The 72,089-nt window shown below is 33.7% G+C and overlaps 3 protein-coding genes and 1 non-coding gene across 5 annotated transcripts in view; 2 read left to right on the top strand and 2 right to left on the bottom strand.

Annotated features, from left to right (window-relative positions):
- LOC100792411 (uncharacterized protein At5g39865) overlaps positions 1 to 1,972 on the bottom strand; it is a 2,157-nt gene extending 185 nt beyond the window's left edge. Inside the window, exons 1-2 of the mRNA XM_003546673.5 lie at positions 1,587 to 1,972; positions 1 to 1,460 (exon numbers count right to left, since the gene is read on the bottom strand). The exon at positions 1 to 1,460 is cut by the window's left edge and continues 185 nt beyond it. Of these exons, the coding sequence (XP_003546721.1) occupies positions 652 to 1,455 (804 nt within the window). The 5' untranslated portion in view covers positions 1,456 to 1,460; positions 1,587 to 1,972 and the 3' untranslated portion in view covers positions 1 to 651. The remainder of the gene's footprint in view (positions 1,461 to 1,586) is intronic.
- Positions 1,973 to 31,970: 29,998 nt separating this feature from the next.
- Positions 31,971 to 53,666, top strand: LOC100791889 (flowering time control protein FY). Of its 2 annotated transcripts, none has more exons than XM_003546672.5 (18): positions 31,971 to 32,624; positions 34,141 to 34,232; positions 34,351 to 34,419; positions 34,582 to 34,686; positions 35,430 to 35,525; positions 35,618 to 35,700; positions 35,830 to 35,901; positions 35,978 to 36,075; positions 37,763 to 37,822; positions 37,916 to 37,976; positions 38,054 to 38,141; positions 38,704 to 38,767; positions 40,305 to 40,383; positions 43,655 to 43,744; positions 44,412 to 44,497; positions 44,851 to 45,344; positions 46,849 to 47,085; positions 53,494 to 53,666. In XM_003546672.5, exons 1-18 carry the CDS (start codon positions 32,396 to 32,398, stop codon positions 53,533 to 53,535), a joined length of 2,145 nt encoding a protein of 714 aa, XP_003546720.1. In that variant the 5' UTR covers positions 31,971 to 32,395; the 3' UTR covers positions 53,536 to 53,666. The 2 variants fall into 2 exon arrangements, with proteins under 2 accessions (XP_003546720.1, XP_006598112.1); XM_006598049.4 differs by having other exon boundaries at positions 32,262 to 32,624; positions 34,351 to 34,423.
- An 8,528-nt stretch (positions 53,667 to 62,194) lies between these two features.
- MIR1536 (microRNA MIR1536) lies at positions 62,195 to 62,435 on the top strand. The gene has a single exon (NR_048629.1). It is a non-coding gene; the product is annotated as a microRNA MIR1536 (primary transcript).
- A 3,088-nt stretch (positions 62,436 to 65,523) lies between these two features.
- On the bottom strand, positions 65,524 to 70,837 carry LOC100806195 (neurofilament medium polypeptide). The gene is made up of 5 exons (XM_006598048.4): positions 70,615 to 70,837; positions 69,310 to 70,499; positions 68,731 to 68,803; positions 66,813 to 66,951; positions 65,524 to 66,283 (listed from the first exon to the last, which is right to left on the bottom strand). Exons 1-5 carry the CDS (start codon positions 70,702 to 70,704, stop codon positions 66,270 to 66,272), a joined length of 1,506 nt encoding a protein of 501 aa, XP_006598111.1. The 5' UTR covers positions 70,705 to 70,837; the 3' UTR covers positions 65,524 to 66,269.
- Positions 70,838 to 72,089: the final 1,252 nt, after the last annotated feature.

Raw genomic sequence — 72,089 nt, 5'->3', positions numbered from 1 at the left:
CCATCCGCTCATAACACAAATAAAACAACAAGAAAAAACACCCAATAAAAAAAATTCAAGGAGTGTTTTGAATCACCGCATAACCTTTAACCAAACTCATTCCATCCAAACACCTTCAAATCACATAACCACACCTAAACTTGTGCACATCCTATATATGCAAAAACAACCACCACAAAAACCTACACACAGTTCCTCACATGCTTTCAATGTCATTCTCCAATCAAAATTGAAGTTTCACTCTGACAACCTGCGTTGATCTTCAATGCAAACCTCTATTACATACTGGAACCAATTCTGATTAGATAACAGAACCGAATACACACAAGACCGAAGCTTCACAACAATAATCCATGTTGATCTTCAATGCAAACCTTCACCCCACACGTGAAACTCCAATTCTGATTAGATAACAACACCAAAAACACACGAAATTGGAGCTTCACTATGTAATCCATGTTGATCTTCAATGCAAAGTTGCAAACCTTCACCCCACACGTTAAACTCCAATTCTGACTGGACAACAACACCAGAACCAAAAGGAATCGCATCTAAGTTTCATGCAAAACATCAACTACACACCCCAAGGTTTCAAATTTTTCTTCTTTTTTATTTCTTTTTTTTCTGTTTTATTTTTATTTTTTGCAAACTTCAAGAAGAGCAACAATTAGGACACCGAATCAAGCCATTCTCATTGCACTCCAAACACCTCTTCAACACCTCTTCATCCTCATCAAACACCTTCCTACTCCCACTGCAGTTCCCACACGGCACAAACCTCACATCCCCACAACTCTCACAAACAAACCCTCCTTTGGTCCGTGGCAACCCTTCCAGAACCTTCTCCAGCTCCCCCACCTCCCACATGTGCTTGATGACGTCAGCACCCCCCACGTGCCGCCCCCTTATAAAAACCTGCGGAAGCGCCACGTGTCCCTTCTTGTTGTTGTTATTGTTATTCTCTCCAAACAACGCGCTCATCAACTCCTTACGGTAATTCGCGTCCATCGAAATGTCGCGCTCGTCAACCCAAACCCTAAATCCCCGAAATATCATCCGCACCGCGTAGCAATCTTCGTAGGTTCTTCGAATTCCACGCAAGCTAGTGAAGTACAACACGATCCGATCCTCGGTTCCCGGTAATCGGATCGCCGGCGAATCGAGCGATTTCGACGCGGAATCGGAGTTTGAGTTTTCGATGAATTTCGAGGGTTTGAGCTTTGGATTTTGTTGTTTTTCCGGAGAGGAAGGTTTTGCGGATTCGAAGAAGCTGCAGAGGCGCTTGACGACGCTGCCGCCGCGCCCGGATTCGACGAGCTTCGTGAGCGAACGGTCCAGCTGCGGCGGCTTCTGCGGCGGTGGTTCGTTGCGGAGCGTGGTGAGGGAGCGGTTGAAGAAGGAGAACCTAGACGACGTCGTGTTGGCGCCGTTGTTGTTGTTTCCGAGTTCAGCCATCGACCCTGTTTTTTCGCATCACGAAACGCAAAAATGGTTCAGTTTTAAACAGGTAAATAATTATAATTAATAACAAGAAAAATAATAAATAAATATTTTTTAATTGTGAATGTTGTGATTGATGATGATACCTTGAGAGAGAGAGGGAAGATGAAGGCGGCGAGGGGCGGTGGTTGTGTTGTTTTGTGGCGGTTGTCGTTTTGAGGAGAGTGTTTGCGTTTTGCTGTTAGTTAGTCGTTTGGTTTGTGTTGTGTGTTGTCGTTGGAGGTGTGTTTGTTTTGTTTTCTGCGTTTCGGGGTTTTGCAGAGAGAAAGAGAAAAAAAGAAAGAAAGAGAGATTGTTAAATGTTTGAACTTTCTGTTTTCTTAGGCTTTTTTGTTTTGTATGAACTTTAGAGAGAGAGAGTCCAAGCTAAGAAGGCAAGAATTTGCACTTTTGTTGAAGGAAAATTAGATGAAGAAAAGAAAAAGAAATGTGGTTTTTGTTTATTTATTTACTCATTCTATGTTTCTTTTGTGGAGAGAGAGAGAGAAAAAAAAAAATCAACGAGTGCTTTTGGAGTAATCGTGAGAGAGGTGCTAAAAAAGTTGGCATGGTGCTTAATTTACCTGCCGTGTTAGGTTTGGTAAGAAAAACTAACTAAAGAAGCATTTAATATAATATTAAATGTTCATTATTAATTTATTAAGTTATATACTCCAAAAAGAGCCAATACAGTAGTTATTTTTTATCTATCAAAGACAGGTACCTAATAATTTAGGATAACTCGTACATTTTTTTATTAACAAATTGTGTTAGACCCGAAAAATAATGATTAAATCCTCATTTTCATCAATAAAATGTTATTTCTTGTTTTAAATGGTTTTTAAAATAAGAAAACTATATAAATAATTTCTAAGTATTAAAAATGATAATAAGTAAACCTTCAAAGTTCAAACATTGAAAATTTTATTAAATTGATCTCTAAAAGTTAGAAAAAATAACAGCTTAGATATTAAATTAGTAGATATTCAATATTCAGGATTATTTATATGATTTGTTAAGAAATTATATAAATAATAATAATACTTAAAAGGTTATATTGATAATTTCTTTCTATTTAAATTAGTGTGCTGATAATTAAGTTAACAATGTTGATCATGTCGTGACATATCAATACAGCAATTATATATCTTGAATTTATTTATGAACAGAGATGAAATTAGTGTAACTTTCATAATTTTTATATTATTTTTATAATTTGATATAAAATATGATTTTTATTGATTTAATTATTGAATTATATTTATATATTATTAGAATCTTTGTATCAAATTTTATTAAAATTGAATAACAATAATAAATATGTAATCAAATGATTCATATTTTAGTATATTGTAAAATTTTACATATATGATCATGATGTGAAATGAATTTTTAATCCAACTTTAAATTTTAAAGAAAATGTTATCTAAATAAAAAATTATAAAATGATGTAATAATTATCAAAATTATATAAATATAATTTAAACTTTTATTTATTTTTATTCATAACTATATAATTTAATTTAATAAATAATTATTTAAAATGTATAAAAAATATTAGTTTTTCTAAATTTTATTTTTAAAAACATGACCATTGAAACATAAACTAATAAAATCATGACTACCGGAAATCTAATGTGACGTAAGACAAATTGTGCTATTGTTAAAAACTTAACCATCAAATCATTAAGTGCAAATTTCCTTATTTTTGAAAATTAGAGACTAAATATCTTTATTTTTTTTAATAGATAATCAAAATTACAGATTAAAACAGAAAGATTAAGATTACATTTTGGCCTTAAAAAAATTAGTTGCGGGAAGTTTTGCTGATGATGTTGTTGGTAAACCACAAGTTATTATCAATAAAAACAATTTATTGGTATTTAATTTTATTTTAAAGTATTCAAACATTTCTATATTTTTAATAAAATACAAATTATGTGTTTTGAACATTTTAAAGAAAAATAAATAATTTAGTATTTTATAACACAATTATTCAAATTTAATAATTAATTTGACATTAAAAATAAATTTTAAATGAAATTTTAAAATAATATTTAATTTAATATAGCTTTTCATGAAGATATTAAATATTTTTTACCTCTACTGCCCAAAGTAGGTCTTAATTATATATAAATAGAGTTTAATTTTAATATGCTTATTGATATAAATATTTTTATAAAGTCAAATTAATTACTATAAAACTCATGATTTATATTTATTTACTGACATATTATTAATATAAAAGTTCTTTACTTTCTTAATATATTTCAAATGAATTTATATAAATATAAAAAGCTAAGATCAATGGCAAATGTAGTGTTGCCTCAAACATTAAACCGATTTTTAAAAACAGTATATGTACAAAGAATAAATCAAGTATGATAAGTACTATATGTGGTTCAAATGCTACTTGGGAGTTGGGCGTGATAATTTTGTCATTTTATCGAATACTAGTATTTTAGAAGAGCTAAACTTTTTTATTATCTTTGTATCTAAATTGATGTTTAACATTTTTATAAAAGAAAATGTCAACATTTAAAAGTAACATTATTATGCCACAATTTGAATTTTGTAATTTATTTCCATCCTTTTCTTCAAACCATCTCCTTAATTTTCCTTTTATGAATTTCCTTGCAGATTTTTCCAAAACTTCTCCAGTGAAGCTTTTATAAAATAAACTTGAAATATACAGGCTTATTTTAATAATGAATCCTTTCTTTGATAAAAATTAGGGGGGGAAAAAAAGAAAAAGAAACGATAGGGCAATAATTATAGGCATAGGGACAAGCATAATAGCATTTCTTTATGGGGTGGCAAACAAGGCAACATTAGAATGTAACCGACTTCACAAGCCATATATACTAACATGGTTCTCGAAAGCATCCTTTGCCAAATTCTAAATAACGTTACAATGACTTAACTTTGATTTGCTTTTATGTAATTAATAATTAGTATTGCTGAAGGAAATTTAGATTTTTACATGGCTAATACTTTAAATCTTTAATAGTATAATTTATTTTGACTCTAATCTCAAGGTATCATCATAAGTTTTTATTCTCTAATTTAGCTATCAGACTAATATTTTTTATTAAAAAAATACTGAGATTAACTTTTATTCGGAATTTAATAACACTTAAAAGCTTATTATTCCTTTTCTAAAGATGCAATTGAGTTACACATTCTGCGGGTAACCACTTGATTAAAACAATTAAACTTTTTTTTACTAAATAAAATAATTAAACTTGAATTTGTGTTGTTTATCGCTTTTATTTTGGAAACGGACCTTTCGTACCTTAATTATCAATATTTTTTTAGTTTTAAATTAAAAGTAAAAAAAATGTTTAAAAGATGTAAATAACTATCATACATGGGAAGTTACTTTTCAGGATTGATTAAAGGATAAATATAGTCATTGGATAGTTTGAGTTTGATATTGAATTCAATCTCCTTAACTAATGTGTTGTTTTGAGTTTTTTAAATAAAAAAAATGTGATTATAAATTTTACTAAAAGTGATCTCAATTAATCATATTCTTAAAAAAATTAGTCATTAATAAAATTAATAAATATTTTAAATTAATGTCATGAGTAAAAGAAAAAAGGATAAACATAGTCTAAAATTAATAAATCATAAAAATAGTTATTTTCTTTATTATTAGTATAGATATATAAAAAATGTTAAAAATACATTCTTTTGAATATATTTTTTTCTTAATGGTTGAGATTTATTAGAAATCAAATTTTTTTGTGAGTATCATGTCATATTTAATATCTCTCATTTCATTTTGTAGTTTTTAATAAAATTTAACCAATAAATAAGAATGTATTTGAAAAGAAAATTGTGAAAAAAAATATATTTTTAAGGATATGAAATAAGTTTGTTTCTCCTAAAAAAACATATTTTTTGCTATAAATTATATTTGCTAAATCCATCAACGTTAGTGTTTTAAAAATCAAACCGTTGTGACTCAGTCAAAATATCAAAAAAGATGAATGACAGATCAAACTAATAGATCACTTAGATCACTAGTTGAACTGCATTAATCATTATAAATAATATAAATTATAAGTATATATTATTTGTGTCACAAGTTTAACAATTAATAATGATGATAAGTTTATTCATTAATAATTTTTAAGTCTTTCTTGAGTGTATTATTTTTGTTGTATTTTTATTAAAGCTTACTTTTAAAAAAGTAGTTATTTTTGTAGAATTCCGGTTATATTGTTAGAAATTCAATACTTTTTTGTTAAGTTACTCTCGGTTATTTTCAGTTTGAGATTAATCTTCACTCAAACATTTTCCTCTCCTAGTTACGTACATTTTTGTGAGTTTTAAACTCGCACTGTTTCATAGAATAAGTTCACCCACCAATCCCACCATGCCATGGTTTAATTATTAGTTAGCCATTTATTCTCTTCTTACTTAGTTTAAAATATTTTATAAAAAAGTTTAAGGTAAGTTTGAAAGTGGAGTTCTACAAATGAAATTTTTATTTTTTTTTATTTTTAAGAAATATCTTGTAATTTATTAATTTTTTAAAATGAAATAATACATTGGCATATATTTATTTTTCAATTATTTATGTATTTTATATATTATATCTAATTCTGTTTTCTTCCCTTCTAAAATTTTGTCTCTTGGCCATAGGGTGCTTTTGTGAGCTTTAAAGAAAATATATTAAAAACTTACTTTTTAATTTACAGTTATTATTGGTTGAAAAAAGAGGAATTAAGTAATTTTTTTAAACTTCAAGCACATATATGAGTGTAATTTTTTTTTTCCAGTGTAAACAGAGATGATGCATTTTGACTTAGAGACTTCTTTTATATAATGTATACAAACATAAATTATGGTTAAACATATCTTCACACTATTGTTTATGGATTGGAAACAATAAAAAAAGAATTCAAAATACTAACTCTCTTGGAAGTTAGATACTTAGATGTGATGAAAAACACTAGACAAAACTCACTAGGTTGGTCATAGAGGTTGACACAAACCTTACAAAAAGATGTCTGGTCAAAGAAAGAAATCCTGCATGATTGTGAGGGATGAAAGTTGTGTTCAATGACGTTTTATAACATAATCATCAATTATCGTATTTGTGACAAAAAAATAGCAATCTTCTCCATGGAAACAATCATATAATCGTATAAGTTGTAGACTACTAGGATTTTATGCTGTTGAATTTTCAAACTTTATATTTTCTTTTTTCTAAATATTTTTTTATGCTTGAGCACTGATAAACTTAATTTCTATTTGAAAAAAAAAACTACACAATGATTTTCTTATATCTAAAAAGAGAGTTCAAATGCAGTTTAAATTGACATAAATTTTAAAGAAACTATAGAGTTTAATTTTCATATATTTTCATTATAAATACTTTTACATACATTCAACCAAACACAAATTATTTTAAATATAATTTTTAAAATAACTATTGTGAAAGTTAAATATATTCTAATTAAATTAAAATCCTAATATTTAATAACTATATAATATTATGAAGAAAAAAAATGATAACTTGAGAGGGGGAACCATGATGGCACAAGTACAACTAAATCTATCATACACACACATTATCTGAGCTTCTCACCAGCCACACCACACGTGTGAGTAGAGGACAGAAGAATTGAAGAAAAGTGAAAGCATAGTTAAGATTTCTAAAAGCATGCTATGAACTGTCAGTGCCAGTGGTGGGCTTTCATTTCACCTGGTGGGGTTTAAACAATGAAAGTGCCTGTTAGAAAATCTAAAAAGGAAGATAGATGCCAAATCTTAGGATTATCTAATAAGTGTAGTGCCTTATTTCTGAGAGAGGTGTATATCACAAATACGCACACTATTGTACTAGTAATTTCAGAGTTAATTTCCAAGGATTATATATATATATATATATATATATATATATATATATATATATATATATATATATATATATATATATATATATATATAAGTCAAGTTATAGTGACAAATCTCAATATATTTAACATATAGTAATTTGATTAATAAACATAATTGAATAACAAACATTTTCACATCAAAATAAACAAAACCTGCATGTGTGTAGAAAAAAGATTGGTTAATATTTAAAGGGTGCAAATTAATACTTAAAAGAGACAAAAAGAGAAGAAAGATAATTAATATGATTGATAATGGGTATATTGTTTCATTTGTTTGGATGCAAAGATTGGTTAAAGGGTGTAATTCACATATGGATGGTGTGTGTCTATTATGTTGACCATGTCTTAAGTACTTCTGCTGGCCAAAAGTAACACTCACATAATACACAACGATTCATATTGGGAAAGAGGCCTATGTCGTGATAAGAGATACTAGACATTCATTTCTTTTTTGTCACGATATTTGTTAATGGAAAATCAATCCTAGAAGGAATTTGCTTTAGAATAATTATTATTTCATTGGTTCACCTTTATTTTATTTTTTGAGTGAAGTCCTTTATTTCCTTGTGGTTCTGTTGTATTGCATAAACATCATGAGTTTGGCTAAAGTTTCCTGTAAGTTGATGCCAGTTGTACGCTAGACATTATTTGATGAAATGGATTTGGTTTAATGAAATTCTTATGCTCCCTTTTCATCCCCAAAAAGGAAAAGGGAACGCTTAGCAGAAAATTTCAGACCATAAATGGTAACTAACCACACGAACTTGTGGACGGATAGCATTTTGTAGGGTCTTTCTTGTATTAGAAGCTTTAGACTGGTCAAGATGCTCACATTTTTGTTTAAGTTGAAAGCAAAATCTCAATATATCGAGGAACAATTTTTTGAATATTTGGAACAAGAGAGGGAAGACAAAAAGCAGGAAACATATTGAATACTTTCTAACCAATAATAAGCCAAATAGGTATACATACAACCAAATTATATTGATTTCAGGAATACAGCCTTTTCAAATGAATCCACAACTATCATATATATAACCCTCCCAAATCAAGAATAGAATTGCAGCTCCGCCACATGGACGGCTGAAAAATGCCAACTTGAATCATGAAAAGGCATCAATTGTAGTAATCATTTGAAATTGTTTTTTATTCTAAACTCATTTGTGAAGCTTCTAACAGCTAAAAATATGCTTCATTGAGTTAAGCATAGTTGAGTTCTTACAAATTTACACATGCTTCTTGGACTGCCCTTCCTTCTGAGAGGCCAACTCATTACATAAGGACAAATAAGAGGAAGACACATTCATAACTTAAGTGTTTGTGTCTTAATAGCCTTAACACTTGGGGGATTATGGATTGTTCTCCCTCTCTGGGAGGCCAACTTACTACCATAAGGATGGACAAGAGGAAGACACACAAAATGACACGATCCTAAGGACAACCTAACATATAGTAAGAGTCACCTTCCTAACATTAGTACACTTTGACACTAGTACACCTTGACACGTCAAAGGCAAAATAGCTCTATAGTACAAGTGTGGCGATAGGACAAGGAGGGGACAATATCCTAACATCTGGGACACAAGGACAATCATGTCACACATAAACAAATGTCATCCTCCAATGAAAATTAGCCACTTGACATGTCAAAAAGAAAGGGGAGGACCACATTGAGTTGTCAGAGAACAACTATACCCTCCCCAATAAATAATGCCCACCTAGCACCCTAGGAAGGGGGGACCACATTCAGCCATCAAGGAACGACTACTATAAGTAGACTTTTTTTACCAAATAGGGGTAAAATTTTACCCAATTTTTCAATCGGAGGTATATTTTAAAAAATTACTCAAAATGGGGTAAGTCGTAACAGATGTTATGACTTCTAACTTAGAAGTCGTAATACCTGTTACGACTTTTTATTTTTTTAACTGAAGTCGTAATATTATTTACGACTTTAGTTGAAATATTTTCTTTTTACAACTTTAAAGTCGTAAATTTTTTTATAGTAATTTATGATTTTTTTTTTTGGTTTTACGACTTTAAAGTCGTAAAACCTTTTTTTAAAGGTTTACAACTTTGAAGTCGTAAACCTGTTTTTTTTTTTAGTTTTTTTTTAAATTTACAATTGTTTACGGTTTTATTTTTATTTTTATTTTAAATCAAAAATTAAAAAATATATTTAAATATATAATAAATAATATTAAGTTGACTTATTTATTAGTATATTTTTTTATGATTTTATTTGATATGTTATTAATTTATTTTAATATTTTATTATTTAAAACATGTTATATATATTTTTAATATAGTTGAATTTAAATATTTTTTAATTTAAAGTTTAAATAATCTATCAATAAAAATACATAAAAAAAATTAAAATGAGATATTAAAATTTTTGAAAGACTTTAATTTAAAAAATGATTATATTTAAATAAAAATTACATATTTGTTAAACTAATAATGAGACGATATCCCACAATGAGTTCTTCTAGATATGTGTCTCAGTCTCTCATCTTGTTGGACTGAATTTGAATTTGTCTGTGTTTGTCGTCCTCTTGGTCTATGACCTCTACCTCTTCTTGTTCTAGGATGCTCACGTGTAATTGTATGTTGTTGTTGAGGAACATGATCACCACCGTCATCATCATCATCATCATCATGACCATCATCATCGTTGTTATTGTTGTTATCCTCATCCTCCTCCTCATCTCCATGACCCATGTCACGTATTTGAGTAGGTAATGATGGACGATAATAAGAACTCGATGGTGTTAGATTATATGCAGATGGTGGAGTGTTGAAAGTGGTGACAAACATTTGTGAGGAGCCATAAAAAACATTTGAGGTAGAAAGGACTTGAAATGAATATTGAGGTATATATGATGAGAACCCTAGTGGTTGAAAACTTTGTTGACATCCTTGAGACGCGTGACCAGAAAAACTTGTTGATTGATACTGTGCTTGTGATGGATGATGTTGGGACATAAATCCAGGAATATGCACTAAAGGTACATTGGGTTCTGCATATGATTGATGTTGGTGATGACTAGGATAATACTGTGATTCAAATTTACAAAGTTAGAAATAACAATGAATAATAATATCAAGAATGATTGAAATTGTAAAGTAGATTTACAACCTCAGTAGATACTGCTCCTTCACGCGATATATATCATCTAGTTCGACGTATATACCATTGCATGTATTCTGAATTTTCATGTAAAAGACCTTGGTCCATTTCACCATGAACAATATAATTATTCCAATGATTCCATTTGACAATCCAGTGACGATGATGATGAGGCCAAAAAAATTTGTTCTCCCTCTCATATCTATGTCGTGGAGTTGATCTAGGTTTGGTGAGTCATCTGGAATAATTTGTCGCAGTCTAAATTATCTCATGAACCTGTCTATTGGATGCCATTCCACAATTGCAAAACATATGATAGGTACTTTTTTCGAACAATCATTAATACCTCTACATCATTAATTAATGGCCTTATTTCTGGTGTGTCATATGGAGTCCACAAGAACTACAACACATACATTATTATTGTAACATATTTATAATCGAATAGGAAACCAGAAAAAATAGTTAATTCATGAAAATTAAATAATGAACATCATTAATATGTAGTCTATCAAATATGATGCGTATTAATCTCACTGAATTGGTGGGAATATTTGTTTCGGTCCTTGGACGATACCACCTTCGTGAAAGAGGAAATCCGAGTCATTCTTGTACTTCTTCCATGGATAGGTGATCTATCTTTGGGGTAATACATTTAATGCGGTCCCATGCCCATGACTGTAGCAACAACAAACATCCAACGATTTTTGTTTGGTTCGGCTTCACAGCCCGATCTAGAGCTCAGAAAAGGGATGCTAATACTGTTGCACCCCAACTATAATGACTTGTCTAAGTTAAATTTGATAATAAAAGAAGATACATAAAATAAACTCTTGCACCTGATGTATCTGACATCAAACAACTGCCTATAATCATCATGATATGAGTTCTAGCATGTTGTGCAATGATAACAATATTAGCATCAACGGAAAATTGCTGAAAATTTTGCCGCAACCAAGTTAGGTAAATCATTTTACCCTTTACATACTTATCAGGTGGAGTTTCCCCTAGTAATGTCTAACAAGCAACACATACATCACCAGTGATGAAACCGGTTATCAACAATCCATCAATCTTCAAGCCCAACTGTAGGGTCACATCCTGTAAAGTAATGGTTGCCTCTCCATGTGGAAAATGAAATGTGTGCGTCTCCGTTCTCCAACGTTCAACCAACGCGCTAACCAAATGCTGGTTAATATCAACTTTTCCAATATTTATAACATGACCAAAACCAGCTAACGTGATTAGATTTTTTACCTAATTATCTATTTGATCCAAATGGGTAAAAGCCCAAACAAAAGTATACCTCGGACGGATGATTCTCTCTTGGCCTTCCCACACTTGATTTGAAATATGGTTGTCTTGTAAGCGCAACAAGGAGCCATCAACTGGTCTGGGTTGTGCATATGTCATTGGTAAATGGATAGAAGGATGAAAATAAGAATGAAGAAGAATGAAAGGAGGGAGGTATGAAAGTAGGATGGTGTAAGGTACTCTTGGACACAATGTTTTTTTGCAAAAGTAAAACCTTCTAATATGTTAACTTGCATACTATTGTTGCATACTTGTTGAAGTCTAATATACACAACTTAAAGCATGTTGGTCCATGATTCAAGTTATTTGAGTACCATTATTGCTGACAACATAAGTTATTATTGACTACTTTATTTCTGGCAAGATTCCATGGTATCATAAATCATTTCACCATAAACGACCGTATAAGCATGCTTCATGAGATACCTTCACGAGATAGGTACTGTGAATGACAAGATTCCACAGTCTCATATATCATTTCATGTACCTATAAGCATGCTTCATGATATACCAACTGTGAGTAGCATGTGCATGCTTCTTACACACCAATTTACTTTTATACTATTGATGCATGTGCAACCTTCACGGGTGCAAATTATTGGAGCCTACAAAGCTTGTTTTCAGCATATTGTTCTAAAGCTACCATGTGCAAACACTAAAACACTGCATGCTCATATGCTTTTTTAGTCCTAGCTATTTCCTTGGTTGGTTCAGGAATCATAAATGGAAGCCATGTGGTAGGTTCACAAGATTAAAATACTGTTGTTTTCGGCTTTTTCTTTGTTGCACATTGAGTGAACAACACACTGCATTAAACAAGCTTGAAGTAAAACAAAAATGGTGCAATTTTCTGCTGCATTTTGCAGCACTTTAACGACATGCTAATACCTGCAACCAACCCACAACATATCACTACATTATCACAAGGAAAACATCATTTTAATGACTGCATTAAACGTGCAAAATATAACTACATTATGGAATGAAACAAGAATGGAAGATTGACAAAGGCGTGAAGAAACAAACGACTTTGAAGTCATTGTCCTTCCTACGACTTCACTATTGGAGTTAACAGCCAAGATTAAATCATTGAATGGCGCGGATTGAAGCACGAGACATTTGTTGAATTGTTGCTGAATTTACAGTTTGCATTCTTAAGCTTTCTTATAAATATTATACTTTCAACATATATTTTGTATGTAACATAAATTAGTGTTTAGTTATTATTAATTTAGGGTTTTGTTAGATAAATTATTATACATGTTAAATTAATTTTGTTAAATTATTATTTTATGTTTTAGTATATTAGTGTTTAGTTATTATTAATTTACAGTTTAGTTAGATAAATTATTATACATGTTAAATTAATTTTGTTAAATTGTTATTTTATGTTTTAGTATATTGGTGGATAAATGTATCATGAACTGTTCAACAAACACTGTTCACTTCGGTGTAACTTATAAAAGGAGGGTTCATTCTCACTTCGGTGCATCTGTTGCATCCAAACAATCAATTGGTTCTCTGATTTTGACATGTTTCTTAGAGTCATACTAGCATAATTTTTTTAGTGTTACATACACGAAAAGGTATTCAATAAGTTTTTTTTTTACGTTACATACTATCCAATGATTTCATTTTACTAATAAATAACTTTTTTTTTTACAGATGGCTACTGAATAACCCATAATAAGAGATAATGTTAGCGACTTCAGTGATGACAAGCAACACCATGATTTTGATGAGCATGGTAAGCCAAGCAATCAAAGTGAGTCATCTTCATATTTTGAAACTATTAGTAGCCAACTTTCTGAAAATCAAGAGTACTCAAATCCTTATCAAAGGACAGGGAGTGTTAGTACAAATGACCTTTATGAAAGGTTGACATTTGAATCAAAACAAGTAGCTGTGAATGCCATTAAATAATTTCATTTTATGCATTCATTTAATTTTGATGTGATCGAGAACAAGAGTGACAAGTACGTTATCATGTGTAATCAATATGGTAATGGATGTTATTGGAGGGCCTGAGTATCGTTCAACAAAATACGCAAAAGGTGGGAGTTGAAGAAATTAAACGATATTCCCACCTGCATAAATTCAATCATATCACAAGATCATGTTAGGTTAGATTCTTTTGTAATTGCCCATAATATTGTTCATTTAGTGAAAAAAAATCCAGGTACCGAAATCAAAACCTTGATTGTAGACATGCATCAACGATTTGGTTACACTGTTTCATAGAAAAAAGCATGGACAACTAAACAAAAATCCCTTGAAATGACATTTGGAAGTTGGGAACAATCATATAGTTACCTGCCTATATGGTTGATAGCTCCTCAACACTTTGTACCAGGTATCATAGTAAAATACAAAACTTCATCTTCAATGGAGGAAGGTGACGATGACCCTCCTAGGGTGATTCTTAATCGTGTATTTTAGGCATTTAATCCATGCATTAAAGGCTTCAAATATTGCAAGTCACTTGTGCAAGTAGATGGGACATTTTTAATTGGGAAATATCGTGGTACTTGTTGATTGCAATCGGACAAGATGGTAGTAGGAACAATTTTCCACTTGCTTTTGCAATTATTGATAGCGAGACTAGAGAAGCTTGGATGTGGTTATTGCATTATTTGCGAAGATATGTTACACCGCAACCAAATTTGTGTATTATATCAGATAGGAGAACCGGTTTGCTAGCAGCTTTACAATCCGAACGCGTTGGCTAGAATGGACCAGATGTTTCATCTGTGTATTGCATTCACCACATTGCATCAAATTTCAACAAACAGTTTAAAAATGTTGACTTAAAAAAACAAGTCATTAATATGGGTATGTTTCTTCCTATTTCATGCATCATATTCTTGCTTTATTACATGTTCACTAAATGTATTACTCATTGTTCTATCTTTTCGCATAGGGTATGAGATGAGGAAACCACAATTTGAGACTAAGTTGCTCGCTATGCGAACAGAGTTTCCACAAGCAGCAGATTGGTTGGATCAAATTCCTAAGAGTAAATGGATTTAGGCCTATGATGAAGGAAAATGTTATGGCCATATGACTACCAACCTTGCTGAATGTATGAATTCTGTTTTGAAAGGAGCCCGAGCATTACCTATTACTGCCTTAGTCAATGAAACATTTAATAAAATAAATGATTCATTTGTTACTAACGGCTTCAAAATCATGAATACGATAAAGGAAGGACATAGGTACTCCGAAGATGTATATGTCATGATGCAAGAAAATCAACAAACTATTACCTCGCATTATGTTCGCATGTATGTTCGAGAAACAAGGGAGTTTGAGGTTCAAGAAATTGCAAATACGTGACTTGGTTGACGAGCAATGGCATGCACTATCAAATTGAATGAATGGTCGTGTGATTTTGGACAATTTCAAGCACTTCGACTACCTTGCTCGCATGTAATTGCAGCGTGTGCTTTTTGCAATTTAAATTATGATGACTTTGTTGATCCTGTATACAACTTGGAAAATATTTTCAAAGTTTATCAACATCATTTTCATTCCCTTGGAAGTGAAGACACATGGCCTCAATATTTAGGTCTGCATTTTATGTCTGATCCTTCGAAACGACGACAGACATCAGGAAGGCCGGTCACTACTCGAATACATAATGAGATGGACGAATCAATTCCAAATAGGCCCAAGAAATGCTCATAATCTAGAAGTGAAGGACATAATCGTACTAATTATCTATACAAACAAGTACATGACTAAAATAACTTGTAATTTTTATGTTTTCCTTTCATTTGTATTGTGTGTTTTATATTAATGTATTAATTATGTTGTTTTTAATTTTTATTGATAGATTATTTAAACTTTAAATAAAAAACACACTACTAAAAAAAACACTTTTTACTATGCATGATCTACGACGGTTATTATAGACTCGATTTAAAAGGTGGTGCAATGGCATTTTTGTAATTATTGTAAAAAAATTGCATTTTACGACTATCATTCTAAGACTGTTATTAAAAACCACCTTAGAATGTTATATGCAATAAATTTTACGACGGGTTTAAGTTAAAGACCATTGTAATTGGGGAAAAAAAACAAGCGCATGCGAATAGCAGAACCTCAGCTCCCACCTTGCATTGAAGCCCTTCATCGTTACAATTTGAACCCTAGCAACTGTTCGTGGTAATTGACTGAAGAATTAGTCATTTGAAACCTCGTACCCCCTCTTTGAACCCTAGCCCCTTTTCGTTGTAATTGGTGAACATTTGAAACCACGTAGCCCCACTTCGTTGTTCTTTCATTCAACCCAACGACGTGGACGACTCTTCCTGGCTCACAGTTAATTTGAATCAAGGAGTGGCACTTCATGAAGATTAGGGCTTTCTCCACGATACGTTAGTCACTTACTTACTTACTTATCCTCACAATTAATTTGACTGAGATAAAGTGAAAGCTTTGACACGTTAGGGATGATTTGATATCATTTTCAGCCTTGTGAAGAAAAAATGAAAACTGCTTGTGAGCAAGGAGGCTTGTGCTACTTCAAAAATTGGATCCATCTTTATCTTCATCCGAGGTACAGGTAATAAGCATTCCAAATTTTTTATGGATTACATGGAGAACTAGAATACAAATCCAGCATAAAAGGACCATTTAGAGTTAATGTGTTTGATCCTGTTGTGGAATGGTTAATTTGTGACTTAAATCCATGAATTGGTGCTTACTTGTAATTCTTTCTAGATCGTATTAGATTTGGAATTTGGAATAGAAATGATCTATTTTCCTTTATGCAATTTCAATTATGGATTTCGATGCTTTTGAATTGGTGCATTTTCTTGACTTTATAGTGGGGTTCCTTTTTTATCTCTAATTTTTTAATGTTTCATTGTAGATATTTTCTTTCCTGTGGTGATTCAGTTTAAAGAACTAATTTTAACTACTCTTATGGTGATTCTTATGGTGGTTTTGTTTCCTTATTTAAGACCTTATATGAATGCAATAATGCTAAGAATTTGGGCACTATATCAAAATGCTAGAAATGAGACAATGCAAGCCATGAGTGAGGCAAGATGCAACCCTTTTAAAGAGTTTTCCGATCTTGGAACAAGAATAGAGACCATATGATATACAAGGTTGCCAAAAATGGAGAAAGGGAACAAAGAAAGCCATGAGGGAGGCACGCCCCAAATACTTGTATAAAGTAAGATGTATTAAGGATGAAGAGAAAGTTTTGGTTATAAATTAGGATATCAAAGAAGAGAATTATTTTTATTAGTTTTTCAATTAAGGACAACTTTTGACTTGTAACATGGAAGGACTATAATTCCAAGAGGATGAACAAAATCTTACAATAGCATTCAGGTTGAGAGGTTAAAGAAGCTCTTAAGAGGATGGGTAATGTTAAAGTTATTGGTCTTGATGGTGTTTCTATTGAAGTTTGGAAGTGTGTGGGTGAACAAGGTATCATTTGGATCATTAATCTATTTTATGAGATTGAGATATAAGAAAATGCCAAATGAGTATTGGTTGCTATTCTTAAGAACGAGGGTGATATTTAGAATTGTGTAACAAAGGAATAAAACTTATGAGAGTTGAAGAAGATCATTAACAAGGAACACAATAAGAAAATCATTAACATCACAATAAGAAAACTTATGAGGGGTTTAGGTTTAAAGTTGAAGAAGGAGCGAGCATGAGGAAGGAAGGAGATCTATGGGAGGATTCAAAGATGATGTATATGCATTATTTTGGCCAATGTTTACAAAAATCATTTTGAATTATGCAAGGATTTTGTGATGAGAATTACATGGCAATCACTAATAGATATGTTGCCTCACACACACTCTTCCCTGCTTCTAAATTTTAGCAGTGATAAAGAGCCATAATTATCACTTTTTCTATTTTGAATTCACTATCTATCCCTAGTGTTTTTCTTGCCCCTAAAAATCTTTGTCAAATTTGGTATTACCTTCTTTCTCTTCTTAATTGTAAAAGGACTGATATGTCGAGTTGCAGGTGAAGCAGTTTTCTGAAACTTTGTTCCCCTTGCAGTTTTTTTATCAACAATTTCTTCTGTTATAGTTTGTAACACTATAGAGTCTTCTGATTCCTCCCTTTTTTTGAAACTTCCTTCCAATATGCTATTTATTTTATTCACATTAACTTGCATGATATGGAATTAGATATGTTTTTAGTGGTTGAATGCATAAGCTAATTACCTCATTAACTTGCATGCTATTTGTTTTTTTCACCCCATCAAAATTTCTGTCACAAGCTTGCAATCCAAGAGCCAAGCATGGCAAATGGAAACCACCATTGACCCTGTACTGGCATCACTCAAAGTTAATCACTTTCCAATATGCCTCCACATCCCAAACCCCTTCTAGATATTATTTACTTGGCAGTTGATGGGTGCTGCACTCTGGGTTTTCTGTTCAAAGGTCTATGATTTTAGGTAACTATAAAAAAGTGTTTGGGTGCTGCACTCTGGGTTTTCTATTCAAAGGTCTACTTTTGGAGTTTTCTACTCAAAGGTCTATGATTTTAGGTAACTCTAAATTTGTTCCAATCATTATTTCAGTCACAACATTATTTTTTTGGAATCTTTGTGAATAATTACATTGACTATATTTGTCTATAATTCTCTATAATATTAAGGATTAAAACAAATTTAGAGTCACGATGACAATTAAAATTCTTGTTATATGGTATCAACTATAAAGTGAAACATGTTGAAAACTCCAAAAGTAGACACTACTCTTTGTCCATATTGTTTTACATTTAAGAATTTGGCATGAAATTTAGAAATATATCATTATTATTGCTCAGGATCATAAACACGTTGGTATGTAAATTTTTTTATACATGATCTATGAAATATTTGGGAAAAAGGTGATTTCATTTCATTCCATGAATCAATTGGGTACATTAATTAGGATCCTTGAAAAAAGGAAATAAAATTAAATTCTATCCCAATACTAGAGAGAAATTTGCAAGGCTATAATTAGCAGGATAAATTTCTACAATAAATCCCTAAAATACAGATTTACCATATTTGAGATGATGGTATTGTTGCTCTAGGGGAAATAAAATTGTTTCTTATGCCATTGGATGTTTTCTTGCTTCCTGTAGATACTTGATGATGATGGTATTGCTGCTCCAGGGGAAATTCTTAGGCCATATGACATCTATATCAATAAACAATCACCAATTGATACACGTACTCCAAAAACAGGATCTGCAGCAAATTTGCCCGATAGGTTTGCATTTTTTTTTTAATTTTGGTTTAAACGTAGGAAGGTTATTGTTGAATATATGTTGGTTCACATTTTTTCTAATGTTTTTCTTTTAAATAGTGCATATCGGTCCAATGCACAATCATTCAATGATAATGGAGGAGAAGTAGTTGATAGGGTGGTTCTAATGCTCTGATAAGGATAATAACATGTGTATCAAATTTCTAATTCGTCACACTCGTATGCCTGAGGTAAAGTCTTTTTGGTTTATCATGAGTTAGTGCTATTGGTTTAAGGAAAAAAATATACTAAAGTGGTCAAGGGGTCTAGAGAAGTTAAAGAATGTCTTTATAAAATATACTAAAGTGGGCTCCATGGATGTTTTGATTCCATACCTTCATTTTATAGATGGCACTATCTTGTTTTGAGTTGAATGCTGATTCTTTTTTGAATTCTCTTGTGATTCTTTGGTTTGGAATTATTTATAGGGTAAAGCATCTTTCTCATTATGGTTTGGCAACGGGCAAGTATCAATGTGAATGGGCGGTCTTTAGCTTTTTACTCTTTTGGTTAGATGTAAAACCCTTCAATGGTCTCTTAGTCTCCTACCTATTTAGGATTCCTTCTTGGCGGCAATATTTGAGTTCACTTTTTTTGGGGAACCTATTATTAGGAAGAAATAATTGGAAGGGGCTTCCTTTTCTTTGGGCAGTCATATCTCTCTAATTTTGTGGTCCCTATTTATTATTTTTTGTATTGTCTCTCTCCTTTTTACCTTTGATATTTTCACGAACAAAGCAGAAAATAATGATGATATTTGTTAGTTTTATTGACTTTGACAATTAATTGACCATAATTTTTAGCATAAATTTATAGACAATCATGTTTATATAAAATGAATTATTTGTTTTGACCAAGTCAAAATATTTTTCTGGTCTTGATGAATGTTGTTGATGTTTGTCTTTGTATTGTCCAATTTGGAATTTTGTTAGCTAATGTTCTTTGGAGTTTTTCACAGGATATGGAACCATGAGGAGGTTACACTGCTTAACAGTTTTGATAATCATGATTTTCCCGACAAAGGAATTTCTAAGCTCTGCCTTGTAAATGAGCTTGATGATAGCTTGTTTCTTGCTGCTTCATGTACTTTTCGCTATTGTTTAATATTATTCATTTTATTCTCGAATTATTGTAAGAGTATTTAATATTAGCGAATTTTATGATGCAGCTGATGGAAACATTTGGATTTGGAAGGACTATACTCTGAAGGGTAAACAAAAACTTGTCACTGCATTCTCTTCAATTCATGGTCATAAACCTGGTGTAAGGAGTCTGAATGCAGTTGTTGATTGGCAACAACAATGTGGCTATCTAGTATGTGGTTGTTCTTTGATTATTTTTGGGAATGTGGGATATCTCCCTCTACCCCAATGTCCTAAAATAGTCACTAATTGTTTCCTCATATTGTGATGTTAATGATTTTCTTATTGTGTTCCTTGTTACATTTATACATATACCAATATGCATCGGGTGAGATCTATTATGCTATGGGATGTTGATATTAATTCTAAATCTTCATCATCATATTGCAGTGTCTCAGTGTTGGTAAGCCTCATCTTTGCATGATGTGGTTTGTGTTGGTAATTCTTATGATTGCTTTAGTTATTTTGGCATGACAACTAAGTTGTTTTTCAAGACATTTGAGCCAAATATTGTTTGAGGTTTGACATGCAAATTACATAAGATGTTTAATGGAACAATTTGATTTTGTAAGTATACAAGAAGACAAAATTTGAGATTTCTAGTCATAGGTTAGAGTTGAGTGTCAATTTGCCTTCGTGTGTCTATCCTTCCCATCGGATGGAGCTATTCTAAATTAGGTGATTTGACATTTATCTAGTAGCTTCACTTTGAATTGCCACCTAACTGCTATTGCTTTGAACCCACTATACTTTTTATTCCTTTTTCTAAGTCTGTTTTAACATGAATTAGCATATCAAAGCTTCAAAAATTTGACTACACCAATCCATTTGTTCATACCTTTGCAACGAGGCTTCTTATATGAACATGTATTTTTTAGTATCTTTTTAAATATAGTTTGTTGTACTTGTGGAGGTCCTTGAAAAATTAAGAAAAAGATTGGTGGTAACTGGTAAGAAAGTAAGAAACAGACTATAACACTGACTATGTGGATTGCTTGTGATGTGGTTTTCTTATGAAAATAACAATTTTAGTTGCAGGTATACATAATCTTTAGTATTGGTTTTCTCTCTTGATTGTTAGTTTTATTTTGTTTACTTTGACTCAAAACTCTTTCTTATATACTTATATAGATCAATTGTAGGAACTAGGGTTGTTTTTTTTATCCAAACAAAACGTATAATCTTTAGTATTGATTTGAAACACTTGGACCTATCGTGTGCAGCTCTTAATTACCTGGGCCATGTTTGATCTCCACTCACACCACAACATCACAACATCAATAGACTATGGTACACCAGGGGATGTCCTAGCTACTAAATTTGGATGGCTTGCAGTCTATCTACATCATATCCCTTATGGTATATGAGTTGCATATATCATTTATAATATTGGAGTGTCAGTAGGGAATTAAGTATATATAGATGCGGACAAAAAGGTAATAAAATTGTTGAATGTAGCCATTAGATCATAACTATATGTATAGCTTCTTTGTGTCAATGATACAAATTGAAAATATTTAATGATGTTTTTTTTTACTATATTGCTACCTATTAAAGCATAAGCTAACTTGTTTTAATGATGTGCACATTAAGATTACTTTTTTCATTGCCTTTATTCATGAACAAAAAGCAAAATAAAAATTACAGTTCTACATCGGTTATTATGATAACCAATGTAGAATTGTCAAAAGTTTACGATGGTTATGATGATAACCGATGTAGAATGATGATGATATAACAACGGGTTCATATGGAGAGCCAATGTAGATTGCCCATGAATCTACAACGGGTAGCAACAAAACTAGTGTAGATTGGCTTGATTCTACGACGGATTGTTTGACACAACCGATGTAGATTACCAATGAAACTAAGACGGGCTTAGCTCCAGACCCGTCTTTGAATGAAGTGCTTCTACATCGGTCAAACAACCGTCGTAGTAGGGTCTTGGTCTTTCAAGGGCTACGACATCTCGTTATAATCAATGTAAAAGGGGGGTTTAAACCGATGTAGAAGGATCATTTTGTAGTAGTGACATTTAAATTAAACTATATTAAAAATATATATAACATGTTTTAAATAATAAAACATTAAAATAAATTAATAATATATCAAATGAAATCATAAAAAAATATACTAATAAATAAGTTAACTTAATATTATTTATTGTATATTTAAATATATTTTTTAATTTTTTATTTAAAATAAAAATAAATCATAAACAATTGTAAATTTAAAACAAAAACTAAAAAAAAAGGTTTACGACTTTTAAAAAATTAAAAAAAGGTTTTATGGCTTTAAAGTTGTAAAACAAAAAAAAAATCGTAAATTACTGAAGTCATAAATAATTTTACGACTTTAGTTAAAAAAAATTTTACAACTTTAAAGTCGTAAAAAAAATTTTGAATTGAAGTCGTAAAAAAAATATTTGAATTGAAGTCGTAAATAATTTTACGACTTCAGTTAAAAAAAAGTCGTAACAGGTGTTACCACTTCTAAGTTAGAAGTCGTAACACCTGTTACGATTTATCCCATTTTGGGTAACTTTTTAAAATATATCCCCAATTGAAAAAATGGGTAAAATTTTACCCCTATTTGGTAAAAAAGCCCTATAAATAGAGGAGGAGTATCCACATTCTCCTCAAGGTTCATATTATTGTATAGGCTTACCAAGAGGTTTCTCTTGAGACATTGACACTTGAGGTCTCTTACGTAGGCAATGGTGTCCTCTGGCATGAACACTTCTAATATGTTTCAAGGTTGTTTTCAAACATCAGCATGTTTCTTAAGATATTTGGTTTCTGGCTAGACTTGGTACTAGCTAATGTGATGCATGAAAACAAATATATCTTATGTTTTAATATTTTAATTTTTTATTTTATAAAGTTAACTAATTAATATTATTTTTATATTATTATTATATTAATGTAAAAAAAATTCTATATCCCTTTTAAAAAAAATACTTTCCCCTCTTGGATTACTTTATCCCAACACGTTATAATAATGAAGGACTAGCTAGTTCTCAATCTGAGACCCCTACCATCAATATTATTTTCATACTATAATTTATATATATCGTCGATGTGAGTATTTTTACAGACCCTAATAGGAATCTACCTTATCGTCACATTATATTAATGAATAAAATGATGCTTTAAAGTAGTCAAATCTTATTGGATGTAAAGTTATCTTTAATGATAAAATAATTTATGTGAAGAAAGGGAATTTGCTCATTGTCTATGGGTTCCTAAGCTTCTCAAAAGAGTGTTTAGTGTAGGTGAACAAAAATGAAAGCTTGCGTGAAAATAAAGGTTGAAAGTTATAAACAAAGGGTTGTAAACGAAAGCAGTTAAGGAAAACTGTAATGTAAAAGATAAAAGACAGAAAGATAAAATATTGAGTAAAATAAACTTGATTTTGGATTGATTGTCCTTTCTAAAATTATGTACAAGACCCATTTATAGGCTACAAAGCTAAATCCTCTACTAAACCACATTTTTCTACTTGATAATTTCCTAGAATGTGGTTTGGGAATCATACAACTAGGTTTGGGAGTCATTTGACTAGTTTTACATTGATTTGGATAATTTTGGTAGTTGAATTCGAATAACAACAATTGCATTCAGCTAACTAAGACTGATTTATCTTTTGGCAATTATTTCAAATTTTGAAGATGGCAACCACTTCCTATTTTTTAAGGAACACTATCATTGATAAGTTTTAACTACTATAAGCCATTTGAATATCAAAAAGCCATGGAAAATCTCCCCTTATCTTTAGTAAATCAAATCTAACTTAATTCATATAATTTTTTATGTTTAAAGTTAGTCAAAATCTATCATTTGACTAACATTGTAGGTAGCCGAATTGATTTCATTTACATTCAACTAACACTAAAGTGAGCCAAATTCTCCCATTTAGTTAATATTGAATGTAACCTAATTGACTTGCTACTCATTCAACTAACCTTAAAATTAGTCAACTTCTATCATTCAACTAACATTGTATGTAGCCGTATTGACGTTATTCATGTTCACATAACACTAAAGTTAGCTGAATTCTCTCTTACAGTTAACATTGAACATAGCCGAATTGACCTTTTACTTATTCAATTAACCTTAAAATTAGCCGAATTCAGCCATTCAACTAACATTTATGTAGCTGTATTGACCTTATCCATATTCAGTCGATCTTCTTGTTTGGCTATTTCATGAAAATCGTCAATTCCACATTCAACCGGACTAGCTTACTCCTCATTCAACTAACATAAAAGTTAGCCGACAACCATTATGCTAAATCCCCAACAACTGAATTTTGTTGCTTGCAACATAATTTGGGTGTTAACACTTGGTTCACCAAAAAATAAAAGGCTAAATGACATTTTTGGTCCATTATGTTTTAGTATTTTTTTATTTTGGCACATTAAGTTTTAAAAGTTTCATTTTGGTTTTTTATGTTTTGGAAGGGTTTTATTTTGGTCATTTTTCAATTTAAAATGTTAGTGTTTATGTTAACTTTTAAATTTTAAAATAATTAAGCAAAAATAGTGGTGACTAAAAAGTGTCACAAAAAAGAAGCATGTACCATTTTGATTATTCAAAATCGAATCCAATGGCCCTTATTTAAATTTTCACAGTTGGTTGATATGAGCCGTTGTATCATAGACTAAAACCCTTAAAGCCCCTTTCATCTTCAGACCTCATTTCCCTTTCTTCTCTCTCTTTCGTCCTTCTCTCCAAAACTAGCAAGTTCTACCCTTGATTTTGGCAAAATTGTTTCATATTACACAAAACCAACTAATTAAAGGCTAGTTTGTTTAAACTTTAAAAAAGTTAGTTTTAAAATAAGAACTTTTTAAAACCATTTTTAAAGCAAATATGATTTGCTTTTTAAAATAATCATATTTTTTTAAGTAGAAACAATTTAGACAAACAACTAAAAATTTATAAAGTTTCTTATTTTTATCAAAATTAAAACTTATTTCAATAAATAAGTTTAAACAAATTGACCCCGTTCTCGCGTGAGATGAAGGATTGGAGGAATTCCATGATAAAGATGTGCATCTGGGTTCATGGGGTTGAAGGTGATGGTGCATCGATGGTGGTCCCCGTTCTCCTTCTCCATCGCGCCTTGTTTTTTAGCTTGATGCATATATGTTTGTATTGTTATTGTGTGTAGGTTGTTGGGTTTGATGCAGATCTGGACAAGAAGGAATAATGAGGCAGTGACACGAGAAGATGAGGGGAAAGAAAAAAGAAGGTGGAACACTACTATCAAAAAATATTATTACACATAATGACGGTTTTTAGTGGCCAGTATGTTTAGTTAATTATTTCAAAATTAAAAGTTAACAAAACACTAATGTTTTAAACGGGAAATTGAAAAAATGACCAAAATGAAACCCTTTCGAAAACATAAAAGAATAAAATAAAGCTTTTAAAACTTAGGAGGTGTTTAGTAGGGGAGAAATTTTCAATTTCTTGGAAACTTTTATTATGATTCTATTGTAAATATAGCTTTAATTAGTTATAATTAGTTGTCAAACTGTTATGACAGATATGTGGTTAGTTAGTTCCTCTTTTTCTATTTTTATTGAATCCTTTGTATATAAACCATTTCTTGTAGCACATTCACCAATTAATTCAATCTGTTTTCATTCTTCACTTTGATATCTGATATGGTCAGATGTTACTCCTTTCGTGCCTATTGCTTCCTCTTAAATCTTCTCTCTGTGTATTACCTTCTTCTTCATGATTGTTTTCTTCTAAATTGTTTCTTTCATTCTCTCCTTGGTCATGGCTACCATTGATGATTCTAACCCCTTAATTCTTCATTCATCCAATAATCCTGGCATTGCTCTAGTTTCACACCCCCTCACAAGTGAAAACTACAATTCTTGGAAGAAAGCAATCTGCATGGCTCTTCACGGGAAGAACAAATATGGGTTTGTCGATGGTTCAATTCCTGAACCTGCTTTAGGTTACTCCACACATGTGACATCGCAATGATAGTATTGTCTCATCCTGGCTCCTTAATTCGTTATCAAAGGAGATGCAAGTGAGTATCTTACAATGTTCTTCTACCAAAGCAATTTGGGATGATCTCAAAGAACGTTTTGAACAACGTAATGGTCATCTGATTTTTCAACTTAAGCATGAATTGATCATTCTGCAACAAGGGTCCATGTTTGTTTCTTCCTTCTACTCCAAGCTCCGTTCTCTTTAGGAGTCGCAATCAGAACTGAAACCATAACATAGTTGCACCTGTGGAGGAATTAAACCATGGTGCGATTTTGAGCAGCTGAAGTATGCTATGCAGTTCTTGATGGGGCTGAACAAATCTTTCTCTACTATCAGAGGTCAAATTCTTTCCATGGATCCCTTTCCCCCAATTACTAAGGTTTTTGCCTTAATTGTTTAAGAAGAAAAGCAAAAAGAGGTTGGTGCATCCACGTCTAGAACTTCTACTAGTGAGGTTTCACATGCTTTTGCATTCAAGAATTCTTCTGATGCAAGAAATAATTCTGATAATCGCTCCAAAGGCTCTTCCATAAATGCCCCTTGTGTGCTCATTCTGGTATGTTGGGTCATACTCAGGATCATTGTTTCAAGTTGCATGGCTAGCCTCCAAATTATAAGAAGAATGCATATTCCTCAGAGGTCAAGAAGCAATCTTCTTCCTCCTCTGAACCATCACACAAGGTTGCTCACCAAGTGTCTGTTGATATGCCTCAATCACACCCCTCTTTTGTTGACTTGGGTTCACAGTTTCAACTTACTGCTCAACAATATAGCCAATTGATGAATCTTTTATAAAGTCATGCTACCAATGGTGTCATTCCTCACGGTGTTTCTTCCTCAAGTGGTATGATTTTTTCTACTTCCACTTCCAATTTTCTTCATGATTGTTGACTTTTAGATTCTGGTGCAAGCATTCATATTACTTGCTCTCTTCATAATTTTAGATCTCATCAGCTTGTTTATGATAAAACTGTAACTTTGCCTAATAGTGACATTATACCCATTCTTGCCATTGGTTCAGTTTGCTTAACCAACACCTTAGTCTTACATAGTGTTGCTTACATTCCTAAATTTAAATTCAATTTAATTTCAGTTAGTGCCCTACTAACTAATCCTAATTTGTCCATTTCTTTTTCCCAAGATGAATTTGATATTTAGGAAAAGCAAGCTTGCAAGAGGATTGGTAGAGGGGATCTCATCCAAGGCCCTTATGTCTTAGACCTCAAGGACACTCATGATTGCAAATTTACTTTCTCTATTATCAATTCACATGTAAATTCCACTCTTTGTAAAAATACTCATATTTGGCATTCTAGGTTTGGTCATATATCAGACAAAGTTTTCAATCATTTGAATAATAAAATTGGTTTACAATTCTCTCCTAATTTCTCTTCTTCTAATTGTTTTGTTTGTCCACTTGCTAAATTTAGAAGATTATCATTTCCTAACTCTAACAATTTATTTGATTTACCTTTTGAATTACTCCATTGTGATATATAGGGTCCCTATCCCACCCTACATATGAGGGGAAGAGATTTTTCCTTACATTGGTAGATGACTGCTCAAGATTCACTTGGTTATTTCTGCTTAAACACAAATATGAAGCTTCAATCTATGTGAAACAATTTTTTACCATGGTTCAGACTTAGTTTGGTGTTTCCATCAAGTGCCTCAGATCTGATAATGCTAAAGAACTTGCTTTCATTGAGTTTTGGCTTCCATAGGCACTCTTCATCAATTTTCTTGTGTTGAGAGACCATAACAAAATTCAGTAGTGGAAAGGAAGCATCAACACTTGCTCAATGTAGCCAGAGCTTTGTACTTTCAAATCTAAAGTCCCTATATCATTTTGGGAAGATTGTGTTACCACTACAACCTTTCTCATCAACAGAACTCCTTTACCACTACTGATACACAACTCACCCTTCAACATTCTGTTTAAGAAGGAACCAAATTATCATGACTTAAGGAGTTTTGGTTGTTTGGCCTTTGCCTCCACTCTTCCATCATCAAGGAACAAGTTCTCACCTAAAGTAGTACCTACAGTATTTGTTGGCTATCCAATAGGTTGTAAAGGATACAAATTGTATAGCTTAGACACTAAGAAGTTTTTTGTGTCTAGAGATGTTGTCTTCCATGAATCAATTTTTCCCTTTCAAACCATTTCACAGAACCAAGTCATTCCTGATTCCTTACTTGATTTGGCTATCCCCATCCTTTTCACTAATACATTACCTAACCCTGACCAAAATACTAGCCAACCAACACAGACATTTGTTAGCTCTATCCAATATCTAAGTGATCCACCCTTAGTCCCTAGCCCAGATCAACCTAACCCTTTGCCTTCTGTCACTTTAAGAAGGAGTACATGCCACACTAAGCCCCCTTTATACTTGTCTAACTATGTTACACTAAAATCAAAGACTGTATATCTGATCCAACATCATTGTTCCTTGTTGGCTCTTAACTCCCCTTACAGAGCTCTCATTAACCAAATTTCAGCTGTATATGAACCTCAATTTTATCATAAAGTTGCCCCCTATCCGGAATGGCGTCAAGCAATGAATGAGGAAATCAAAGTTCTTGAGGCAAATTCCACCTGGACACTTGTTCCCTTACCACCTAAAAAGCATTGTATAGGTTGTAGATAAGTGTATAAGGTTAAATATAAAATGGATGGCTCTGTGGATAGATACAAAGCTTGATTGGTTGCCAAAGGGTATACTCAACAAACTGGAATCAATTTCTCTGATACTTTTTGATACAACCCTACCCCCCAAGGGCATTGGATAAAAGATTCTAATAAGATTGGGCCAGAGAGGCAAGAGAAGACCTTAAGGTTCTCATGAGCCTTAGGGTAGATTTTGGGTCCATGGGCTAAGTATGAACCCACTTATCTTTGTACATATTATATTAGGATTTCATTATTTTTGGGTCTTTTATTTAGGGTTCCATAATGTAGGTAGGGTACTCTAGTAATGTAGGATTTTTTAGCTCTTGTATTTTAGGGCACCTAGACTAGTTTTTGTATTAGGGGTAGTTTTGTAATTTCACATGCATTAAGTGAATATTTGATGTGTCTGTTGGGAGATAAATTTAATTGAATTGGGAGAAGCCCAATCCAATTAAATTTTAGAGGGGTAGGTGAGTATTTACTTGCTACACCACATTGTTACATCATATAGTCACATTTTGTGCATGTCCTTCATGCTTTACATGCCTCATGACACCTAAGCACACTTAGTGGAGAATCTTGGACTTGATCTTGGATTAGCGGGAAGAACCATAGCTAAAATTCACTAATCATAATTAGTGAAATTTTGGATCCAAATTTGGCTCCACAAATTCAAATTCAAATTCAAGTGAAATTTGAATAGAATTTAAATTTCCCTCCAATTTTGTGTGACACTTAAGCTATATATAGAGGCCTTGTGTGTGCATTTTTTCAACTTTGATCATTTGAGAATTACACTTCAAAGTTCATACCTCATTTGAGGCATAAAATTTCGTGCTCCTTCTCCCTCTATTCATCTTCTCCTACCTTCAAACTCTTATCCATGACTTCCTATGGTGGTGAGCTTGTTCTTGACTCATCTTCTCCTTGAAGTGGCGTCTCCAATCATCTTTCTTCCTTCTCCATTCCGCCGCCATTGATCTTCAAGAAGCAAAGGACTCCATTGATGAAGAAGATCCAAGGCCTACAAGTTCCACATGGAGCTACATCACTTTTTCTCCAGTGGCCAAGCTTACAACTGTGAGAGTTTTACTCTGTGTTGTTGCTACTAGAAACTGGTGCCTTCTCCAATTAGATGTTAATAATGCCTTTTTGAATGGAGATTTTGTTTGAAGAAGTTTATATGGAACTTCCCAAAGGTTACAAGTTAGAAAATTCTTCCTTGGCATGCAAATTGAACAAATCAGTGTATGGACTTAGACAAGCTTCTAAACAATGGTTTTGCAAGTTCTCCACTACCCTATTCACCATTGGTTCAGGGTGTTCCTTAGTCATTCTACTAGTGTATGTAGATGACATCATCCTGTCAAGACCAAATTTTGCCTCTATGCAAGCTATTCAGACCCAATTGCAATCTATGTTTCAATTGAAGATCCTTGGCACTTTGAAATATTTTCTTGGCTTAGAAATAGCTAAATCCAACAGTGGTATCTCACTCTCCCAGAGAAAATACACTCTATCTCTTTTGGAAGATGCATGTTTCTTGGCATGCAAACCTTCCAATGAATCCCAACCTGAAGCTCAATCTTCATGATAGAGACTTACTACCTGATCCCTCAGTGTATAAAAGGTTAATTGGTAGATTGATTTATCTGACCATTTCACGTCCTAATATAACATTTGCAGTGAATTGCTTGAGTCAATTTATGAAAGAACCTAGAGTTCCTCACCTAAATGTTGTCCATCATCTTCTATAGTATCTCAAATCTGCTCCAGGAGAAGGCTTATTTTTCCCTACTCAGAACTCTTTCAAACTCACTGCCTTTGCTGATGCTGATTGGGCTAATTGTGTTGATACCAGAAGGTCTACTTCTGGCTTTTGTATGTTTTTAGGGAACAACCTTCTCTCTTGGCATTCTAAGAAACAACCAACTGTTTCTAAATCGTCAATTGAGGTTGAATATTGTGCTTGTCTTCTGTTATTATTGAAGTTGTTTGGTTGAGAAGGTTACTTCTTCACTTTGAAATTGATATTCCCTCTGTGATGCTATTTTGTGATAATAAATTTGCTATAAGCCTTGCCTTCAACCCTGCACACCACGAGCGGTCCAAACACATTGACATAGACCACCATTTCATCAAGGAGTTTGTTCAATCCAATGTCATCAGGCCTTGTCCATGTCAAGAGCCAACACCAAGTTGCTAATGTCTTTACAAAAGCTCTTCCAGATAGCTTTAGTTAGTTATAATTAGCTGTCAAACTGTTATGACAGATTTGCAGTTAGTTAGTTACTCTTTCTGTTTTTATTGAATCCTTTGTATATAAACCATTTCTTGTGGCATATTCACCAATTAATTCAATCTGTTTTCATTCTTCACTTTGATATCTGATAACCTTAGACTGAGATCTTGACTTTCCATGTTTGGTGTCTATTTTAAAAAGTAAGATTCCTAGTTTCTCAAGAATGTTTTCTAAGTGGTTTGTGATGAAAACTTTCATGTGGAAGAGATGAGAATCTTAATTTTCTAAGTTAATTTTTTTCTATAAGTAAAAATATAATATTATTCTTATTAGATTATTTAATGTGATAAATAATTATAGTAACAGATAGTAATATCACGTATTTCTTTTTTGATAACGTATCACATAACTTTTTATTCTCAGAAAACTTTTCAAAAAGTATTTATGGACAACCAAACATTTATTTTAATTACAAGGTATCATGATTCCTAGGAATCATCATTTCTGCACATGAGAAAACTTTTCCCCCATCGAACGCCTCCTTGATGTACCTAAATGAGAAATCACTAACATAATGGATCTAAAGTAGAGATATAAGATTAACTTGATGATTGAATGAAAAAAGGGGAGAGAGATATCATAAGTTCAAATCCTTCTCAATAATATTTTAACAAAAACTAACAACTAATATTTATCAATAAAAAAATAATAGATCAAAATTGACATTTATCCTATATTTGATTAAGGTGAAAAATATTAAAAAAATAAGTGAAATGAATAGTAAAATGAAATAAAACTTTATACTTTAATTCAAAACTTTTATCTTAATTGACTTTCATTACATTTCATTCTGCCTTACCAACTATCAAACATCATTAATTGACTTTCATTACATTTCATTCTGCCTTACCAATTATCAAACATTATGTGTGTTTGATTTACCATAGAGACCTTCAAAAGACAATTGAATCAAAAGTCATTATGAACCAAATACATCCAATATAAAATGTTTCAAGTTCTAAACACATGATTTGAGTAAAACGCCGTCGTTCCTTGTTCCGTTCCCTTCTTCTCTCGGTTTCCCGCTCCGCATACTCTGCTCTTCGTTCTTCCTCATTCCCAACCACATTTTGGGGTTTAGGGTTTTTCTCTCTCCTCTGCAATATCCAATTTCTCCCTCACTCTCTCTCCACAATCCAGTGACAATGATGTACAATGATCAGCAGCATCAGCACCAGCAGCACCAGTACCAGCAACAACAGCAGCAGCAGCAGCAGCCTTTCCACCAGCCGCCGGGTCCGGAGTTCCACCGCGGACCGCCGCCGCCGTCGCATCCGCCGCCGATGATGCGGCAAGGCTCCGCCTCGTCGACGAACCTCGCCCCCGAGTTTCACCATCCCGGCCCCGGAGGGCCCCCGCCTCCTCATTACGATGGTTCGGTTTCGCTTCCTCTTCCTCCAATTGCTTCTCATTCTTGTGATTACGACTGTTGACGAACGAAGGGGATTTAATTGAACGTGAACGCGTGTTCGCTGTTGTTGTGATTTTTTGTATTGGTGGATAAACCCTGTTATATGGTGGTGTTGGGTGTGTGTGAGAGAGAGCTTTCAGAGAGGGAGAGAGTTTCTAGAGAAGTAGAGATATTTTAGCGAGGGAGAGTTTTAAGAGATGGAGAGAGTTTTTAGAGAGAGGGAAGCAATTTTGAGAGTTTTTAGAGAGAGAAAGAGTTTTGTGAGAGAGAGTTTCTAGAGAAGGATTTAGAGAGGGAGAGAGTTTTTAGAGATAGAGATTCCAGAAGAGAGTTTAAGAGAGGGAGATATTTCTTTTAAAATGTAATTAAAGAAGTGTTTGATTGGTTAAATAATGCATGCCTTGGGGTGTCTCAATGCTCTTTTTCTATTATTTGTTTTGTGGATGATATTGTCGTAGTTGGAAAGTGGAATGAAGGAGTGGATTGTGAACTTGAGTTGTGGACAGGAACTTTGGGGTTAAAGGGTTTTGGGTTAATTAGGTGTGTGGATGTGAGTTTGGTATGACTTGAGTTAGCAATGTTTTAGAGGTGGTGCTTATGAGTCGGGTGATTAAGGGAATGTATTGCATATGATTTGAGCTGGATGGGTGAAATTGAGAAATGCTTTAGGTGTAATATGTGATAATGTGTGTACTGAACACAAAAGAAAGTTGTAACAGACAAATTATATGACTGTTATGCTTGAGGGTGGGAGGGAAATGTTTGGCAGTAAAGTAGTGACAAGACTAGAAGACAAGTGCAGCAGTGATGAGAAATTGAGAATGCTGAGGTGGTTTATTCACTGGAGAGAAAGATAAGTGGTGTGTTTCTATTCTGTTCAACCATGTTGAACGTGAATCTAATGTGAGAGTTTCACGTTCTATGTGCCTCGGGATGTTCAATTTGCATAAAACAAAAAATTGACATTGGGAACAGATGTGTTAGGGAGAAAGTTGGGTGGCATTTGCTGAGGAGAAAATGATATAAACTTGCCTAAGGTACAAGTTAGGAGATAAACAACTAAGGTTTGAGTTTCAACTTTTAAAAGCTCTGGAATCTTCTGAAGACGCGACTTGTGAAATGTTTGTCATAATTTGATTTACTTGGTTTGATATGATTCACTCTTTGTAACCTTGTTTTCTTTTGATGGAATGAATCATTTGTTTCTCTGTGCTTCTCTCCATATATGTTTACTTCTGTTTAATACTTGAGTGATTATGTTGTTCCTTCACCATGAATAATTTTTCTTTTATTTTATTTCTTAACGAAAACTGTGTTAATATTGCATTGCATGTAGGAGATGACGATTGAGGTGCTAGAAAAATTTCTATCCTTGTCTTGTTTTAATTAGTTCAAGGCGTTAAATTTATATATCTTGTGGAAATTTTGGGATTAGGTTTTTGGTGACTCTTCTAATTTGACAGTGAATGGTTTTTGCAGCTCACAGTGATAGCCATGGTGCAAAAAGAATACGAAAGCTTACTCAAAGGAAAGCTGTTGATTATACAAGCACAGTTGTGCGTTATATGCAGGTAACGATTTTTGCTTTGTAAAACGCTTGGAGCTGTATTGTAAAACTTTTTGACTTGCTCATTTCCATCTGTGGCTATTTCTATTGAAAATTTTTGGGTAATCTGAATCTGCCTTCAGATTCGTATGTCGCAGCGGGATTCAAGGGATAGGACAGTACTGCAACCCACCCCGGCAGCAGCAATTGATGTCAGTAAGCTTCGGTTTGATTTTGTACACTTTTATTTGTTTTAAGTTTGTATACTCTTTCTCTTCATTCAAATAAATTAACTTGATAACTTTAAAGGATTTTTTTATTGCAATGATCTATATGTATCCTTAGATCATAACCTTATGTTACTTTTCATGCAGATGTTGCCAGCAGTTGGCTATCCAGACAATCCATCCACAAGCTTTGCTGCTAAATTTGTTCATACATCTCTAAATAAAAATCGTTGCCCCATTAATCGCGTTCTTGTAAGTTAGATGGAAATGTTGTGATTGGCATGATGTAGTATATGTTATGCGTAATATCAGTTACAGATGTATCAGCTGTATGTTTTTCTGCTGCATTCAAACATTTCTGAACAGAAGCTGCTTGCTTCTCATTTAAATTGATTTTGTTATTTTTGGGTTCTAGAGTAGTTTTTGATTTACAATGTTTTCAACTATGTATATCAATGGTAAAATTTGCTGTCAATTCTTTTCAAATGTTTATGTACGGAACAAAATAGGTATTCAGTTAACTTATACCCTAGATTGGATAGAATAGCTAAGAATTTTGTTTGGTTAGTTTCACTTAATTAGTAAAACAAGTCAATTACATGTTAAATGTGGTTCCTGTTCAATTCAATAGTTTCCATTTACATATTTCCTTTTGGTTCTTTGACTGTCTTGTTATATGAAAATGGCTTACCTCTACAATTGCATGATTTAGGCTGTCATTACAGATTGCTGCCTTCCTGCTTCTTTTAGCAAATTGTTTGACTGCTTTATACACTAAATAATCTGACATATCAGTTGTGTTGTTTTATTGAATTTTCTTATTGTGAGATTTTTGTACACAATGATTTATTATGTCGGGTTGCAGGTAGACACATGTTTCTATAATGTCTTTCGATTAGTTTAAAAATATATTATACATTTTTAATTTTTTGAATGTGCCACTGGATTGCATTTGACTTTGTGATGCTGCATCACTGTTTAATTTTCAAAAACAGTGGACTCCAACAGGCCGGCGACTTATTACTGGTTCACAGACTGGGGAATTTACTCTTTGGAATGGACAATCTTTTAATTTTGAAATGATTCTTCAGGTACACGACTTTAATTATTGTCTTTACATTATTATTGTAGTCATCAGTAGTTTAAAAGTACAAGTCAAAGGTGGATTTTCAAACACATGCAGGCGCATGATCAAGCAATCAGATCCATGGTCTGGAGTCACAATGACAATTGGATGGTCTCTGGTGATGATGGAGGCGCAATAAAGTAGATACATATTTTAATATATTTGTGTGGTTTCTTATAAACTATATATTGCATGTATTTATTTATGCAGATTTTGGTGGTTAAATGCACATATGTAATTATATTTGTATGTGTGTTGCATTTTTCTAGGTATTGGCAGAACAACATGAACAATGTTAAAGCCAACAAATCTGCTCATAAAGAATCAGTCCGTGATTTAAGGTAGATGTTTTATTTGAAAAAAAAAGAAATTGTAACATGCTGAAGGGGAAAGGTTCTTTAACTCTTTTATAAACAGTTTCTGTAGGACAGATTTGAAGTTCTGTTCATGCTCTGATGATACCACAGTTAAAGTTTGGGATTTTGCACGCTGTCAAGAAGAGTGTTCATTATCTGGTAATGTGCTTTGGATGAACCATATCTGAAAATTCGTATCCTGTCTCTAATCTTGTCCATGTCCTGAAAACTGAATCTTAATAGTATTGTGTTTAATATATTTGTTGGGGTCTTAATACCAATAATATTTTGTTAATCTTTGCTTTATTTTAAGCTTCCTAATTGGTAATCACATTGCATTACTTATGCACTTGAAATTGGATTCTCTTTATGTTAAATAACCTTTTTGTGTTTCTGTATGTTGGGTAGTTGATAGTAGAGGAATTGTAAATTTTAGAAATAGATGATCTGTTTAATTTTGAGAGTTATTTATGACATCGGTCGACTCTATCAGTTTGTTCTGGCATGTTGCTAAATTATTCTCATTCTCTTTAATTACAACCTCATCTTATTTGTTGTGCTGTGAATAAGTTCTTGTGAATGACTATTTTGATGGGGAGGCTTGTCTACTGCTGTGGGTTGAATGCTATCTAATTGACCATTTTCGTCTTTTAGGGTTGGTATTAATGATTTAGTTGATTTATTTGGAGTGACAGCTTGGTCCATGTGTGTGATTTACCCTTTGGGGTTGATGTTTGCTTTCTCTCCCTTTTTTTTCTTTTAAGATTTATTATTTGGTTTGATTCATCCTATAACCGTTGGAGTCAAGTATTTTGATGGGCTCGTAATACAAGTATATAGAAGGAGTGGGAGAAGAGGGGCTGCGGGAATAGAAGAGGATATAAATGTGCCTAAGAAAGAAGGATGGAGAGGGGGATGCGAGAATCATGCAAAAGGAGGAGATGGAGAATGGTAATTTGGATTTTGGAGGGGGGAGTAACTGAAGAGGGGCATTAGACAATTCATGAGTAAAAATCTATTTGGCTAGGCTGAATAGAGAAGCTGGTTTTTCCTCAGGATAAGTGTGCTATAGTCTCTAATGTCTTATGTCCCATCTTGCTAGGAGCTCTGCTCCATTCATTGTTGTAGTTTCTTTTATTCTTCTCCTATATTTTACATTGGAAACAGAGGTTACCCCTCTAATTTAGCTATAATTCAGTATCAATAGTACTTCAGGTTTATCATTCCAATGCTGGTTCCTATCACATTTTAGATCTGGTTACCTTGCTTGATGTTTTAGCATTAAGGCCCCTTTGTCATTTTTAAACTGTGTTATCATAATGATTGAAGAGCGCTGGTGCCTTTCTTTTGTGTCATGAAGGGTCATTGATGAAGGATGTATTTCTAAATTTCAATTTTTAACAATTTTTTATATAACTGGAACATCATAAAGAACACTTTGTTGTGTAATCTGTTAGAAAAACTTTTTTTTTAATCATATGCAAAATACCAGTATGGTCATTAATGTCCAACACTAACTGCATGGGGAAACTTTCACAGTTCCAAATAAAATGGGGCCAATCTATCATTTCTACTTATTTTTATGTTTGTTCTAGATACTTAGTTTATTGTGCAAAGGTTGGTTTGCATCTTTGAATTTTCTTGGACTCACAATTATTCCTCTAGAGTTTTATATTTTCCATTACTTTTATTTTAAAATCAATCAAATTTATGTGATTACCCAATTAGTTCCTTGATTTAGGTTTTTCTAGTCTTAGAATCTGTTATGTGCTTATGCTTTATATTATTTTTTGTCTGTATGAGACCTAAACTTAGATTTATGATTGTGGCATTTGAACTCAGCCAGGCCATGGTTGGGATGTGAAGAGTGTTGACTGGCATCCTACAAAATCTCTATTAGTATCAGGTAGATGTTTTAAACATTTCTTTTATGAAATTTCTTGAGCTTGTGAAATTCAATATGTGATTACATATCCTTTATTTGATTTTCACAATACAGGTGGGAAGGACAATCTAGTGAAACTTTGGGATGCTAAAACAGGGAGAGAGCTTTGTTCATTGTGAGTGTAAATATCTGCTGATATCTATTGTTTCATGTGTTTGTTTGTGTTTATAGATTTATTCTTGTGTCATGCAGTCATGGCCACAAAAACACTGTGCTGTGTGTAAAATGGAATCAAAATGGCAACTGGGTGTTAACGGCTTCAAAGGATCAAATAATAAAGGTCGGTAAACAATCTTCATTATATAAATTGATGGATCCTTAATAGGGATTCGCCCGTCTTTTCTATTTTGGATTATTATCTAAACCTTTGAGGATTTTGAGTTTTATTTTTTCTGCCAATAAATATTTGTCATTTTTCCATTCAGCACTTCCCTTTGGTTTATTTCTTCTTTGAGACTTTCTGTTTTTTGCTCATCATTCCCCATTTTTTTCTTCTTTTAGTCCTGCTTTGTTATTTCTTTTTCCCTTTTGGCCTATTATATACAAGTGAAGATAAAAATAACAAACGAGTGATTTTGAGTGAATATTTTTGAGTGCACAATTCATACTCAGTTAAATGATATATACACAGAGTTATTTAATTAATACAGAATACAGTTCGGAAGAAGGGTAATTAAACAGTCAAACTATCTCAATTTCCTAAATTACAATGACTAAAGCTAATTGCAAAGTGAGGTAGTAATTAAGTTGTTTATAAATTGTTACTCCCAACATATACATTTCCTAATCCCTGAGTATTAATATTCATATGTGCCTTGTATTTATGTACCTTGTATTTGCAGCTTTATGACATAAGAGCAATGAAGGAACTTGAATCGTTCCGTGGGCATCGCAAGGATGTTACTAGTAAGTGACATGTCTTTCTCTTGGAATCGGAATGGAAGGATATTTCATTGAAATTAGTGTTGTGATTAACATACCGCTGGGAATTCTCCACCCAGCATCCACCCATTACACATGGTTAACCACATGTGTAAATATGATTAACTTTGTCTTACAAGTAGTTTAGAGTAGATGAATGTGATTGTATACAATTATTGATCTGTACTTGTGGTACTAATGGTTACATATGCCTCACTAATGGTTAATAGTGTCATGAAGTTATTGAAATGTCTAATAGTGGTTAATTGTGCTGGTTAGATGCTGGGTGGATGTTTTCAGTGGGATGCTTATAATTTTTCTTGAAATTAATATATTCTGCAAATAAATATATGATGGATCCTCAGAGGTATATGAAGATAAAAACAGCATGCATCACCATAAACTTTTCAGCCAAAACAACATAACAGTGACTTTGAAACACTGCTTTGAGATGTCATAATTTTACTTCTGATATAGGAAAAAGTTCATTATGTATGCTTTTTCATAAATTTTCAAAAATCAATGTTCTGTAGCTGTTATTAGATTAGTAAATCTGGAATTTTGATTCATTACTTGGCAATGGAATGAAATTTTATCAGGTTGTAGTAAAACTGAAGTTGAGTCTGAATGAATTATGTGACATACAATTTACTTGATTCTGCTTTAAGTTTTGATTCAAATTTGATTGAAATGATGATGTTAATTGGTGGAAAATGACCTCCAATTCAATTCACATCGGTATTCCTAGTGCTGTCTGGTAATAATGTTGCTACTTGCTAGATGTGGATAATTGTATGGCCTGGATTTTTAGTCTAGTTAATAATCTTAACAAGTTACGGCTTTGAGTTATTTAGTTAAAGTATTACATGTTTGTTCTTTTATTAAGATTATGGCATCATATTCCTGAACTTAATAACTGTTTTGTTGGCTACCATCTTTACTTTGCATATATGCCTTGCCTATGTCTAAACTTGTTAGTGACAGACTGACAGTTACCATGGTTAAATTGCTGTCAACAAAAGCATCTTTTTGAGAACTTGAACTAAAAATGGTTAAATGATGCAGCACGTTAGTCTTGACTCCTGATTGCATTTTTATCCATCGTAGGAGCACTTTGTGGTCACCTTTTTTGTTCTACTTTGTTTGCAGCAGCCCCTCAAATTTGAAATCTGTTCTATATCTGTATTGATTAATTATACTGTTTTACATAACGTCATTATGTATTGGCTGCTGTATGTAGGAGTGTGCATATTGATATGCAACCTTTTGAATCCCCAAACAAGAAAATCATACAGTTCCATATTATGGTGTTTATAATATTCTCAATGGCACTAGCACAAGGTCATGCTATGTATGCATGCACAAAGTTACTTAAATTGTTGATTACACAGTTAATGTTTGATTGGTTTACTGGGTGGTGTATTGTTACCAGGACTGTAGGGTAAATGAGTATTTTCTCTAATGCTTCTGCAACTGTGATAAAATGGAAAATAATTTTTCTGACTTTTGACACTTTTGTTAGCTTTGGCATGGCATCCGTTCCATGAAGAGTACTTTGTCAGTGGGAGTTATGATGGTTCCATCTTCCATTGGCTTGTTGGGTAAATTTGTTTTCTCATTTGCTGTCTTCCTTCTCTCTCTGCAGTTCATAAAATTATTTTATACAACATTCCTGTTTTTATCAGTTTTCTTATGAAGTTTCTTTTATTTGGTTGTATTTATTTGTTATTTATGAATTCAATTGGACTTGGGGTTTGTTTTGGTGAACAACTTCATTAAGCACTTATTAAATAATTACTTATCATGTAAGCACTTTTGTGTAAGTTTTTATAATTGAAGAGAAAATAAGGTTAAATTATTTTTGTAAAAGTTTTAAGCTGTTTTCACAAGTTATTATGGAGAGCTTATTGGAATAAGTGGAAAACAGGTTATGGATGTATCATAAGCTCCCCCCAAACCAATGTTGTTAATGGCGGATGGCGGTTCATGGCGGAAAGTAAAAAATCCGCCATAAAAATATGGCGGATGGCGTAGCGGAAAATGGCGGATGTCATGGCGGACCAAAAAAAAAAAAACATATATATAAACTCATTGAAATTGAAAAAAACAAAGGATTGCATTCAAATAAACTAAAAAAGTTTCATGAGTTCATACAATAATCAAGTACCAACACCAAATAAACTCAGCCATTTAAAAGAGGACTGAACAGAAAAAAAAAATTGTGATGTCAAATACGAAAAAAAAAATGGGACTGTTAAAAGTAAAAAGGGGTGTCAAATAGCAAAAGGAAAAAAAAAGCTGCAGACAGAAAACAGGGGGTGTCAAACAGCAAAAATAAAACTAAAACCTACGCCTTCTTCTTCTTCGCGACGCCTTCTTCTTCTTCGCGACAGCAGCTTCGTCTTCTCCGCGAGAACTCCTCGCTGCAGGCCGCCGTTTGTGACAGATGCGTCGCTGCCGGAGCTCGTCACCGCCGTTTGTGCCGGTGCGTCGCTGCCGGAGGTCGTCGCGGCTGCGTGCGCGTGCGGCTGCGGGTGTCGCGGCTGGGTGCGCGTGTGGGGTGCGGGAGGGACGCGGCTGGGTGCGCGTGTGGGGTGCGGGAGGGACGCCATTTTCCGCCACCCCGCCATAACCGCCACGACCGCCATGGCGCCGCCATCCCAAACCCGCCACGCCACCGCTATTTGGTGACGTTTTTTCGAAAAACCGCCATGAAAATCCGCCATGGCGCCGCCATGGCCGCCATTTAACAACACTGCCCCAAACACTTATATAAGTGCTTATGTCATGAGATAAGTCCAAATAAGTTGTAGATATAATGGAGCCTCAATCTTAGTCCAAATACAAGTTTTTAAATTAAATTAAAATAGGTACAAACTATCAATGACTGTGTCATACTATTAGAATGAATGTATAAAAATAACTGTTACAAACAGTTATTGTAGGACTGTTAGGACAGTTAGTATAAGCTAGCTACTTTTCTTTCACTAACATAATTTTGTTAGTTAGTTGTTAGTTAGTTTGTGATTAGCTTCAAGGTCTAGAGGTTTATAAATACCTCTTTTGTAACTGTATTAAAAATTAACTTTTCTGAATCAATAAGATCAGTTTTACTATTCTCTGTTTTGTTCTTTTCCCTGTTCTGAAACTCTGATATGGTATCAGAGCTTGTTTTCACATAAAATTCACTTTCCTCAGTTTATCAAGCTTCATCTTCACAATCATGGCTTCTGCATCTCAAGGTTTTAATTCACATTCATTTCCGACGACAATAGCAGAAAAATTGGATGATTCCAATTATCTACATTGGCGACAATATGTTTAACCAGTCATCAAATCGTATAAACTGCAGAGGATGACCGGATCATGGATCACACTAATCCTGAATACGAAGCCTGGGAAGTGCAGGACCAAACGTTGCTTGTTTGGCTTCAGTCGACACTCTTGAAGTCTGTCCTTTCTTGCGTGCTAGGCTCGAATCACTCCTATCAGGTATGGGAGAAGATTCACGAGCATTTCAGTCTTCACACCAAGTCTAGGGCACGTCAATTGCAAACGGCAATGCGTGCTGTCTCACTCGAAGGGAAAACGATGGATGAGTACCTTCACAAAATCAAAAACTATGTGGACGAGCTCACCGGTGTTGGAGTTCCGGTTCGCCATGAGGAGCATGTTGATGCTATTCTTGAAGGTTTACCTTCAGATTATGCACCAGTGGTTTCCTTGATTGAAAGCAAAAAACATATGCCATCTATTGCAGAGATTGAGGCTCTCCTTTATGGCCATGAAACTCGCCTGGTTCGATACAATCACGACACCCAAATGCTTGTATCTCCTCTGTTAATTACACTCAAGGCCATTCATATGGAAGTTAGTTCAAAGCTAATGATTCCAGTGGTTTTAGAGGAAGTTATGGCAGAGGTAATGGTGGCTGCAATACATTGTTTGATCGAGGTGATGGTCGCGGTGGTTCTGGAAGAGGCCGCGGTGGAGGTAGGTTTGCTAACTTCTAGTGTCAAATCTGCCTCAAGTATGGTCACACTGCTAATGTGTGCCACTTTCGTTCTGATATGAATTTTCAACCTCATGAGTCACTCACCTTTGTTGATCCAACTACACTCCAACCAATTCCTTATTCGATTGCCTCGGGTAGGACCTCTAACACTTGGGTTAATCCTAACTCCAAACCAGTTGCTCAGTCCTCCAGCCAGCCTAGTGTGATGCTTACCAATTCGACACCTCAGGGTAATGGTCAAGCTAGCTAAACATGGATTCTAGATTCAGGAGCTAGTTTCCATGTAACTGGTGAATCACAACATATCAAACAGCTGTCACATTTTGATGGACCTGACCGAATCTTTATCGGAAATGGCGAAGGTTTGAGCATTTCCAACACTGGTTCTTCATCATTTTTGTCTCCTAATGACTGTCATATTACTTTCAATCTTATACAATTAAAATATGTTGAGGTTTGCACCATTAAAGATCTCTGCTGAATATGAGCTAATGCTTGACAGATGGGAATTAGGTAGAAAATATCAGCTATTTTTTATTTCTAGTTGCGGCACCAGTGAGTTGAATTTTCACAATATTTTATAACAGTTTCTGAAGTAGTTGGTTGTTTTCTGTTTTTTGTCTTTCTGTTTGTATGTATTGAGAGAGATTGCTTAAGTAGGCAGGTCTATTTTTTTATTTCTAGGTAAAACAGATGTTTCTTAGTTCTCACACCGGATAGTTTTTCTTAACATTATCTGTAAAGTTAATTACTTGTAATTTTGTGTAATTCGTTGTCTGTTCAAATTCCCCCCACCCCAAAGAAATATGGATGGTAGGTGTTCATTATTCTGATTATTACATTTAATGTATATACAGGCATGAAACTCCACAAATTGAAATTTCCAATGCTCATGATAATAATGTGTGGGATCTTGCATGGCATCCTATTGGATACCTTCTGTGCAGGTGAACTTTATCTTGCTCTCTGCTATAGCATCTTATGATCCATAATGGATTTCTTTCTGTCTCTTAGCTTTTTGGATGCCCAACGTTCTAAAGCTAGTGTTCCATTTCCACATACCTGTCTTTCTGTTAATACTAAATCATGTAACCGTCTGTTTTTCAAATGTTTTCCAAATTCCAAAATACTATATTCTGAAGGAAATTGGAAAGAAACTCTGATGGCCATAAGTTTTTTCCAGTATAAGGATAGAGAATTGAATTTTCATATCCTTTTGAATCTTTTGTTTTAATGTTAACATGTTATACAATTTCTGTACCCAAAATAGTGACATCTTAGTTGCAGTGTTGTTAAATGGTGGTGCTGTGGCTGCCATGGCAGATTTTTTGCCAACCCTCAGGCAATTTTAAATGGGAGACCCACTATGGCTGTGCCATAGGTCGCAATGGCATGTTTATATGGCATAATTTTGGCCTTATTCCTTCTTCCATCTGCCATTTACAATACGTTAGTTCTTAGTTCTTACAATCACATATTTTGCAGATACATAAATGTTCCTGAAAGCTTTTTTGGTAGACATTTTGTAATCCTCTAATTGATCTGTTGATATCTAAAGAAAGTAATAATAATGGCTAATTCTAACTTACTGGAGTATCATATTTTCTTGTGCAGTGGCAGCAGTGATCATACAACAAAGTTTTGGTGCAGAAATAGGCCAGGAGACCCTGCCCGTGATAGATTTAACACTGGCATGCCAGGTTATTTGATTTCCTTAAAGGCAAATTAAGCAGCATATTATTTCATGTCTTCTTCAAAACTAAATCATTAACCCTTTTGATGTCAATTTTCATTTAGTTATTGGACTATATTGTTTGATGGGCTCAGATTGTTTTCCTCTCAACATTTCATGATAATGTGAATCCTTATAAATGCATTCTGTTAGTGTTGAACATTTGCTTTAAACTTGAGGTAGAGGTTGCAATATTTGAAGGCCCTTTGTTGTAGGATGAAGATAATTGTGGGTGGTAATTCTTATAGTTAGAAACACTTCCTGTTATGAAAGACAACTGGTCAAATGTCTGACATTAGTTTGAATTCGTTCATCTGTCAGGATATGCTGACCAAAATCCTGTTGTTGGTCGGATGGGTGGTAATTTTACAATAGCTGAAGGCCCAACAACTCCAGGACCATTTGCCCCTGGGTTGACTCGAAATGAGGGTACCATTCCAGGTGTTGGAGTTGCAATGCCCTTGTCTATTCCTTCTCTTGACATGCCTCAAGGGGAGCAGAAGCAACCCCATCCTGTTTCAATGGGTGCTCCTCCTCTTCCCCCCGGTCCACATCCCTCCCTTCTTAATGCCAACCAACAGCAACCATACCAACAGAATCCTCAGCAGATCCCACAACATCAACACCAGGCTCTACCACAACAGATGGGTCCTTTGCCTATGCCTCCAAATATGCAACAACTACAGCACCCTTCCCATTCTCCCTTCCCTAATATGCCTCGCCCTCCACCCCAAATGCCTATTGGCATGCCAGGATCTATACCAGGGATTTCATCAGTGCCTACATCACATCCAATGCCAATGCCAGGTCCAATGGTACGAGTTCTTTGGAACTTTTCTCTTATTCTGATTTTTCCTATAAAATATAGTAAAGCTATGTGGATTTAGCTTCTTCCTGAAGTGGTGTATTGTTTGAGTGTTGTATTGGTGGTGGCTGTTGGGGGCTGGATGTTTGGTGTTTTTGTTGATCTTTCATTAGCATGATAAAATGTATCTTTTCATAATCTGTGAGGGATGTAATTGGAAATCTTGTGGACAATAGTTGGAAAACGTTTGTACACTTCTAAGAAGCTCAAACTTCCCCTTATTTTGGTGATTCTTAGGGCCCTTTCAGTTTGAGAAATCATTTTTTGTTTCATAAATAATTACAAATGTGCTATCTTTTATTCACTTAGGAAGCCTGATACCTAGTATGATATGATACACATGTGTGGATGTGGATAAGGAAAATTTTAAAAATTCAAGATACATGTCCAACATACGTTTACACACACACACACACAATATTTGTTATTAAGTTACCAATTACTCATTAGTACATAAACATCAATATTCAATATATGATCATAATTTACAAAATAGATTGTAGTAAGCATAGTTGCATATCTTTCCCCCATCCATCTTAGGATATAATTTTTTCTACTATGAACATGTCACAAAATATACAATTTCCCTGCCCAAGTTGAAGTTGGCATATCACAAAAAAACCTTTTTAACAATAAATATGACAACAAAAAACTTCAGAACGAAGTTGTATCCTGAGCTGTATCTTAGCTAAAATGGAGTTATATCGGGTAATTTATTTTTAAAAAATATAAAAAAATAATGGATACTTTTTGGGTATGTATCAGGATGTATTGGATGCTTATCAGTGTTGAATATGTGTTGGACACCGACAATTTTGCATTTGGAGTATTTGGGCTTCATAGGTGTAAACAGGAGTATTGTTGCTTGCATTGCTTTCTGTACAAATCTTTGAAAACAGAGAACTTGGAAAAGCAATGTGGCATTTTATTTATTTGTTAAATAAACAAATGAAAACAGAACATGTTTTCTTAACCAAATTAGGGCCTTATGTTTTCCTGCGTGCCTTAGCTCATTAATTTGAGCCTATGATATTACCCCCCAGCTTTTCTTTAAAATAAAAATAGAAAGATTTTATCTTACTCGAATAGAAGAGATGCATTCTCATTGCACAAATAGGACATAGAAGCCATCTTTCTGTACTTGTCTCACGTGCCTGCACTGCAATAATTATATTTTGCCACATTCAGACCTCTCTGTAACGAATTAAGAGTTTCTAATTATTTGGAGGGCATTTGTGTGATAAGGAAATGATTAAATGAGTTAATCAGTGGAGAATAATATTTACGGATGCTAGCTGGTACAACATCATTCTTTGAGGAAGACTAAAGACTATAATAAAAAATTAAACCATTTAAGAAATTGTACTCTAATTTAATAGATTAGGGTGGATAAGATCTCTGTAATCAAGTTTGATGCACATTTAACAGCACCATTTGATTTTTTTTTCCTTCAGGGAATGCAAGGGGCGATGAATCAGATGGGTACTCCAATGCCACAAGGTCCTTATGTAGGCATGAATCAAATGCATTCAGGGTCCTTGCCTACAAGTGGAGGGCCACCTCTTGGTGGTTTTCCAGGCAACTTGCCAAATATGCAAGGGCCATCAAATGCCAATTATCCTCAAGGTGCTTCATTTAACAGACCTCAAGGTGGCCAAATGCCTCTGATGCAAGGGTATAGTCCTTACCAGGTAAGATAGTATGCTGCTTCATGAACTACTAATTGTTACATCATGCTAGTCAGTTTGTTCAAAAGTTGAAACTTTTGTTTTTTATCCTCTTCCCTTATCGTAAATTATATGGTTACTGGAGTTGTGTTTTGATAGCTATTAAGTAGTGCACATGTCTGTCTCAAAGAAAGAAAGTAGTGCACATGTCAGAGTATAAATTATTTCTGTTTGCATTCTCAACAATAAGAGATGTTGCGTACTTTCTCATTTTATGTATTTCACAAATAAGAGATGTTGCTTGATGATAGGAATGAAGCATTGCAGTGGATTTCGTATAACAAATTCCACTAGAGGTGTTGAGCTGGCAAAATAGGATTGGATTGTGGGAACATGCTGTCTGCCAATTCCTTTCTGTTATTTTCCTTTCTGTTATATTGCTGTTATCTTGTCCCTTTCTGTTATATCCTTTTCTTTATTCTGTTTTGGTGTAAATCAGCAAGGCTATCTTGCTATGTAAGTAGGTTGTTGGTGGAAGGCAGATATGAAAAATACAAAATGCTTTCCTTTTCCTTTTGCTCTGGAGGTTATTGCTCAGAAGAAAAAACTCAATGAGTTAGATACAACACAGGTATTTAAAGAGTTCTGACTTGAGAAACTAACCACAACCACCTCTAACTAACTTTTAACAAAATGTATACTAACTCTAACTACCTCTAACAGAATGTCACTACTTGGGTGCAATTTAGTGAAAACTCAGCTCTTACAACATATACACTGCTGTCTAATACTAGATGGGTGCAGTTAGCAAGAGCTAACTGCCCTTACAATTATGAAACAGAACTGTTTACACAGTTATGTATTTACATACTCCAATACCCCCCCTCAAACTCAAGGGGAAAAGTTTTCAGAAGAAACACTCTTCACATTGAGTTTGCCTCGAAGAACTTCAAACCTTGAGGCAGAGAGAGGCTTAGTCAGGTCAGCCCACTGATCCAGAGCTGGAACATGAACAATACTGAGCTGCTTGGCCAAATTTTTTTCTCTTAAGAACACATCAATTTCCATGTGTTTAGTTCTGCTATGAAAGACTGGATTATGAGCAATGGAGACTGCACTCTGATTATCACAAAAAATAACAGGAGTAGTGAAAGAGACTTGCAACTCTGTCAGCAAAGTATAAATCCAGGTTAACTCAGTGGAAGTTTGAGCTATGCTGCGATATTCAGCTTCTGTGCTGGACCTGACAGTAACTTTCTGTTTGTGAGACCACCAAGATAATAAATTTTGGATCGAGAAATATGGCTGCTCCTGAGGTTGAGCGCCTATCATGCACATCAGACGTCCAATCAGCATCACAAAATGCTCTAATATTCAAGGGCTTTGCAATAGAGGTTGGCTGAAGTAGCAGACCATGAGACAAGGTCCCTTTGAGGTATCGTAAGATTCTCTTCACCACTGTCCAGTGAGAATCTAGAGGAGCAGCCATAAATTGACAAACTTTATTGACAACAAAACTGATTTCAGCTCTAGTAAGGGTAGCGTATTGCAATGCACCAACCACAGACCTGTATAGAGTAGGATCATGAAAAGCATCAGCCCTATGTTTAGATAGTTTGCAATTAGAGACCATTGGAGAAGAAATGGAGTGAGCCTCAGTCATATTAGTTTTACGGAGTAAATCTTGAATGTATTTGCTCTGAGTCATCAAGATAGACTTATTGGACAGATACTTGATTTCTAGGCCCAAGAAGTAGTCTAAATGACCAAGCTGTTTAAGAAAAAAAACAGTATTAAGTTTGTCTCTAAGCTGCTGAATCAAAGAGGTTGAGCTGCCAGTCAAAATTATATCATCCACATAAACCAGCAAATAAACAGTATGCAATTGATGCCGATAGATAAACAAAGAGGAATCACTCTTGCTTCCAACAAAACCAAGTCTATCAAACCACTGTCTGGGATCCTGTTTTAAACCATAGATGGCTTTATTGAGTTTACAGACTAATGACCTGTCAGTAACTTCAAATCCAGAAGGTTGTTTCGTAAAAACAAGAGTCCCATTTAAAAAGGCATTATTCACATCAAGCTGAAACAATTTCCACCCATAGGACAGACCAAGAGTAAGGATAATTCTAATGGTGACAGGCTTGATCATAGGTGAAAATTTTTCATGAAAATCAAAGCCATGAACTTGATGGAACCCCTTAACTACTAACCTTGCTTTGAATCTGTTAACAGAACCATTAGCATTTTCCTTAACCCTGTACACCCATTTAAGCCAATAGCCTGCCTATTAGGAGGTAATGATACCAATTCCCAAGTATTGTTCTTCATCAAGGCATCATATTCTTGCTGCATAGCAGAGAGCCAATCATCATCTGCTAGAGCTTGTTTCACAGTCTTAGGCTTATAATGAGTGAGAAATAGTGAAGGGTGGAGTCTAGGATTGTGAATACCAGATTTAGATCTTTTTTGCATGGGGTGAGTGTTAATTGGAAGAGAGGTAGATGGAGTAACAATGTCTGAAGTGGATGTAGGAATGGTAGTGAACTCAGAATTTCAATGTTCAGCAGAAATGGATGTAGAAGAAGTAGATATTGGAGGTACAAACATAGTAGTGATGGGAGAATGAGTGGGCAAAGGTGAAAAACCAGGAGGAATGAGAAGAACAGAACCTAAATCAGTGGGTGGTATAGTTGCAACACAAGGTGGAGATAGATTAGAACTGAGACTAAAGTAGGAATCCAGACTTTTTGTGGAATTAGAGGAGGAAGGAAAAAGATCAGAGTAAGAAAATCTTAACTCATTAAACACGACATCCTTAGAGATGTAAATCCTTCCAGAAGGTGACAACCACTTGTAGCCTTTGTGAGAAGAAGAGTAACCCAGAAACAAGCACTCTCGAGACCTAAAATTAAGTTTCTGTGTATGATATGGTCTTAGCAAAGGAAAACATGCACACCCAAAGGTTTTGAGAAAGTGATAATCAGGCTCTTTATTGAACAAGGCAACAAAAGGAACAACAAATTTAAGAGTAGTGGTAGGTAGCCTGTTAATTAGGTAAACAACTGTTGTGAAAGCATAGTCCCAAAACTGTAGAGGTAAAGAAGCATGATGCAACATAGTTAAACCCAAATCAACTATGTGTCTGTGTTTTCGCTCAACAACACCATTTTGATGATGAGTGTGAGGACAAATTAGTCTATGGGAGATGCCAAATGAGGCTAGGAAATTAGAGAATGGTCTGTATTCACCTCCTCAATCTGAGTAAATACTCTTTATCTTGGTATTAAGATGTAACTCAACCATAGATTTGAAATTTTTGAAAACAATGGTTTCAGCTTTGGACTTTATAGGAAAAATCCATGTGTACCTAGAGAAAGCATCAATGAAGGAAACATGATATGTATAACTAGCATATGAGGGGACATGTGAAGGTCCCCACAAGTCAGTGAAAATAAGCTCTAAAGGGGAATATAAAAAAGTGGAATTGTGAGAAGGTAGTCTATGAGCTTTACCCATATGACAAGAGGAACATAATTTTGTGAAGTTTTTATTCAAATGGGAAATGTTACAATGATTAAGAACAATTTTCATAACATGATCATTTGAATGACCTAACCTAGCATGCCAAAAGTTGGCAACATTGGTAGAAGAAACAACAGATTTTGAGCCTATATTAGAGCTACTATTGACATTTGCAGTTGAATGAGAGAGGTCAGCATTTGTAACTGGAACAGAGTGGACATCAGCAGGGATGGACTGCCTTGAAGTTGAAGATTGTTAAAAGTATAGAGGTCATCAACACCCACAAATCCTTGAAGGAGGACCTTATGTGTCTCCTGAGATTTGACAAGACAAACATGAGGATGAAACTCAAAAAACACTGAGTTATCTTTGGCAAATTGACTCAGTTAAAAGATTTTTCGAAATAGAAGGATGTAACAATTTGTGAAGTTTAAAAGTTATACTAGTATCAATAGGAGAAATAAAGGTTGAGGAACCAATTTTAGAGATACTTAAACCTTTACCATTGCCTATAAAGATCTGATCTGGGCCATCAAAATGGGTGAACTGCTTAATGTTTTGAGAATCACTAGTAACATGAAAACTAGCTCCAGAATCTGGTATCCAAGTGGAGCCAGCTGAAGCAGTCCCATCAGAGGCTGAGTTTGTGAGCATAACACTGGGCTGATTATGAGCTGAGCTTGTTAACTTAGAATTGGGATTAACCCAAGTGTTGGAGGTTCTAGGTGGACCAGCTGAATAAGGAATGGGCTGCATCGTAGTAGGATCAAAAAGAGTGAGGGACTCATGTGGTTGAAAACTAACATCTGTCCTGAAATGAAAAATTTGGCATTGGAAGTAAGCAAAACGACCACCACTGCGGCTTCTGCTAGAGCCACCACCCCCACGTCCAGTACCTCGATCAAAAAAGGTACCATGGCCACCGCTGCGGCAAGACGCTCGATAACCACCAGTTTTGTAGGTGTTTGGATGCGAGTAGCCTTAAGTGTAGTTTAGCAACGCAGAACTGGTTGTTTGAGCATCTCAATTGTAGCGTGTAAGACGAGTCTCACAGGGAGTACGCTTCTTACTCTCGATAACAGAGATGACTGGCGCGTAATTTGATGGTAATCCTTCGAGGAGCGCATCAACATACTCCTCGTGATGAACCGAAATGCCCACGCTAGCTAATTCATCAACGTAGCCTTTGATTTTGCGCAAGTATTCCAAAATTGATTTTCCATCAAGACTGACCGCGCGCATGACAAATCGAAGTTGTTGCGCATGAGATTTGGTGTGGAGGCTAAAGTACTCATGGATTTTGTCCCAAACTTGGTACGAGTGATTGGAACCAAGAACTCTCGATAATACGGACTTCAAAAGTGTAGATTGTAGCCAAACAAGAAGCGTTTGGTCTTGAACCTCCCAAGTTTCATATCCTAGATTAACTCGATCAGCGATCATCTTTGGTGAGGTAACGCAGAGGAATGATGGGATTAACCACAAATCGTGGTAGCTTGTGCAATTTGATCTCTGGCTCTATGTGTTGATGCCAGTGCAGATAATTGGAGTCATCGAGTTTCTCTGCAACCGAATTGGGAAATGACTAAAACAGAATTGGAAGGAGCGGAAGCCATGGACGCACTGTAGGAAGCTTCGCAGAAGCACAAGTGCTCGAAAAAATGGCTCTAGATACCATTTTCGATAAACTGAGTGAAAATGGGAGAGAAAATGAAAAAGATAAAGCTGATATTATTGCTCAGAAGAAAAAACTCAATGAGTTAGATACAACAGAGGTATTTAGAGAGTTCTGACTTGAGAAACTAACCAAAACTAACTTTAACTACTTCTAACAGAATGTAACTACTTGGGTGTAGTTTAGTGAAAACTCACAGCTCTTACAACATATACACTGCTCTCTAATACTAGATGGGTGCAATTAGCTCTTGCTAACTGCCCTTACAATTATGAAACAGAACTGTTTACACAGTTATGTATTTACATACTCCAATACTAGCCCTCGAAGCTAGGCTTGTGTGTCCTTTATCTTCTCACTTCCTAACACTTGATCATAGAATTTATTCAAGATCTGTCAATGATAAATCCATGTCTTTTGATTTCTCTCTGGTCCCTTGATTAAATATTTATACACAATCAAGTGCCTAGAAATGCTTGTTGCTTATCCGTTTGAGAGGGGGAGGGGGGCTGAGAAATGTGGTAAATGCCAATAGATGGTCCACTTGATGTTGCTTGGGCTGGCGGGCAATGGCCATGTCTGCATACGACATTAGGGCACATGGGTTGTATCTGATGAGGCAGGGCACAAGGAAATAGGAACATTATCACCCGTCCTCAGCATTCCAAAGGCCGTTTCTTCTTTGTGACTTCCTTTGACAGTGATATCATTCTCAGTTCATATTTTAACTTCTAACACTGCTGATGTTTCATTTGGTGCTGTTAATGCTTTAAACTGTCATAAAAGCAATAAAGCCACCAGCCCCGCGTTTTGAGACAACCAGGACCCCTATTGATTCATTCTTTGTCAGTAGATGTCCTTCCTGATGGCATGAAATTAGTTGTGAAGACAAGGATTGAAACTTGGAAAAAGTTCCATTCTCAAAGGAGAATGATTCCAGCTTTTATGAATTACACTCAATCCTGACATCTTTTACCATTTTTTCCTCATCTTGGTGTTGACGTGCTATGAGATCTTAATTTACCGTGATGATTTTTCTAGTGACATTACATTGTACCAAATAGGACCATTATCTAATTTTCCTGAGACATGCCATTGCTTAGTACATAAATTAAATTTGTTGGATGTCTGATGTCAGTGGTTATATGATCATATTCCTAATTAATTTGTTTTGTGAAGTGGACGGTCCAATTCTGAAGGGAAATTAATTCTTGTTTTATTTTTTGCAGTCTGGTAATCAATCTGGGATGCCTCCAAACGCACAACCATAGAATAGGAAATTGCTTTCTTCCTTCATAGGTGTAACTTTATCTCGTGATTTCGGTCCCTTTCTGTATAATTCATGTTTTGATCTGCTGCTGAAGCTTCACATAAATAAATTGTTTCTCTTTTCTTATCTCAATGATTTGTACTTTACCCCTTTTGATGTGAATGATTTCATATTTTAATTAAGGTTTACAGTTAGGTTAGCAAGACGTAATTTACATTCTACATATTTGTTTGACTATTAACAGCATTTTAAATTCTCAAATTATTAATTACCACTAAATTTTTCTATTTTTTTCAATTCCCTATCAAATTTTCTAATTTTCTTGTTTCATAATTTTCTGCTTAATCAAATTAAGTTTTCTTTGATAAGATTTCAGCGTTGATATTGACTAGCTTGTTTAAACTTTTAAACTTTTTAAAACGTGATTCTAAGAAAAGTGTTTCTAAAGCAAATAAGATTTGTTTTAAAAAAAAAAAAAATCTTAAATCTGCTTTTTTTTAATAAATAATTTAGACAAACATCAAAAAAGTAAAAAAAAAAAAGTTATTTTATTAAAGATGCATTTTTTCTAAAAAAAATTGAATTTAAACAAACGGGCCGGAAATGGAAAATTGTTATATTTAATTAACGGGAAAATTGTTATATTTAATTAATGGGAATTACCTAAGTAAAGTGGTAAAAATGTTCTTCACCTTTTCTTTAAAGCGTTTATCAATTTTTCTTTTTCCCTTGCCGTTATAATGCTCATCTTCTCTGTTTGCGTCGTTTTCTCCATTGAGCCTCTGCCACTGTTGTTTGTGCTGTTGTCACGCCACCACCTTGGTTGCCTTGTTGTCTGTCGTTGTCATTGTTAGTAGCTTTCTCCTTTTTTTTACATTCACGGTGGTGGGATTAAAGATCTGTATAAGGTATACAACTTGACAATATATATATCTTATACGAATTGATAATCCGTTTAAATTAGTATGTTTTATATGGATTGTCAATCTGTATGTTTTATACGGATTACTAATTTATATATTTACTTTAATTTATTTTTTCAAATTGAGTTAAAAAAAATAATTTTATAATTATTTCAAAATTTTAAATACAATAATATTTTTGTTTAAAATTTGCTTTTGTAATAAGTAAATATTGTTGTAAATTTTTTTGTGTAATTTTAATTAATTATATTATTTTTTGTAGTTGATTTTTATTAAGAACCGAAGTAATTTATTTATTTTGAAACAAATGTGTATATATATATATTATTGTGATTTAATTATTTTTAAAAAGTATTAGTAAATTACAATTTGTTATATTTGTTATTTTAATTACATAGTTATTGTAATTTTTCATTAAGAAGTTTAGTAATTTTGTTATATTTGATATTTTAAAAAGTGTTTTATAAATTTGTTAGATATGATAAATTTTAAATGTTTATTAGTATATATTTGACAATTTAGTATTAAATATTCATATGGAACTATATAAATAAAAAAATTTCATTAGTATAAAAAATTTAAAGTTATTGAGATAGTAATTTGTTGAAAAATGAAATAGTTATTTGTTAGAAATAAAAATCAAAATTGTAGTTTTATTTTGGTCATTACTTTAAGTTTTTATTAGAACTAGTGTTGTCGACTCTATATATTTGAAAAAAAAATTATATATGCATTTATCAATATATTAAAGTAAAAAAAAAGTTAATGAAAAAATAATATTTTTTTTATGAATTATTAAATTGGGATTGATTGAAGTATTGTTTGAATGCTTACATAAATTATTATGACTTTTTTAATGTGCAGATTATGATTAGAACTAGAGATTTGGGTCGGGCTTTAGGAATGGTTATAGAAAGAGCTCTATGGAGAGAAGTCAGCTGTGATGCAGATGACGCCCCCCAACAGCAAAGGCCCACAGCATCCGCACGTAGGCAACAAGAAGTTGCACTTATTACTAAGGATGTTCACGATATGGATCATGCAAATGACGAGGTCCATGAATAGCTTGAAGAAACAACTGCTGATGATGTGGCGACTGATGCTGCGGGTTTTCTAGGTGGATCCCACGACACACCAGTGTTGCAAGATTATGTTTATCATGTGGTCGCGAAAGTTTGGAATGGAGAGGCATTTATAATTTTAAATAAATATCATTTTCGTAAGTAATTGTTATTTTTGCTAAAATGATTTAAATGATCATTTTTAGGAATGTCCTGAGTTGAAATTATCCTTCCATGGAAGAAAGTCCTTTGATCACATGTTCGTTGGACATTGGTGATCGGGGACCTGCCCCAGAGATCGAAGGCTTAGTGGCTGCCATGAGATTAAGTCCTCTGATCACATGTTTGCTGGACACTGGTGATAGAGGACTTATGTCTACTTTCGTGGAGAGGTGGCATAAGGAAACAGTAGTTTCCATCTGCCGGTAGGAGAAGTAACTATCACCTTGGATGATGTGGTATCGTTGCTGCATTTTCCGATTACAGGCGTGTTCCATACTTTTGAGCCTCTTCATGTGGACGATGTCGTCTTGCTCTTAGTCGAATTGCTTGAAGTAAGTGCTGAAGAGGCAAGAGTTGAGATAGTACAATGCCATGTGACATATGTTTAACTATCCTAGCTGCTAGAAGTATATCAGAGCAAATGTGATGCAACACAGTGGACTTTAGCAGCTCGAGCGTATCTCTTGGTGGTTGACTTCTAAGAGAGAAAATGTCATGCTTTGTCAGAGTGAAAGAGAAAGAAGGATCACATTATACCTTGATGCAAAGACATATCTCATGTCAGTTATATTCATCCAATTGTCCATGGTAACCTGCATGTAACAGTCAACAAATTGAATTTATTTAAAGCAAATTTAATCGAACATAACATAACAACAAAGTTATATACCATGGATAATCCATCAACAAGTAGGGACCGCTTTAATTCCTCAAATTGGTCTATGCTACCAACCAAGTTCATATACTCATCAAACCATTTTGTAAGTTCTTTAAGCAAATGGTTGTGCACCAATGACTATGAATCTTCACCCATACCTAATAGGGCAGCAATTTCACAATATCCACAATTTCAACTTTGACATCAACAATGTATACAATGGAATCGTGAGTGCATGGATGAAATTGATCCAACATCGGCATGGTCCTTCTTTGAATTGGTTGCTCAGATGATGATGCACTACGTTTGACTGAAGAATTACTATTTTGCACAGAGTATAATGCATCAACATACTCTCAATAAGATGAATCACGCTTTGTAGATCTTTGTTGCTTGTTTATCAGTGTCTTCTGAGCACCTTTTGTTTTCACCTTTTCTGGAGGAACACACATAGAGTTTAGATTAGGGTAAGCAATTTCCCGAAGTTTACTCTTCAAAGTAACTTTGCCACCAACATCAAGCTCTTCAAATCACTTGGATATGATTTCCATCTCTTTGGTTATGCTCACTTGGGGCTCAGATAACCCTTGGTTTGAAAAACTTAGTCTTCGCCAAAACATATGAATTGTCTCAAGTGGTATGGTACCGACAACATATTTGGATAGCTTACATGCACATGGAAGACAGTGAGTAGTTTTCATCACACATCCACAACGAGAAGGGTTTTTGCCAGCATAATGTACGCGCTCAAACTCAGCAGCAATCTAATTTAAAGCATACCTTGATACCATGCCAAGTAGTCTCTTGTATAAGGTAACTTTAAAAATATGTCCAACCACATGTGTACTTGTCTCCAAAGATGTCTTACTTTTAGTGTGTTGCAACGTGATCATGTTGTTCATGGCTTCCCAAACACTACATAGGTCTCCAAGGCTATTTTGTAGTAGTCTTTTTAAGGCCCAATGAGCAGACTCAACCCTGCATATGAAATACACAACCAAGAGAAGAAACACATTATTTTTTAATCCATTCAATCGTAAAACCTGACAACTACATAAATTTAAAAATTTCATACCTATTAGTTGTTGTGTTTCCTAGGTGCATCACCTTATTTGTCCAAGCTTTAACAAATCTTTCTTTGGGAGGAATCACCCATGTTTGGTTGACATAGTCAACAAACATTGGACATGGTGAGCAAGCAATTTCAAACTTCTTAAGGCACTCATCAAATTGTTGCTCAGAAGGGCAATCCACCAGACTCTCCTAGGTTTCCATTACATAATTCCATGCATTTTTTTTTACCAACAAGGGTTTTACACTTTGCCTTCACATTCTTATCAATGTGAAACCGACACAACAAATCCGTCGCCTCAGGGAATACATTTTTCATTGCATTCATCAATGTTAGATCTCTGTCGGTACAATAACTCCAGGGAGTGCATCACGTCTGAGGAAAAGACTTCAAAATCTTTGTAGAGCCCAAACAACATTATTCAGACGTTTTCTCTCCAAATAGGTAAAGGAAGCAGAGAATGTCATTTATGTTGGTGTCACACCAATAATATCAAGTAACGACAGCCTGTACCTTTTTGTTTTGTAGGTATTGTCTATCAAAAATACCAAATTATATGCATTGATTAATTTGACTGCATCAGGATGACTCCAAAATATGTCACGCACAAAATCTTCATCCTTTAATCTATGTCAATGAATATACTGATCTCGTTCAAGAAGCTTCATTAGTTGTTGCATTTCAGTATTACTTCCTCTTATGGAAGAACGATAAACATTTCTTGCATTGTATATTTGCTTGATTATTGTATAACTATTGATATTGTGCTCCTTCAATGTTAGAAGAATATTTCTTGGTTTCACCATTGACTTTGTCATATCAACAACAATGATCTTCTCATCCTTAGTTAGTTGACCAACATATGGCTATCCCACTAAAGACTTCGCCAATTCATGATTGTGACTCCCACAAATTAAATTCATCATCAATCCTTTGCCTCCCACAACTGGTTTTGCATTCAGCTTAAAGGGACACCCACATTTTCTATCATCAATACACGTTCTTACCAAATCCTTATTCTTGACCTTATATTGACCACTCCTTCCACAACCAATTAAAACAAATGAGGTCCTTCCTCTAATACCATTATTTGTGTCTAACCTCATAATCACCGCCACAAATCCAATTTCATACGTAACGGATCGAGCTCATTGCTACAATGCAATCCATACAAGTTTAGTCTTCAATGAACATTCATTTAATTACTTTAATAACAATAAATCATATTAATGGCTGACAAGTATTGAATGCATCAGAACAATCAACATGTTCTTCATTCACACCACCTTCATCTTCATTTTGGTCATTCATATAAACTTTTTCAGACATTACACTATCATATATCCATTAATCTTCGTCTATCTTAACAAAACATTAAAAAATTTCAATGACAAACAAGAAACCCCTAACCACACCATAATTATACTATCATGTAATTTTTGCATTTTTTACTACATTTATTAATATAACACATTAAACTAAATTAAAAACGAAAAAAATGATTTTTTTGTATAAATTTTTTAACCCTAAATATTACTTTCTTACTATACAAACTATAACTATCAAATGAATATTTTGATTATATCTATTTAAAAGTTCTATAATTATCAATTGTAATTTTTTCTAATTAAACAAGTAAATAAATTTAAAAAAAAACATAAATTAAAAAAAATTCAAAACAATCCGTATGAAGCATATGAATTGAGAATCCGTATGTTTCATACGGATTAGTAATTCGTAAGAAGCATATAGATGGACAATCCATATAGATTCTCAATCTGTAAGTTAAATTAAATTTACGGATTATCAATCTGTAAAATTAATTTAACTTACGGATTACCAATCCGTATGTATTACGAAATAAAATGAACACCTTACCTCTATCGTTAACGACCATACCAGCCACTGCTACGACCGCTACTTGCAGACCAACCACCAAAGAGGACACAAGAATGAACGACAAACTCTCACGAATAACCTCTCACGGAACAAATAGAATGAACGACGATGAAGGAAAAATAAAAACAAGCTCGGATGAAAAATAAAGAAGAAAAGGGCTACTTATAACACATGGGTATAATGGGTATTTTTGAAATTTTGCTGGGTGTACCAACAAATCTGCTGGTGCCCCAAGCAAAACCCTTAATTAACTAGACAAAGTACCTATTGACCAAACAAGCTGTACTTACAAAATAAAAAAACAAAATGTACCCAAACAAATTATTATATTTGATTAACTAGCCGAAGTAGTCAAATCTTATTAAATATAACTACCAAATATTTTATAGTAACAAGGTTTTAGGTTTACCCTCTAAATGCCAACCTTATAAAAGATTACGTATAGTTAATTCATAAAATCTCTAAAAACAACAAATTACAATTATTAATGACACTATATAATAGTATGTATTGTATTATTAGTTAAAAATTATTAAAAATTATAAAATTATGAATGAGATTAATTAAATAAGAAATTAAAAAATATTCTATTTTTAATAAATTTTATTTAATACTAAAAATACATTTAAAAATGTGTTATAAAATTATTAATAACATTTTCTTAGCAACAAAATACAGTCCAAATAAAAATTTGGTAAAAAAATGTCCAAATAAAAATCATTCCTGTTTTTGGGCTTTTCTTTGTTCACTTAGCATTTTACTTATATACCCAACACTTTTTCGTTGTTTTCAAAATTATCCTTGGTAATAAATGTATTCGTAATCCATAAGATATAATTCGTATATGGATTGTCAATCTGTATGGATTACAAATTTTTATTTTTATTTTTTTAAAATATTTTACAAATTAATTTAAAATTAATGGTCCATGCAGGATTGATTTTCAAGTTATTATCATGACGCTCTAACCAACTCAGCTAATAGATTAATTATGTTATAAAATAATTAATGTCACTATATAACACTAAAATTTCTAATATATATTTAATGCACATTGAAATTTATATAATAAATTTTATGATAATTAATTTTGATCTAATAATTACTTTGTTTATATATATAAATTTTTATGAAATCTATTATTTTTATTTAAAATTTATATATGTAAAAAAATACATTATTAGATCAAAATTAATTGTAATAAGACCAATAAATTTTCTGACAATTAATTTTGATCTAATAATGTATTTTTTTACATATATAAATTTTAAATAAAAATCATAGGTTTCATAAAAAAATTATATATGTACAAAAATTAATTATTAGATTAAAATTAATTTTTAGAAAATTTATTATATAAATTTACATGTACATTAAATATACATTAAAAACTTTAATGTTATATATAGAAACATTAATTATTTTATAACATAATTGACTTATTAGATCACTTGGTTAAAGTGTAATATGTAATCCGTACATACGAATTGTCATTCCGTATAAACATACGGATTACATCTTATGGATTACAAATCGATAAGCTTACGGGTTTATAATCCATAAACTAATTATGAATTTGTAAGTTTACATATTATGAATTCATAAACTAATTATGAACCCGTAAGTTTATGGATTACAAATTCATAAATTTACTCTTACATATTACGAATTCATAAGTCTCTTATGGATTACAAATTCTTTTATTATTAGGAGTAATTTTGAGAAAAAAAATGAAAAAGTGTTGAGTGTACAAATAAAACGGGGGATGCACATAGAAATTCCCCTTGTTTTTTATGGGCGAATCTTTTCTGGCTTGTGAGTCCACTCTGCACGCAGTCCAAACACTTATAATCCAATGGCTGCAATTTTCTTCTTCTTATATTTTATTAAAATTTTTAAGGTGGGATGAGAATATAAATATTAGGGTAAGAGATTCAGGTTTTCTTCTGTGTCTTTCTTCAGACTGAGTCAATAACATAATAATCTTCACTAGCTAAAGTTGGATACTTCTTCTTTTTTCTTTCCTTGGTGTGATGTTTTAGAGGAAGAAAACTCAACGAGGCACTTCTGAAGAAGAGGTTCAACCATCATGCTGCTGTGGCTGATGATGCAGATCAGAAACCCCACACATGTTCAAGCATGCATGATGCTGTGATGGATCTCTTGCATGATATTTGCTTTCAAGTCTCCAAAATGCAAGCTGGAAGCCAGATCTCAAACCGGTGCTAGCAAGGTATGAAATTTCTTCAATTCTTGTAAAAGTTCATTTGGCAAGGAATTTGAATCAAGGGTATGAGCTTATGGCTAAGTTTGAAAGAAGCTAATGGTTCTAGTGTTATATCATTGTCACCAAAGTTGTCAACAACAACATTTTGTGGGCGAAACCGTATATGGTAGAGAGAATGACAAAGAAATCATCTTTAATTGGCTGATAAGTGATATTTATTTGTGGGTATGGATGGGATGAGACCTTACTTGCCCAACATTTATACAAGGAGCCAAGGATGGAAGGTGAATTTGTTCTCAAGGCCTGTGTCTTTGTTTCGCATGAGTTTGATGTTTTAAGGATATTACTAGATCAACTAATGATACAAAAGAATTAGATTTCATTCTAGAAAAATTCGGGGAAGAAGTTTCCTCATGGTTTGGACGATGTTTGGAATGAGAATAGAATGTAACAAGAATCTTTACATGCTGCCGACGAGGAGGAGGATCTAAAAGAGGACCAGAAGGTTGTCTTTCTAAAAGAGAAACAAAAAGAACACATGTTTGAGATGTTTTGGAATGAGAAAGTGTATTGAGAAACAAGATTTGAGAATTTTCAAGAGAGGATAGCAATATTGTCTCTGCTTTAATTTATCACCACATTCCTTCTCATCTCAAGAGATGCTTTGCTTATTGTGCCATATTCCCAAGAGATTTACATATGTTTGTAAGAGAGCTTTTAATTTTGTTGTGAATGGCTGAAAATTTTATACAATGCCCTCATGAGAGTATTTAGATGATATATTATGTGGGTATGTTGTTAAACAATCAAGCAGAGACAAATGTGTTTAGTCATGCATGACCTTCTCAATGATTTGGCAAAATATGTTTGGGGGACTTTTGTTTATGTTGGAAGTCAAAGAAGCACAAGAGTTTTTGGACAGAATTTGTCATTTCTAGACGATAGATATGATGTTTCTAAAAGGTTTGATGCCTTACATAAGGCTAACAGCTTGCTTATGTTTCTACCATTGAGATAGATATGAAGTTTCTAAAAGGTTTGAGGCCTTTGTATGTATGGATTTTGTCATTTGTCATGCTCATTGATGTATGACTGTCCTCCAAGATTAAGTCTATCGTTGGCGGATGATTGGAATGTGACCTAGTATAGTGACACTAAAGACAATCTTGATCTTGAAATGATTTGGTAGGAGCATGCTCATAAATCATAATTGCATCTCTTTGATAGTTTGTTTATTTGGAGCTGTCCTAAATTTGTATCATTTTCCCAAGGAGGACTTGGGCACCTAGGCAAGAGTTGCTTCAAATTCAGATATTGAAGAACTTAAAATCATTGCCTAATTGTATGCAGACCCTCCTCCCTTCTCTTTCTCCGATAAGATATACTCAATTGTCCACAATCGGAGTCACCCTCTAATGCCATCAAATGGGAAGTTTTGAAAACTCCTGTTAATTACAAGACTCAAGAAATCAAGGTTGTCTTCACTACATGTAGTAAGAGAGTTGCTTCAATCGTGCAGTCAAATAAAGCAAGTCAACTAGAACAGTTACATGAAGAAAATTGTTAGAAATATGAGTTTTGGTTCATGTCTCTCTTCCTGATGTATGACTTGTTCTCCCTGAGACAGTGGGTATTGATTGCCATGTTTTATGTTCTTCTACTTTTTCATAAGCTTCCTTGGAATTCTATGATGGGAAGAATGGGAATATAAACATGTGAAGGGTATTTTCTCTTGCCTAAGACAGCTTTCTATACAGTTGCCAGAGCAACTTTGATGTTTAAAGAACTAATTATTTACAATTGCCAACAGCTTGTAGCTTCTGTTCCAAATGCTTCAGCTATTGGCTTTACCAAATTGTAGGGTTATGTAGGGGCCCAGTTAGAGATATAGTTAGTAGTTGATAGTCAGTTACTAGTTGGATATATAATGCCTATAATTATGGCCTGATGTAATTACTTTTACTCATTCAATCAAATAGCAATTTTACTTTCATCTCAACTCTAGTCTGAACCATGTTGATATATACTAGATAAAATACCTTGCATTTGTAGCTTTATGAAATAAGGGTAATGAAGGAGCATTGGAGATGGTTTCCTACTGATTCCAACCTTAAAATTAAGCACTACCATTGCCATTACTATCGTCGACATTTTGGTGATGTAATGCTTTAAATTCCAATGAAAACACTGAGCTATTAGATTCTCTTGTGATAAGAAAGGAAGATAAGTTTTCATATTATCCTGTTATGTATATAAAATATCTGGATTTGCATTGAAGGTAAAAAAAAATCATTTTACAGTTCCGAAACCATTGAACTTTACTCTCTTCCGAAGACAAGAAAAACAATGGAAAAGAATTTGACCTTGAAATGTGTTAAATCCCATGATTGGATCTCTCTTTGAATTTCCCATATTTTTCTTATTTTGTTTTTTCTCTATCTGCATTTGTAACACTAGCTAGAGCTTTGAATCTAGCAGAAAATAGATATTTTCTATTGTCAGATTATCACTTTCTTGGGGACTATTTTTGTTGTTTTTCTTTTCAAGAAAAATGCTAGCAACACATCTCATCACATTCTTTTAAACATATTTCTCTTAAAAAGAATATAAACACATTTTCTTGAAAAGAATATAAGTGAGAATGCTATTAGCATTTCTCTTATTTCAAAATAGATAAGATGTGTAAGCTATTTTACCTTAGTCTTTCGTACTAGCTAGAACTTTGATCATGATAGCAAATAATATTATATTGAAAAAAGGTTGAGATACATTAATCTATAGAAAAGTATTTTTACCAGGGAACTATTTATGGTTTATTTGTCATGCTCGTATTTTAAGTATTTTTCTTCTAAGCTTTTGAGATGCATTAATATAAATGAAATTAAGAAAAGGTTGGAGAAAGGGTTATGATTGGATTCTGTTTTCCATAGTGGTATTTTTTTTTATTTGCTGATTGTAATAACATAATATAGCTCGTTAAGCGAAGAACGTGAGATTGATCTTCATGACTTCATGGCAACTTGTGAATTAAAAATCTAGATTTGCGTTTAAGTTATACTAGTAACCCATTTTCGATTTTTTCTTTTTAAAAAGTATAAAGTTAACTAATTTAAAATTTAAGAAACAATAAACATGGCAATTTAACTTGTTTTTAATAGAATAATAATGTTTTGATTAGAACTTAGCAGTGTCACTTCTGCATAAAAAAGTTGAGAAACATGTTAAGATCATGTTTAGTTTTGGGCGCGATTAAGTGTGGAGATATCAAGAACTGATCTATTTTTCGTAATAAGAAAAATGTAAGTTGTATTTATCCTCTTAATTTATTTTTTATTTGAGTTAGAGATTACGAATTAAATAGATCGTTTCCTCGTATTAATGGCTTAAACATTTAGTCTTTATACTTTAATTATTTAAATTAATACTTTTGCTCTAAAATTTTATAGAATTAATAAAAACACAACAGAAAAAAATGTTATATACAAGTTTTTCTATACTAATCTATATAAATTAATGATACATCACACCTTTATCACATTTGTATTATTAGATGACGTTTTGAATTGAGGAACTTAATTTGAAAAATTAAAATAACTAAATGCTAGCAATTAAAATTGTAAAAACTTAATTTGAACAACCAAAATTATGCATAAACTAAAATATAGAGATTCAAAGTGCATGTCAACCAAAAATGAAATTTGAACTTAATTTGATTTGTGCGTGTGTGTGTGTATACAAAGATGGGAATTGAAGATAGAATCGAAAACTTAATACAAATTACTCAAACTCCTCTATTACTAGACCGATTCTAGTTTGTTATCTTAATTTAAAAGCTGAATTGTAATACTCATAAATATTAAAAACACTTAATAATCAACATATAATTAAAAAAAAATGCATTATTCCAACATTTTTGAAGCCTCTAAATAACAAATAAATGTGTCAACGCATAATATATGCACACCGTCCACGAAATTGTCTAAAATATGCACAAAATCTTAGATTACTACAAATAAAAAAAATATATGGACAAAATCTCATAGCATCTGTCTTAAATTCCTACGAATAAAAAAAAGATATGCACAAAATATGGTGAGTCTTCCCTAGAAGTTCACAAAATCAGAAATCGATATCTGAAAGCCCGGCTTGATGTCAAGGATGCTGTATTTGAAGCAGAGGACCTCCAGGACAAAATAGACATAGCCAACAAATATGGTGGAGGGGGTGGGTGTTGCCTACCACCAGTACAACTATGACTTCATTAATAGAGGAAATCAGAACCTAGAATACACCGTCCGAAGGTCTGAAATAACTACCTCACAGCATTTACATACTGATACTGCTTTACAACTAAATATTTCAAGAGCATTCATTTTCAATGGCAAAATAAACACAGACAGCGTCAAAGTGAAAATGAAAACTAATGAAATAGCCATGGTTATATGAAGGTGGAGCTCTTGGTGCAGGTTTTTCTGTCATTTATAAGACAAACTATAGGTGTCTTGAAAATAGGAGGGTAGCAGTAGTTAGATCAAGTACTATTGTAAAAACCACCAGCAGAATTTGCTGCAGAGAGGTCTTCATAGTTCATAGGCAACACAGGCTTGTTGTTTCCTTTATCATGGTATATTGTTATATTCCAAGGCCACTGGTCTTCATACCCCTTCTTATGTTTAATTCTTCCAACCTAAATAATTGCAGACATGTGAGTATGAAGATTGCAATGGGCAGCCAATCAAATGTTCAGTCAACATAAATTACAAAATCTATACACACACACACATAAGAAATTAAAATCTTAAAAAGGAAAATTACGTAAAAAAACAATTAAGAAACATAAATTTCAGAACATAACACAACATAAATGATTTACGTATTGTTGTGAAAATATTTGTAGTAAAAGAAATCACCTAACTCCTATCAACAAAGCTCAACCCAGTACTTAAAACACACACAAGATGAATATCATTTTTATTTTTACATTATCACTTTATCAAACATCCATTTTTTTAATAAAAAATATATCCTCTACAATGTAACAAAAGATGGTTTACGAATTCCATCTTTAAGAATTCTTTCATGTAGTTTATACATGCACTTGCCAGCTAAAACCCCAAAATTGCAAGAGCATAAAAGATAGAACAACAAATAATAAAATAATTACCTATATATCACTTCTTATAAATCAAAACTATAACTACAATACGTAATTCTACCTTTCTTGGAGATAATATTCTTCCATTTATCCTTGAGATCAACAGGAGTACGAGTCTTATCAAATACACGACAGCCAAATTCCAAAATTTTCCTCCAAGGGATATTCTGATTTTCTGTGGAGAACTTTGATACTCCTTCCTGAAATGTGAGAACCAAAGCTAATGCTATAATTGAGAAATAAAAGCCTTGTGCATCTATAATATCTTAGATGAATATTGTATAATATACCTTGTCCAACGGCAAAAGGCTCCATAATTGATTATATATGTTTTACAACTTTAAAGTCCAATAACAACTTATGAGAACATAAAATGTTTACCAGGATGTTGGAAACTGTCCAAACAAATCCTAAATACACAGGGCATTATAAAAAGAAAATAATATAAAATCCTTAATGCATGGAATGAATGAAAAGAAATAGATTTTTCATTGTTCTGTCCATAACAAAACCCATATGACATCCATATCAATCGGGAAGTAGAGATGTTAGATTGGATTTAATGCAAAAGATAGCCATAACCCTACAGCATCTTATTATGAACATTGCACTATAATGCTGGAAACACAAGCACAAAGAAAAGCACGAAAGTTAGTTAACAGTTAGCCTTAGTTAGATGGCAGTTATAACAGAATCTCAGCTGTATAAAAACTGTTCTTGTAAGAGATTTCAGTGGCTTTGTATTTTCTTCATCTTCAATACCTAACTCTCTCTCTCTCTCTCTATCTTCTCTACACGGTATCGGTATCAGAGCTATTTGATCCTTTTTCATGGCTTCTGCAAATCCTGGTAACTAACTCTGGTTAGTTTTTCAACTGTAGTCAGTTAACAGTTAGCCTTGGTTAGCTGTCAGTTATAACTGAATCTCAGCAGTATAAATACTGCTCTTGTAAGAGATTTCAGTGGCTTTGTATTTTTTTCATCTTCAATAATACAAGTCCTGATTCACTCTCTCCCTCTCTCTCTCTCTCTCTCTATATATATATATATATACTTTACAATATTCTAGTCTACAGATAATTGCTTAGCAATGATAGCTGGGTTGGTTGTAATGTTATGAAGACATAATTAAATCACAATTATTTAGAGCATGGAATTCAAAGACAATTTATTTAGTTAATATCACATTTAATCATAGAAGTATTTTTTTTTAGTAATTTTTTAATTTCCAAGATGGAATTATCAGATTTTTGAATTATAGGAGCATATTGCTGTCTCTTAGGTTTTGTGATGCCAATCATGCAACCAGACCCTTGGTCTTATCTTTCTTCTTCTCTCTTCTTCATTTATATCTTTAACTTTTCTATACTACTCTGGTCTGATGTCTCATGCAGACATAATTAAAACTTCCATCCCACTCCCACCATACCCCTGATTCAATTTTAGCTAAACCTATCAAACCACGTACCTTAACTTCACAGGCAATGTTCACAGCACACAGACAGCAACCGACATGACACTAATATCCCCTCTCTTTTTGTTCATTTCACCTGTACCTTCCAATACACCAAATGGACTTTCGATCACCTATTTTGTACCATTACTTTACCCAAGAAAATTCAAATCCTTAAGATGGCTTAAGATCACCCCTCCTTTTTATTACATTGATGAACAGCCCAAGTAAAACCATTCTTCAAGGTTGTGGTAGATATGAAAATTAAGGTTCTTCTTTCAGTCCCAACCCCACTGCCTACGATATAATGTTCTTGGTTGAATCATGGAATGCAGACATGTCTACTTCTCACAAATTCAGACCCATATACTTAAACAGAGGTACATTATATGTTTTCCAACTATGGTTATATATTTGAAATCAAAACTTTTGTTTGAAGTTTTAACCCATTTGACATTGTTAGAGCTTGATATAAATAATACTTCAGTATGTTCTAGAAAAATATGATATTTTATGAAACTTATACCTTGAGAACTTTTTCTTCTTCAGCTGTCCAAAGTAATCTCCTTCGCTTTGCAGTCAGTGAACTCTGCTTCATTCTGCAATTGAGAAACAATACACTAAAGATTTGACTTGACCCCTTTAATTCGCTTTAGAGAAGGCAAGTCTCCATCTCACCAGAATTTTTTTTCAATGAATCAAAATAAAACACTCATTCAATTATACATCCAAGGTTTTAAACTGCTGCAATCGAGGACTGCATTGGCCATAATAGCCAATGACTGTAACCCAACCACTACTGCAATTCAAACCTCAATAGTACCATAGTTTTAAAACCACAATTGCAGCTGCAACATTGCGGTCAAGGTTTTAAATTGCAGTCATGGTTGCAGTTTCGTCACAGACACCCCAAAAACCTTGACATTGTGGTCAAAATCATGGTTGTGGGTCATTGTTTAAAACCTTGATTGTGGTTTTGGAGATCCAAAACCTCATCACAGCCATATGCTGCAATTGCCCGCAATTTTGATAATCAGGGCCAGCCAGCAACTTGATAGATGATTCGATTTCTACAAACGACTCACACTTTCACAGTCAACCTCACCTCTGTGGTTGCTGCCTCAAACTGATACTTTTGAAGCTGGTAACTTCCTCCTCGTCCTTGTTGGCAAATTTCCCTCTAGTCTTATAATGCTTATTCTTATGCTCTTGTTGTCGCGACAAAGATTTCCTCGAGGAAGCAACTTTCTTCTTCTTCTGATCCTTCCTTTTCTTCACTGCTTCGGCCACAGATTCCGAATCATTGGTCTCACTCACAGAACTACTCATCACAGCCACCTTTCCCTCCTCATCTTTCTTCTCTTCAGATTGTCCTTCTGTTTCTGTTTCCGTTTCCTCTAGGAGTTCTTCACTATCCTGAACCTTACCCTCATCTTTATTCTCTTCAGGTTGCACTTCTGCTCCTGTTTCTCTTTCCATTTCCTCTACGAGTTCTCCGCTGTCCCGAACCTTTCCCTCCTCATCTTTATTCTCTCCAGATTGTGCTTCTAGTTCTGTCTCCATCCCCTCCACCACAATTTCTTCCCCATCCTGAACCGGATTCTTACGTGCAGCAGCACTGGAATCTGCACCCACACGTGCCTCTCCCTCCTCATCTTTATTCTCTTCAGTTTGTCCTTCTGTTTCTGTTTCCATTTCCTCCACGAGTTCTTCACTATCCTGAACCTTACCCTCTACCTCCTCTTTATTCTCTTCAGATTCTGTTTCTTTTCCCTCCACGAGTTTTTCACTTTCCTCAACCATTCCCTCCTCATCTTTATTCTCTTCAGATTGTTCTTCTGTTTCTGTTTCCTCCATGAGTTCTTCACTATCCTGAACAACCGGATCCACACGTGCAGCAGCACTATAATCTGTTGCACCCGCACGTGATTGTCCAAAAAAGCGTGACAATTCTCCCTTCGCCTTCATGGCCTTCTCCCTCAACCGTCGACACGTGTCCACGGCGCGCTTGTACCAGCAATAGGGGCAGCAAAAGTTACCGGAATCGTCGAATTCAGGCTCGAAGCCGAGGCAGGTGGCGTGGACCGCGACGGGGCAGCCCCTTCCGCCGCAGATTAAAACTCCCTCCGCCTCCTCGCCTTTGTTATCGCAGTGAATGCAGATAGTTTTGTCAAATATATCCACAGGTTCGAGTTCGGGTTCGGGTTCGGGTTCGGAGCCGCGGTGATGAAGGGCATTATTGTCATCGTCGCAGTCGGTATCAAACGCAGTTGGTGCGTTGTTGTTGTGTTCATCCTGGTTAAGATTATGAGAGAAATTGAAACGGTTAAGATAACGCAAAATTAGGGGAAAAGAAAAGGAGAAAGTGTGAGAAAGGAAGAAGGAAAGAAAGAAGAAGAGGGAGAGATACCGATAGAATGGGAATGGCGGAGAGGGAAGGAGAAGTGAGAGTTGTTGCAGGTGCCGCACGCCTGCGTTTGCCCTTACTCTTTCTTCTCATTCTTTTTTTTTTTTTTTTTAAGGGAAAAGCTAAAAAGGTTCACTTCCTCAAACTACCTAAATCCAAGTGCATACTACACCACGAAGAGAAATTGTCAGCTGATTCGGGATTATTACACGATTTAGTGCTATTCATTTTTTTTGTTAAATTAAGAAGAAAATTGCATATGTATTATGTAGGGATGGATACAAGGAGTCTAGAATAAATTATTTAAATATGATTATTTTGAAATATTTTTTAAAATAGAACTTTTTTTTTCCATATTACTAGTATACACATGAATATATTTTTTTATAATTAAAATTTATAATAAAATGTATTTTTAAAAATATCAATTATATTATAATTAAAATTTATAATAAACAAATAATATTTGAAAAGTCCTTTTAGCCACACTTTGTGATGTGAGATAGATTTTGAATTTGAGGAGAGAATAGGCCTCCTAAACAAGAAAAACTACTTGGATAGATTTAATTCTCATTAATTGAAAAAAAATGTCTTTACAAGAATATATTTAGCCATGTGCGCATGTTATTCTAACATAATAATATCTAGATCCTTCCTAACAAAATTCCCTTCTAGAATCAACTCAATAATATCTCTACTTGTAAGACGCATAATCAATCCATTTGTTTGGTACTACTACATTCCTTTTGGGTTTATTGATCTCTGCAGCTTGGACCTTTCACAACAGTTTCATCATCAATCTAATCACTCCTAGCCTCAGACGTAACAATACCATCCCTATAAAAAATAACATCGGGAAAGAGACCAAGCCACTAAACTAAAGCATAACGAGTGGGAGTGCCATCAGTTGTGGATGTCTTGAAGTCCAAGATTGTCAATGGAGTGATGAGAGGGTCATTGCCAATGGAAAGAGGAGGGGTATTAGCAATCTGAGATGGTACAGGATCCTCATGAAGCTCAAGCAAGGAGTAATGAAAGACATTATGAATTTTAGATGTGGGGGGTAATGCCAATCGATAGCAAGGGAATGGAGTGGTATGTAGGTTGTGGGGGAGGCATACAATTGGGTTAATTAAAAAGAAGGGCAAACTAAGACAAGAGTTGTTGTACCTCCTGGTTTTGCATGGTAGGAGAAGATAGAGTTGGTGGTTCCATGTCCATAGGATCTAAGGCTTATAATGAGAAGAATTGGACAATGTGATCATTCTGGGCCAACTTTCTCAAGTGACTGTAGCTAATTGAAGTAGGGAGATTGCTAATCTCACCCTTCAACTCAACATAATGAGACTCTTAGTGAAACCGCATAGTGAGGGCCTAGAAGTCCATTAAATTGAGCCCAAATGTTTGAGCCAATGAGCTCCCAAGACCACATCTGATTCATTCAGATCCAACACACAGAGGTCTACAACAAATTGGTG

This window comes from Glycine max, chromosome 15 (genome assembly GCF_000004515.6).
Source record: "Glycine max cultivar Williams 82 chromosome 15, Glycine_max_v4.0, whole genome shotgun sequence".
NCBI lineage: Eukaryota > Viridiplantae > Streptophyta > Magnoliopsida > Fabales > Fabaceae > Glycine > Glycine max.
Note: the sequence above shows the minus strand (reverse complement) of the source record. Positions and strands in the feature narration are given on the sequence as shown.

Coding starts and splice junctions, on each gene's coding strand:
- LOC100791889 (XM_003546672.5), top strand. CDS start 32,396: ATGATGTACAATGATCAGCAGCATCAGCACCAGCAGCACCAGTACCAG. Junction 35,526..35,617: donor ATTTTGAAATGATTCTTCAG/GTACACGACTTT, acceptor AAACACATGCAG/GCGCATGATCAAGCAATCAG. Junction 38,768..40,304: donor GCATCGCAAGGATGTTACTA/GTAAGTGACATG, acceptor CACTTTTGTTAG/CTTTGGCATGGCATCCGTTC.
- LOC100806195 (XM_006598048.4), bottom strand. CDS start 70,704: ATGAGAAGAAAGAGTAAGGGCAAACGCAGGCGTGCGGCACCTGCAACA. Junction 68,804..69,309: donor TTGAGGCAGCAACCACAGAG/GTGAGGTTGACT, acceptor TCTCAATTGCAG/AATGAAGCAGAGTTCACTGA. Junction 66,952..68,730: donor AAGAAGAAAAAGTTCTCAAG/GTATAAGTTTCA, acceptor CTCACATTTCAG/GAAGGAGTATCAAAGTTCTC.